Source organism: Thermobia domestica, chromosome 18, assembly GCF_964235325.1.
Source record: "Thermobia domestica chromosome 18, izTheDome1.hap1.1, whole genome shotgun sequence".
In the NCBI taxonomy this organism is placed as follows: Eukaryota; Metazoa; Arthropoda; class Insecta; order Zygentoma; family Lepismatidae; genus Thermobia; species Thermobia domestica.
Genome location: NC_137471.1, coordinates 138,457,685 through 138,509,506, shown reverse-complemented (window position 1 = coordinate 138,509,506; position 51,822 = coordinate 138,457,685). Strand labels below are relative to the sequence as shown.

At 36.2% G+C, this 51,822-nt stretch overlaps 1 protein-coding gene across 1 annotated transcript; it reads left to right on the top strand.

Annotated features, from left to right (window-relative positions):
- Nucleotides 1-7,466: 7,466 nt before the first annotated feature.
- Nucleotides 7,467-35,835, top strand: LOC145675552 (putative E3 ubiquitin-protein ligase RNF144A-A; the record flags this gene model as incomplete). The annotated part of the gene is given in 4 exon segments (XM_081746054.1): nucleotides 7,467-8,289; nucleotides 20,677-20,839; nucleotides 26,490-26,842; nucleotides 33,550-35,835. Coding segments are annotated over 4 exon segments (1,527 nt in total). The 3' UTR covers nucleotides 33,802-35,835.
- Between the last annotated feature and the right edge of the window lie 15,987 nt (nucleotides 35,836-51,822).

Here is a 51,822-nt window from a genome sequence, read left to right as displayed (position 1 = left end):
GTGGTAGAGAGCTTAGTTCTGGTGCGTAGGGTTCCTGGTTCGATTCCCGGCTGAGTTGAGCTTTCCTGCCCCCTGGTTGATTTGGAGTTTTACCGTCCTTTTGAGCCCGAGTATATGTATAAGACGTTGACCTTCGGCTTTACATGAAATTCGAAACATCTGAGCTAACACAGTGTATCGGACCCAGCTCTCCCACGTCCAGGGGCGTACGATACCCGTATATCCACAACTGAACTTGTGATTTTAAATACATCGTGTTCTGGGACTTTTTACTCATACTTTTTAATATATGGTTGAATTTTGAATCCTTATGCATGATGTATAGTGCGTTCACTTAACATGAGTGCGGTTCCACAAATTTCTTTCAAGTTCTCATGCTGAGTTCTTACAACAGCATCCCTTCCTCCCTCCATCCCTCTTTTGACTGTATTTATGGGGTTGCAACGTCGTGACACCCCCTGTATCTGTAGTTTCTCCCCAATACTATGTCTAATATGAAACAGATGCCAGGCAATGTAAGAACAAGAGAAGAGCGTTTGGAGTTGTGGCAACTAAGACTCCACGTGCAGTTGACAAGCGACTGTCAGTTTGAAATGAAGGTTCTGGTTCGCCATTTAGTTATCGGAGGTGTTTTCCTGAAGTTTCCTTTCCGTATGAATAGACAATGACTTATGTATAGCACGAGCCATCATATGTAGAAGGCGGCATTCATTATACAAACTGCACTACAGTTGAAGGTACATTTGAAATTTGCTCATTTTAGCCAAAACTTTGCATCTTTGTGACCGAGATTTTGCATGTAAACTTCCGTACTCTAGTTGTTGCGTTCAAAAGACGTGTAATATAACCAACATAAAATAATGGTTAGAAAATACCTAGGTAAAAGGAAAGGCTGAGGAGGCTAAGTTGTACGATCCGTAAGTTTTTTTTTAATGGATATTAAATATTTAGCTTAATGGCCCATTGTTATATTTGCAAACTAAGAGAATGGATGATTAACGCAAATAGATGATTATGGAAGAATTGTAAAAATAGGAATGTAAGAGAAAACTAGAAAACATTAGAATTAGTACACAGATATAAAGTTATCTATCCTAGACTCGATAATCCAGGATTGAACTAAGAGATCCGTGCCACAAGAGGTGAGGGCTCGGTACTTGAACACCGTATAATTTTGTAAGAATCTTTTGAGTTCTTGTCAATTTTCGCTTCATATATAAAGCTCTACTGTGGAGCAAATTATCTTGTAATATGTCTCTATCCTTTAGCTTGTATTTTAAAATACCTTTCATGAGGGATGTTTTAGAGAGTATGATGGCAGGAAAGAGAGAGGACGAAGGAGACTACAGTTAATGGTCGATATCAAAACAGAAATCGTACGTGAATAGGTTGGTGGAAGACTGTGGGGCAAGAGAGCTTCTCAGTTACAGCAGGTGACCTGCCAATAATGGCAGAATACCTATGATGTTGATGATTTTCGAAATCAAGTGGAAAATTTTCGCATTGTATCAGTTTACTGAAGTTTACTTATGTAATTATTTATCTATTCGTGAAATCAATGCCATCTTGGTTTAGTTTCGATAGTTGGATACCTTGTAGATTAGACTTGACTGCTGTCGTATATGTATCTTGTTTTTATTCGTTTGTTTCTGATATATTGGTTAATTTCAAGGACATTTAGCAGACAGTATGTCCAGAAGATAGTCATTTGAAGTTGTCACAGGGCAATTAAGGTTTCCATTTGTTAGGAACGAGAGAGAGAGAGACAGAGAGGTCATTACTGCATTGCGTCCATGTTCTTAAAATAGATGTAAGGGAGACAGGTTCAAACGGAAAGAACTAGCTTAACATCCAGGTATGGAAGGTCCTGCCGCCATCAGATTGTAGTACTGTATGTATTCTATTAATTTATTACTCTTTCAGATATACATATAACATAAACTAGAGATGCACAAATTAGGTTTAGCCCTATATGTTTATGACCAATTCCTTTTTACAATGAGATACCTGAAACCAGAAGCTCTAAAAACATGCTGCTGTTTTCACTGGTCTATTTCAAACTTTGTGCGGACCTGCCAGTTCTTATTCAAGTTTTTTAATAAAAGAAAAGTGTCATTATTGTTGTAATCAACATTTAATGGGTCGTTTTGAGCCATAAGATTATCATTGTCGCTAGGGCAAAGATAAGGTTCATATCCTTGTGTTAGGCAACCAGTACAGGGGCTACGCAGAGCGGGTTGACAGATATTGCAGGCACTTTGGGTAAATCTGAATGGCAAAACCTATGCTTGCAACTTCAAAGCTCTCAAAAGCTGCAATGAGGCGTACTTGGACTGATATGGATTTATAATGGGAAAAATCCATTTGACGTCATCCGTCACTTCTCCAAGTTTGCCACAAAGTCAGCCCAACTTCTATACATTAAAAGCTACAGTTATATGTTTGTTTATAGTAATTCACTCCCTTTGCAAGTCGTCCTGTCCTTCACTTGTGTGTAAACAGACATGCACAGATATAACGAGGAAACTGTAAGGAAATTCATGGTCATATCAGAATGATGGCGCTGAGTAGAGAGCGCAGGTTCAGCTAGTGGACCATTAACAAAAATTAGAAATAAACAAGAGGATACTTAAATTTCAGAGATCAAAATTTGATTTTAAATGGAAAAGTAAAGGAATATAATAACACATTTTGTCACCAGGTTCTTCTAAGCTAAAAGATATAAAGTATGTAGTGATTGTTGTATTGACTTATTAAGGTGACTGTTTTGTGTTGAGTAGTAGGTTATTCCATGCATGGATGGAGACCGCAAGAAAGAATACGAAATAGAAGTTCGAAAACTGAAGTGGCACAGCATGTAGTTTAGTTATGCCTGACCTTGTATTGTGGTCTTGTCGGTTATTTAATGGCTTAAGTAATCTAAGCGTTGCCATAGACACGAATGATAACCAGGCTTATTTTCCTGAGAGTAAAATGAATCCCACAGTAGGTTCTTCCAATATAGGAATGATCTCAACTTTAGATAAAGGTCCTGTTGGCTGCGAGCCATTATTCTGCAGTTCAGCATTGTATTTCCTTCCCCCCTCTTTTCCTTTTGAACATTTTCTGTTTCGTAAGAGATGTAGGATAGCTTTCAAAGTTTTTACTGAAAATCCAATAGGAAAACTTCTATTAGGAAGACCTAGGCGCAGATGGGAGGATAATATTAAGATGAATCTCTCAGCAGTATGAGTATAAAATAGGGGTTGGATCCAGTCGGCTAAGGACGGCGGTGGAGAGCTTTTGTGAACGCGGCATTTGAACCTCCTGGTTGCATAGACCATAGTTAGTTATGAGAGATGCTTTTGGTGTACTAAACTTAATCTGGAAAGGTTTGTTGAAATAGAAATGGACGTTGGAAAAAAAAAAAAAAAAAAAAAGAATTGTTCGTGATCAACTCTATCAATTGCTTAACTTTCTATTTGGTTCAATCAATATTCGTGAAGTGACATTTAACATGAAATACCGTGCAAACTGTACAAGTTATGGTAACATTCACTACACCAATCAATTTCTGGGAAAATTATACATGAATTTGATGTATCACTTGAACCTATTTGAAAAACCGGAAATTGAATTCAAGGTGGATAACATGTCAGAGAAGCAGTACTGGATCCAATTTGTCTGTATATGCCCACGTTCATTCTCAGTTACATCTAAAGAAACTAAAAGCAATTTTGTGTCCGAGCGTTATAGTAATGTTTGATTGAATTCCTGAGATATATATATATATATATATATATATATATATATATGAAGGCCCATAAATATGCAAATTACCGGTATGGGCCGCTAAAAATAATACAATACTCATTGGGTTGCGGCGCATTTGAATCAATTTTACACGAATACCGGGAGGACATTTCGCGAATGTACACGCATGTCCAAAATGATTGTCGCATGTCGCATATCTATAACTGTCTTCTTTTAAGAATATAATTCGATAATGATTTTGCAGGGTACTTTTAATACTGATACTATGTGTATAATCGGAAAATATATATTTGTAGTAAATTTCATGGGAAGAGTATCATAAAAACGAAAATTAGAATGAGGAAAACAAAATGTTGCTAAATGGACAAGGAAGTTTTATTTTAGTTTTATTGTTCTTATTTACTGCTCTTTTGACGTAATTTGCCCCATACATGTCTTTTCAGATTATACACATACTAACACTATAAGAAATTCCAGGCGAATTTGTTATCAAATTATATTCCTACCACAACATATTTATAGACATGCGACTATAATTTTGGACATGAGTGTAGCTTGTAAGACTTTGGTGAGCCAGTGTTGCCCACTAGACTCGAGGAATGTCTCGTTTCGTAAGCAATACTACTAGGATTGCAGTTCAAGGATGACATCAAGGGGAGTTTTTACATAAAAGGGGACAATAGAGACGCTTTTCAGTATGACAAGTGATTTGGTAATGATGACATTGTACTTACCATGCTTAATGTTACATTCCAAACAGAATAGCTTTTTATTCGATAATTCTGGTAGTGTTCTAGAGGAGAGGGAGTGAAAGGAAGTTTGCCCATCGTATATGTTGATCATAAGACTTGTGTATAGTTTCTCAGTGAAGATTTCTGTGATAGTGTTGGTACTTTGATTGTTATATATTACTGTAATGGATTGCGAATTTTGTGTGAAGAAGTGTTTTTAAACATTTCTTGGCAGTGGTTTTGTGTTTATGTTTCGTGGTGTTTTTATGCACGAATTGTTTATCAAGGGAACGTAACCTGTTTCTTTGACCTTTCGGAAGGGGAAGGTGGAAATTTAACCTTCAATTAAAATTAGCTGACCTCCTGCTAAGCTAAGTTAGTGTCGCCTTCAAATTAATGCATAAATTTACCTTACTTGTAGCAGAAGTATTTTGGACCTTTTCCATCTTTCTTTAGTTCCAATTGTTTCCGTAAATTTTTGAAACAAAATATAAGAAGTAAATGTTGTCTTAAGGGTCTCTGCTACATTCCCCATTCTTTAACCCCCCCCTCCCGAACAGTTTATTGAGTTTTGGTAAATAACTTGAGACAGTGAAGGACATAAAACACAAAATGATCCAGATAATAGGCCTATCTGCAAGATGCTTTTAAGTAAACGTAAAAGTTTTCAAACCTTTTATTATGGGGCAGAAATCCGGGTTTTGCAGCTTGACGTCAGAGTAGTCTGGCTGAAATTTCTGCCCTGTAGCAAAGGTGGTGAAGGTAACTGTTATTTCATTTAGTAGCGCTGTGCAGATTATTATGTGAAGCACTTCGTAAATTTTTTATGTTTTGATTTCAAATTATGTACTGTTTTTTTTTTTTTTTTTTTTGTAGGGGGAGGGAGAAGGTAGCGAAGACTTAACCTGTAATCGATGTTATCTGCCTTTATTGTAGTTCTCAGCCTGTTTACTGGATTTACTTGATAAGGATTGGAAAATAATGACATGAAATCTTTTAAGTTTTACGTGCCACACTTATGTCGGCTAGGCTAAAGGAGACGATGATAACTGAAGAGGGGGGCCGCGGTGGCTCAGTGGTAGAGCGTTCACCTCTGGTGCTTGAGGTCCCGGGTTCGATCCCAGCCCCCGCCAAGTGAACTTTGTGGTGGACAAATACCGTGTGTGTGGGTTTCCTCGGGGTTCTCCTGTTTCCTCCCACTTTCTTCATTCCACCATTTCATTCATTACTCATCCTCACCGTCTCCTTTAGCCTAACCGGCATAATCGTGGGACGTAAAACTCTGATTTCATTTCATTTCATTTTTTTTTTTTTTGATAACTGAAGACTTGTGAAATGAATAAAGTGAAAGAAAACGGGAGAACCCCAAGTAGACCGACGCGCACGCTGTTTGTCCAAAATAAAGCTTCCTTGGGGCGAGCTGGGATCGTATTAAGGACCCCATCCACCAGAGGTAAACGCTCTACTACTGAGCCACCGTGCCCGATTATTTTGATTGGTGTATAACAATCCCATTTCAGCACAAAGGTTGCGCCATAAGACAGGGCGTACCGTACTATTTATTTAAAGTATCCAAACCACTACTTTGTTTTATATCAAGCTTTGTTCCGTTATCGGGATCATACGCACAGAAATCACGTGCATTAGCTACTGTGCTTTAGTTTCTTGGCCGCGGAGGGGCACTTCACGAGCTGGGATAGTTAGTAAAGATGTGACAGTACATATAGTGGAAGTTAAAATGAATTATATGAAATTTCTCGTTTTACGCGCCACAATTATGCCCTTTAGGCTAAAGAAGGCTGACTAAAGTGAAATGATGGTGGAATGATAGTGAGGAAGGAAACTGACGTACTTGTCATGAGATCGAACCAGGGACCCTCTCCAAGAAAACTGCTCTACCACTGCCCCGTATTGTTACTTATATATATATTTCACAATACACATACTTAATATTATGTGAAACACAGCTCACCGTAGAAGGAAAAGTTCTGATTGACGAGGTACCGATATATCATAGAAAACATGACTTTCGTGTGTGATATTCTGTAGGTCTTAAGTAATTTTCTAGCCAGTTTTTATTTATTGTACATATATTAAACGTGCAAAGATTCTTTTTTTTATGTACTTCATATTTTTTTAAATCTTTCGTACGAAAGTGACTATATGATAAATCTTTCTCGTACTCATGATAGGTCGGACGGACACCTTTCCCGTATATTTTTACGGATCTCAATTTAATCAGGCAAGTACCCAGATAACACAGAACGTATTGATCATTTGTACTCTTACGATTCGAATAGTGAGTAATTATTCAGCTTAGACTGTTATGCAATCTCCTCTGCTTCCCCCTTCCCCGCCCTCCACAGTTCCTGTTACCACGTTCTCGAGAAGACAGTGACCTAGTAAATTAGACAGACTACCAACATTATCATCGGAGGAACAAGTTGGCATTAATATAAACAATAATGTATTTATGAGGGCACTGACTCAGTGGTAGAACGCTTACTTTATTGCAAAGGGTTCCTGGTTTGATTCCAAACCATGTGAGTTTGTAGTAGGTGTCCGTGGCTTTTCACGGAGTTCTTCAGGAGTCTTCCCACATCCTCGTTCAACCAATTAGCTTATTTCACTCAGTAATGTGTTTATATTAAGAATATATTGTGTGTGTGTCTATGTTGACGGTGAAGCTAGTGGAATGATCGTTGATTCAAGTAAAACACGATATTGACCCAAAATTATATTGACGTGTTAATTTTTAAAACAGTATTAAGAGTTTTTCATTGCATTGTGATTTTACATTTTTTTTTTTTTTTTTTTAATTTCACTCTTGTTTGTATATACTTTCCGTAGTCTCAGTGTGTTCCATATTGTAGAAATGAATAAGAAAGTGTTATTGAAAATGAGTTGAATGGAAAATAAACTTTTTATTATGTTATCTATTTAGTGCTAGGTGTAATGAACGCTTTTTTCTTTTCTTTGCAGGCAAGTGTTGGTGACCCGTGTCTAAGTTCTCCGTGGGTTGTGTGTTTTCCACCTGACCCACGTGATGACGGGTCATCTCAGCAGTGAGTTGAGCAGCTGCCGTCGACAACAGGGAAGCCGCGTGCGTTTCGAGCGCGTGCCGGAGGAGCTTCCTCTAACCCCTCAGCGCCCTTGTGACGTAGCGTCCTACGGCGCCGTCGAGCGGGCCACGCCCACGCAGCAAGTGTCCGGCTGGATCTCGCGCACAACCAGCATCGATCTGATGCCAAGTCTTCGCACACTCTTGAAGCGCTCTCGGTCCCGGGGCGACATGGGGAACCGAGGCAGTTCTGGAGCAGCTCCTAGTCCCGCTGATCCTGGACTCCTTGGGCCATCATTGCCCAGCAATATGAAGAGGGACGCTAGTTGTACTAGTTTGGCCCAACCAGATTCTGGACGTGAATTAGCCATCCGTAAGTGCGAGACAGTTTTGGCATTGTCCAGTCTAGCAGTGATCCGGTCAGCCTCTTCCTCATCGAAGCTTTCGGCTGCTCCCTCTCGATCTCTCCTTAGGGCAGCCTCGTCCAGGAACATGCTTTTAGCCGAAGGACAAGCTCTTTTGGAGCCTATGAAACCAGTGAATCGACTTCGTGTACCTGCGTCTTCTCGCATGTGCTCAAGATGCAACAGTCTCCTTAGTATGGCATCTTCTCGGTATTCTCTAAATATGGACCCATCAGCTGAGAAGAATGCAACAACTATCCTGTGCAAATTATGTCTCGTCGATGTTCCTTTCAAAGATACATTCGACATACAGGAATGTGGATGTGCTTTCTGTCGAGAGGTGAGTTTTTTTTTTTTTTTTTAATCATTTATTTATTCAATATTTTTTATTGATTATTGTATTCATTTTGAAATAATCACAAATGTTTGTCACATTGAACAGGAGGTTTTTATGCTAAGTAACTGGTATTTTAAGAAATCCATTAGTGTTTCGTAATTCTTACTGACCTTAATGTTTAATATTGGTGTTCATGGAAAAAACAGATTGGTTTGTTTCCCCCTCCGCCTTTCCTCTTAAGAATCCACATACTGGACAGTTGATGACGGCCTTGAGTTAAATTCGTGTACTGATTTTAAGTTTCCAAATCAAATTTGCATATTATTTTCGCTTGATGCCTCGTAGCTAGAAGCCTTGTACAGATTTCTGAGGGATGATGAGTGAACCCAGCTCTTCAGACATTTTTTTTCCCGACACGAGTTTTTATCTTTGTTATGATTGATTGCCACGTAGGAAATAACAACTACTTTTTGTTTACAAGTGTCCTTGACAGACATATTTTCTAAGCACGCAGGTGAATAAAATGATTAAATTCTTTACATATGTTTTTGTTTTGTTGTGATGTTTGCTTGTTTGTCTCTTCAGGAAAAAAAAAAAACTTTTTAAAAGAATCTTCCGGATTTTGGTCTTAGGTGGGCACTACACGGGTACTCAATTAACTTTGAGATGATTAGTGTATACTCTCAACCAAGGCACCACTGAAGGGATGGGTCATTCGGGAGCAGAAGACTTCCCTTGATACTAGATATTACTATTGTATAGAATAGTTTTAGTAATTTTCCAGTTCTTGTAATGTTTTTAACCCTCCCTCCTTACAAATATTAAAACTCAATGTAAGTAGCGCGAATTAATTTGTCAAAAATTATGATATATCATCATTAAAATACATTTCTGATAAATTTCTTTTAAAATAGTTTATTGATCATCTTCGAGGATTTTGACATAAAAAAAAAGTCTTTGTCAGTATGTATAAAGTGGGCGTATACCTTCCTCTTCGTCGTATAAGTTAACATTACCGGTTTTCATTATGATTATATTGATGTATAAAGCAGTCTTGAATTAATGTTTGCTTAATTCTGAGATCATAGAGGACATTATTATTATTATTATTGTTATTATTAGTGGTGGTGGTAGTGGTAGTAGTATTAAAAGCCAGTCATAAAAAGTACAATGTCTTTAATTGTGCGAAAGGGGTGGAACGCATAAAGCTCTAGTCAGAGAGAGAGCCCAGAAAAAGTTTTGAATAAACCGCAGAGTAAGAAAACAATATAAATTGTCTTAGAGAATGTGCCTAACAGAATGGCACATGGAACAGTCAGGGCATAAAACAGAATGCAGTGGCAAGCTACTTTTTCTGCAGCAATAAGCCTTCGTTTTTCTTTTTTAACGCCATAGAACAGTGGCGTACGCAGAATTTCATCATGGAGGAGTTCAGGCTTCTCCATATCATTTCAGATCTTTATATACATATCTTCGTGCTGTGAATCTTAAGCATAATATCTTGTTCAAGGGGAGATTAAAACCCGAACCTTTCCCCCTTGTGAGCGCCACTGCCGTAGAAAGAAAGTCACAGGTCTGTTCTATTTCCCTTCCAGGAGAAATTTCAGTATAGGAGTTAAATATGAATTGGGTAAAGTACATCTGTTGAGGTAGCCATTCATTTAAATGCTTTATCTGCTTTAGTTGTTTTGCTGGAGGGCTCTGTCTGGATTTCTTTTCTTTAATTTTAAACTCCATTTTAAAGTCCTAGTTATATTCGCATTGTAATGTTATTCAAGTTTCAAATCTGTGTGCAAACCACCTCCACCTCCATGCGGTAGTCTGTAAAAGAAGTTACATGTATTAACATTATTATAATTAATATAGGCCTATATATTGAAAAGTTTTAAGTTCACTATTTATCCGTTTCGTTACGTGAATGCTCAATCATTTAAACAAAACTGCTAACGAACTCCATGGCCTATGAAACTCGGAGGTTCAATGTCGCGTTCACAAAAGCTTTCCATTGACTTCTGTTTTCAGCCAACTGGATCCAGTTTCTACTTTGGATTCCTATTTCTGCGAGATCCATCTTAATATTGCTCTCCCATCTGCGCCTAGGTCTTACGAATAATCATTTTCTGATTGGATTTCCAGTTAAAACTGAAAGCGTTCCTACTTTCTTCCATTCTGGCTACATGACCTGCCCACCTGAGCCTCCTACATTTGATTACCCTAACAGTCATGTTACAGAACAGAACAGAACAACTATGTGAATAAATTAATCAGCTGTGATAGCAAATTTGGTTATTTTATGGAGTTTTTTACAATTAACAGTTTTCAGATAGTCTGTATTATATTTGAGGCTTAATTTTGCAAAGTAACCAACTTTTTTAATAGTTTTGGTTCATTCATTTACGTAGTTAGTTTTGTTTAAGCAATGTGTATATATAATAACTATAAAGTAATAGTGTAATTTTGAATCTGCTTATTGAATAAATAGTAAATTTAGATTAAAACACATTAACACGTAAAAAATGGATTGAAAAATATGTTAGCCTCGAAAATACAGTATAATTTATTCTACATTTTCCTAGAATTAAACAAGAAAATCCGTAAACTTAATTGCGAAAGAGTAGATGCATTTCAAATGGACCACAACGGATAATAAATGCAAGGAATTCATGATGATATAGTAAATTTGTAGAAATAAATTGAAAAGGAAGTAGTCAGAAGTACCATAAGAAAATGGAGTATGGTTTGCCAGAAAGAGTTATTTGGAATGGAACATATATCATTGAAGTTCTGTTTTATGGCTAAGAGCAGATTTTTATCAAACTAATTGTAAATTCAGTTCTGTATAGCTTTTGTTACCGAAGAGAATCCGATTTTCTGTAAGTCATTTAAAACTGTAATTTCTCTGAATATCAATATTTGAAGTGATGAGAGAGAAAGGGACGTTTACTTTCTAATAAACAAATTGTAAATAATTATTGCAGTGGCTTTCTAACCTGTTTCCGAACAATATCAGTTTTATGAGAGAACTAGATTTCTTATAGAATTATTAACTTACAGTCGTAGTAAATCCATTTAGTAACATTCGTAGCATCGGAAATTAAAGACCTACAGGGTCTTATCGCCTTTTTAAAACATTTAAATCCTTTTCACTCAAAAGTAAAATTCAACATTTCAAATAAAGACCAGTCTTCTACTAGCCTGACCTGTTATACAAGTCCAGAATTAAAGGACTGATGATTATACTATCTTTACACGGTCAAAATACCGGGGCGTTGAAACCCTCACTGGGCACGTTAGTACGTATATAATAACAAAAGGACATGTTTTTGATAAACAGGCGGAGGAAATATTTGCCGAATTCCTTTGTCCACTCTTACGCAATATACTAATAATACCACTATAAATAATCTCAAATAATTCAAGATAAAAGTACAATAATAAATTAAATGTAATAAAATATACAGATCAAATAACAAAATGATGGCTACCTCTAAGTCCACATATTTCATTAATACAAAATTAAATTATAAAAAAAGAGTAAAAAGCAACCTCCCCCCCCCCCTTTACTGTTACTTATGATTAACTTACAATAGACCGAAATTTATTAATAGCTAATCATAGCTGAATTCAATTCTGGTACAACCAGATGGTGGAAACTGAAGGACATTTCACCACTAAAATAAAGCAGATAAATAATGTACGACTTATAATATCATTATTATCTTAGCTCTTTCCATTTCGGGTAATAATTATATTTAGTGTTCCCTGATACAAAAGGTACATTTTATGTTTTTTTTTCCTAAAAAATTTCATATTATTTAAACATTCCCTTACGTACTAATTAACTACTACTTTAATAAATTAATTAACTATCACTTTAATGAATGAATTGTGCATACTCTTTACGATTCTACAATCGCCAAAGCGAATTTTTGAGAATATTTTACAAGAGAAGAACTCATCTGTTTTAGCTAGAAGTATTTGAAACTACACCGAATATGTGAAAACTTTTGGGAAGTTACTGTACTGTATAGGCTTGATAAGCGAGTGAGATCCCGTTTCACCGAAACAACAGAGTAAAGAGAAAGTGAAGTAACACTTGGTTGTTTCGACTTTTACTTGCTTAGAGAAAGGATCTTCAAGCGTATAAGAAATGCAACTTTCATAAATCCTTGTTCCAAGTGACACTGTAACATTTTTGTTACTAGATATTCAGAACCAGGAATGATAAGCAATCCTTTGTATGTAGAGGGAATAATATGACTTAGAAATATTCGTTAAAATCAGTGTTAGATATTGCATACGCACGATAGATGATTTTAGGATGTGCGTAAAGAAACTTTGAAAAGTATATGATCGTAATATTGTTTGAAATTGTCAGAAAATGTAATGAAATACCAAATAAACCATAGCAAGGAACCTTCTTGTGTGGAAAATTTTCCGGTTTTCGATGACCTGTACTGCTGACAAAATATAGCGATTACTAAGGGCATAAAATTAATGTGAAACTAGTGCCAATTGTTTATTGGGATCAAGTTGGTAGATATCAATTCTTGACAGAAGACTACCTTTCAGTAGTAGAAATGAGTACGTGTTGGTATCATTGTCACATGCTATAGTCATCATTAGAAAGAAAGGGAAAATAAAACCTCATGAAAACACGAATCCAAAGAATCCTGAAGTATGTATGTATATATATTTTTTTAAAAAAAGTGGATGTTAAATGTGAAAATAGTAGAAACTTTGGTTCACTGTATAGAAACAATCGTGAGTTGCTGGTTTTATACAATTGTACTGTAACGAGAAAGTCATTTATTTTGAATGTTTCACTTATTCTAAGAATAAACCTTGACCCAGATGGAATTTCGGGTAGTTTACTTTTACAATTTGTACATAAAAAGAAACATATATCTCATGTTTTACTAAATGTTGACTTGATTTTATATATATAATATAAATAATATGAAACCTTGACAGCATAAAATGTGTGTTGTGTGTTCTGTCACTATGGAAGAGAAAAGAATTCAGTTTGAGTCAAGAGCTCCTTCGTGGCTAAGCGGTTAGCATACGCGCCTTTGGCGTGGGAGGCCCAGGCTCGATTCCCGGCGAGAGCTCATGCGGTTCGGATTCCACGTTAATCAATAGGTCCACGTCTCATATAGCCTTGCTGCTGAAAGGGACGCTAAACTAAAATCAAGTCAACTCAGTTTCAGTCAAAATTCTTGGTTGTCTACAACTTTAATCTCTATGCATAAGCTAAAACTTGTAATTAATATGAAGTAGAAGCGAAGATGTATGTTCGTCCACCTAAGGTCTTCGTTGCAAGCCTAAGCATCACAAGATTCTACATACAGGATCGCCAGAAGCAATGTAGTTGTTCGGTTTTATTTATTTTGACATCTGACACCCGAGACGCATGATAGTACCCAGACAGAACACAGTAATTGTAATTAATATTCCATACATTAACTAGCAGCGTTCACCCCGCTTCGCTGCGGTCACCCCGGAACGCAATAAACTTTGTTACTTAGATAATTTTTACTTTTTCGCTTTCAAGTGATATGATAAAAACCATAGAAGATTGCAGTAAATCTTAACATTATATCGCCTGTCATTTATGTTAACCCGCCCCGCTTCGCTGCGGTCATCCCGGTGCTGGCATATTGTAAAAGTGTCTGTAAAAATAAGCAAATCAATTAAAAAATTTTAAACAGAAGATTCAAGCTATTTTCCGCTGTATATCGCCTGTCATTTATGTTAACCCGCCGAGTGACACGGTCATGCGGGTTGCATATAAATACGTTTATTTTTACCTATGATGAACTAATAACAAAGGATTTGTACGTTATGGACACTTGAATGGTCAATTATCTCAAGACACTGGTAATTAAAAATTAAAGTGATATGATAAAAACCATCTAGGGTCCAAATCCTAATAACCCCCCAAAAATGAAAGAAATTGGTTCAGCCGTATTAGCGTGATGAGCGGACAAAGAATTGTACGTTCTCTTTTATATATATAGATTAATAACAATGGAAAAGTGCAAATTATCTAATATTTAGCTGATGAAATTAAGCGATAACTCGAGAAACAGAGGATGAGAGTTTCTGAACTAAATAGCGCGAGGGAAGTCATTTAAACAAGTAAAAATACTAATAACACACACACACACACACAAAAAAAAAAAAAAAAACTGTGCACCGGACAGCAAGGCACGGATTCGATGTATTTTGTTACATAGAGTTCCAAATTTCGAAACCGAAATTTCGTAACATTTGAGCGATTTTGGATAGAGAGGATGCATTTTTTTTTTTGCCCATACAACAAAATTAACACAGGTCAATCGTCTTAGAGTTTCGAAATTTGGAATCTGTGTAATAAAATACATCGAATCCATACCCTGGAGGGGGAGAGCCAGAACCCAGACTATGATAGGTATACCATGAGTTTTCTATAAACTTTCAAAATATATAAATAATAGCTTAAATTATATTTCTGTCATTCAAAAAACTGGGGGAGGGCTAGACCCCCCAGCCCCGGGCTAAATCCGCCACTTAACCAGGTGAATGGATAAAATCATAGAGTGCAAAATTTCACTTTTCATAACAGCTGATCCAGTATCAGGTAATTGCTTAGGATGTGTAACGCCGTGTGCAGACAAATGAGACATTTATTACTATTGCAAGGAGATAAAATCAATACTACCATATGGGCGTTACCTTGACATATAACATTTTGACGGTGTATGGTAAATCGTCATTCAGAGTTTTAAAAGTCAGTACGTTGAATGGGAGGTTAAATGTCTGGTCTTGGTCTCGTGGTCGACAGGGTTGTAACCACGAAAGGGGAAGAGAAATGCAAGCATTGTTTCCTTGCAAAATACTTGGACCGTATCAATATGCATTTTGATCTTAAGTAATGGAGGGAGAGGTGTAAAAGGGTTACGCCTTTTCACAGCTGGAAACCATATTAAGAGCTGACAGGATTAATGACATTTCATTTCTATACTCTTAAGCCAGGGTTTCTCAACCCGAGGGTCGCGAAAATAAGCGGAATATCTTAACACCGTGTGATTTCACTAGTGCAGCAATGTCCGGTTCAATCTTTGTTTCACACTTTATCAAGTCATTTAAAATACTAAATAACTATTTAACAACTAATAATTTTTTTTAACCAAAATTATAAATCACTTATTTTTTTTTTTTTTTTTTTATCATATGACCCAAAATTAAGGGACAATTGAAATTTTAAGTTTCAAACGGCCTTCATTTTGAAACAGTATGACGGATCGGATTCGATATTTGTAATATGAATGAACTTACCAAGTTTGGTTTAGGCTTTTAGGGAAATTACTGTATCCATTATATACAAGAAATTAGAAGCCAGATATTATAAAGGGTCACCAGCAAGAGGATATGATAAAATGGGGGTCGCGATAGAAATTAGGTTGAGAACCATTGCTCTAGGCCTTGGTGCTGCCTGTGACAATATTGGAACACTTTGACCGTCTTTTTCGAAAGGATATACTGGAATGGGAGGGAAACATTTCGTTGGGGATGATTATCTCGCAACAATTGATGTATTTAATCCCAATCTTCCTTTACGGGGCACACGCCGGCTCAGCAGTAGGGTACCAGCCTGGTGTGAGTGACCCATGGTTCGATCTCAGGCCCTGTGAATTTGTCAATAGTACCGTGCCCATGAGTTGCGTTGGGGTTCTCCTGTTTCCATTTATATTTTCGTTCGTTTCCGTTTATATCACTTTTTTTTCCCATATTCATTCACTAATCGATCACCCGTCTCCGTTAGTCTAAAGGACAATCGTAGGACGTTAAAAGGTTAAAGAATCATTATCAGTTTCTTGGTTTTAGAGGTACTGGGTCTAAAAGAAGGGGGTGGTCTTGTCGAACTAGGCTCATGAAGATTCCTTTACTCATCTGAACTGCAGGGGATGCGGTGGCTTAGTGGTAGAGCGTTCACCTCTGGTGCATGGGGTCCTTGGTTCTATCTCAGCTCGCGCCAAGTGAGTTTTGTAGTGGACAAACACCGTGTGCGTGGGTTTTCTCGGTGTTCTCAGTTTTCTTCTACTTTCTTCATTTCATTCATTTCATTTCATCTGAACTTCAAATACATAGGAATGATTACTGCTACGGAGGAATATTGAAAGTGTGATTTGACCCATCATTTTGTAATCAGTACTGCGTTCGTTCACTTTGCGATCGCATAACATCTCATTTTGTCTGTCATAACATCTCTCTCTCTCTCTCTTTCACACATGGGGGCGCGGTGGCTCAGTGGTAGAGCGTTCACCTCTGGTGCTTGGGGTCCCGGGTTCGATCCCAGCCCCCGCCAAGTGAACTTTGTGGTGGACAAACACCGTGCTCGTGGGTTTTCTCGGGGTACTCCCGTTTCCTCCCACTTTCTTCATTCCACCATTTCACTCATCTCTCATTATCACCGTCTCCTTTAGCCTAACCGGCATAACCGTGGGACGTAAAACTCAAAGATTTCATTTCATTTTTTTCTCTTTCACACACACACACACACACACACACATATATATATATATATATATATATATATATATATATATATATATATATATATATATATATATATATATATATATGAGAGAGAGAGAGAGAGACAGACAGACAGACACCAGTTGAGAAGACTTTGGGAAGGCGTAACATTGAGAGAGATATGTAAAACTTGACCTATGGAAATAATTTCTAAAAATTCTGGTCGACTTATCTAATGGCAGTTTGCAAGTTTGTGCGACGATGAACCTTCGAGTTCTTCTGTTACACATATTTTTAGAAGTTTGTTTGATACTTCCTTAATGACGGTAAAGTCTGAAAGTTCCCATTGTATAAGTAAAGTATATCTGTATTTTGAGGAGAAAGCAGATTGGATAATGTGCGAAGGCGTAAAAGCTGAGATCTCTGTTCATTCCATTACCTTGGAGCGTGTACTGAAGCTTTTCGGCCATTACCCTAATGGAAGCTATTCACTAGTGAGAATCTGGGTTCGTCGTTTGCTGTATGTTGTTGGCCGACGCTAAAACAAGATCTCATTTCCGTGGTTGTTTCAGTAACTGCGCAAAACACTACTCACGAGGGTGAACGTTCTCTGGCCTCCACTTGTTTAACTTCCGCCGCTATCAGGTTCATCTGTTTCACAATAAATAAGCCTTATTGTCATAGTGGATTCTGAATGTTGCAAAAAATTTTCTTTAAATAAGAGATCTAAAGGAAATCCTTCCATTATTTGCTTTCGAATTTGATTTCAAGTGTATGAAAGTGGAATATAAGTTTTGTTTAGTCTACTCGGAGATAACATATCTTTAAGTACATCATGGTGTATGTAATGTGGAATTACATATTTTTACGTGTAAACGGAATACTTACGAATAGATGCTTGTACACTAGTTAAGAACACGTAGCAATTAATGGAGCTAGCTCAAAATGTAGACAAGGTGGTGATGGTAAGTGATGATGATTCCGAATGTGTCATACAGGATGTTCAAAAACAGAGTTCTAATCGTAGTAGGACGTGTAACCATTCCAAGCGGTTACACAAGTAGCTGCTATGGCAAGTGTTGAAGACGTGTGTGAATATAGTATCCAATGCTTATTGTAGATGTTCATTGTTGACGTTGACCGAAATCCAGGACATGGATATAGGTCCGGAGACCTAGGAGGCCATTGTAAAAGGCATACACTGAAGAAAGCATGCGTAGTTGTTCTGCCAGTATAGGGTCGCGCGTTATCGTGCTGGAAGATTGCGTTCAGGAAAGTGTCCATATCAGATCGGAGAACAGAATTGATTACGTCACGAATACATGACGCGACGCGTTAGTCATACTTTCCTTAATGAAAGCAGTCGAGCGGGATGTATATCTATCTCAATATCAACCGTATCAGAGTACTACCTCTGGTTTCTGTGTGGTTCGTACGCACATACACTAAATTTTCATGGTCACCTTCATGTTCATACACACGGTCACAGCTGTATTGTGTCCAAGACAAATAATTCTTATCGGCGATAAGCAGGTGTGCGAGAGAAACGCGAGAACGACGTAAACCTACCCCCAGTAATTGGATGTTTTAGTGATAATGCATTCAGAAGAAGGGCCACGGTGCTGTTATTTTTAGTTGCGCCGGAACCAGGTGCTCCTATTGCATTGCGGGCCACGTCTTGTGTTGGAATCTTCAGTTTTCAATCGTGCTGACCACTGATACATTGCGTTGAATGCGACCAACAGTTCTGCCACCCTACCCCAAGTATGCCCGAATGTACGGCCACGCTCGAAGGTACTTAACTGGATGAAAGGCGTAGGGCATGGTTTTGGCATTACAAACATGGCTGTGATTCACGCACAACTACATTCATCTTGTTTGTAGGACATTTAAACTACTAGCAGCATACTTTCTACAGATAACATTTCATGGTGCGAGTTTCGTTCCAACTGGACTATATACATATATAAGAACACAAACATAGAGATATACAAATATTACTATTTTAATTTGTGTAATGGGAGCGGAAATAGCTTCCTAAAAATATACTGTGGACAGGTTAATTTATTATAGAAGTTGGAGTTACGGCTGACGAGAATTCAAGTCAGTGATCGTATTGGCTAGCATTGACTGCTAGATATTAGTATCTAGTATCTTCATAGTAAGGATATATATTGGAAAGAGCAAACGGTAGTTTTCTGCACATGTCTACATCCTCTCTCATGCCGCTTTGTGCTGGAATGTATGCACTGGCCCAGATCCCGGGGGGAGGGGGGATGGCATGTCTCCTCCAATAAGCCGATTTGAAATGCGTTTTTTGGGGAGAAATATGACGATTTGTGTTCGATTGTCACACAGTGAGATTAAATTTATGTTCCTTGTTGTATAATATACAATAGATTCATTTCAGAAATCAGATTCATCTGTTGTAATGAGTCTCATTGTTTTTCAACTTCAGAAGTATTTTGAACATCACTTAAAACAAAATTATGGAAAAAGTCTTACCCGCTCCCCCCTCACGTTGAAGACAGATTTGCGCCGATGCCACTATGCAATAGTCTTCTTTTCCACACTTAAACTTGGCACAACTGTTTCCAATATTCCAGAATGGTAGCCATATTCCAAACTAGAACTATTCACTACCTGCATAAATTTTGCGTAAGCTATGATTAAGGTAATAGTTTGAGTTAATCTAATTTACAAGTGTAGATATTTGTTACAGTGATCTATAATACAAACTACAGTGTGATATATTTAAATTGTGGTCTCGAGTTCTAATTTTAGCTTACTTAAAAAGTCTACTTTAAGGTTCTGTAAGATTTTGTTACTCAAACGTCGCTGACGCCCACGCTCTCTTCTTATAAAGTTCTAATATCTTCCGCTTTTGTAGATTTTTAAATATATATTTCATACTTTTAATTTCTCTGTCAAGTTTTTCAAATAAGATTTTGCATCCTTCTCTTTGTTTTTTTATTTGTATTCTGAACTTCTTGGAATATTTGTACTTAACTATATGTAGTTTTAGTACTCTGCCTGTAATTGGCATGTAATTCTTTTAAGCCGTCATAAATAAATAAATCAAGTCAAACCAAATTGATTGCTTTGCTACATTCACCTTTTTGGATCAAAAGATCCAATATATTTAATGAAAAAAATTCTTGTAGGCCTTATATCTGGAGAACTAACTACATATGGTGTAGGCGAACCTAAACTTCAGTTAACCAAGTATGAGTTGCTTATTCCGTGGAAAATACAAAAACTTGATTTAGGGACCGTTTAAAAATTTTGTGGCCCCTGAACCAAAAACTAATTATTGGCCAAGATCGCAATCTTTTGATCTTTTTTTTTTCTCCTAAAATTCTTGTTTTATTATAGAACAAAGATGATGATGCCTCTTAATACGAGATTAATTCATCTCGTTTGTTCAAAACAAGAATATTTAATCCCATTGATGACAATTTGTATGTTATTGTCTTTTCTACTTTTCAGAGTACCCTATTTATGTTAATTGGTGTAGTACAAACTAAGTAATTCTCCTTTGATGTACTTTACTGTGTATTTCGGAAGAATACTCAAATTATACCACCCATTCTGAAGTAAATAAGAATTCGTTTATTAGAGAAGATAGGGGGGACTGTAGATAAGAAATAATCATGTGTTTAAAACAACAATAATTCTGATTGTCATATATTAGCATAGAATTCTTCCCATTACACATTTAATAATGTTTGTCATTTACTACATCATAAGTTTTTTTTTTTTTTTTTTTTTAAATTTATGATACAGTATCTTAGAACATGTTTGTATTCTAATAATGTTTATGTAATAGTTTTGTAATTTTAACGTATTTTTTCTTCCTTTCGTCTTCAGTGCATGAAAACGTATGTGGAATTTGAAATCCAGGAAGGAGCATACGACATCTCCTGTCCGGACGCTCAGTGTGAAAAGCAGGGTGTGATCTCATTGAAAGAAATTGAAAGTCTAGTCACTACAGAACTGGTAGAAAAGCATAAGAAATTTAGATTAAATAGAGGTAAGTATTATTAATATATGTTTGAGTAGGGGTATCTAAAAATTTAGTATTCCATTCAAATTCTTAAGTGTTTCATGATAGATGGCGGTGTCACCAGTAGGTCAGTAAGAGAACGTAAGACCTACTCTTTTTACTCAGTGTACTAAGATATAGACAGTAGGGTGCATCATCAAAAATTAAATTTTGAATTTGAAATCCGCCCTATTTAGGAAATTTGCTTTTTGGTCGCAAATGAAAAATCCCAAAATATTTTTTTTTCTTTCAATAGTAGTCTTGTAGTTAGTATACTATATATTTTAAATGTATATATGTTTGCTTATGTTCGACAAGAGTGTTATGGTAAATATAATCACCAAACGAGGGTTAATGTGATTACAAATTTTCATAATATAAATGTTTCACGCAGTTGATTTTATTCGTTGTTATTGACGAGTACGAAGATATCTATCTTTTGTCTTGAGTGAGTACGTCAGAGGTTAATTTGATATCTTTGTACAGATATAAGAAGCTACATATATACCTGGTCAGTGTGGCATTGATAGTGCATCACTATAAACTCAAACATAAACAAATAAAATATGTAAAAAATTATCAATCAGTTAATTCTTTTTGTTTAGTATTTCGTACTTGTCGAAACTTCTATCTGCATGATGGCACACGCACACAGACACACCAAAGAACATAAACGGAAAGCCAAATAAAGTAATACTGTTGTATTAAATCTTTAAAAATTCCTTAAACAATACGAAATATTATGTTGATAGTTCGTAGGTCAAGAATTTTCTACCATGTATAGAAATACAGACATATGAAAGTTTTACATGTGTATAAGTGTTGTGTAATGCTATAATTAAAATAAGTTTACAGTAGAAAGAAATCGAAATTAAATTCTTATATGGGTGTGTGCTGAATAGAAAGGGTAATAACATTATCGACAGTTCTACGAAGGAACTACTACTTTGTAGAAGCTATTATATACAACCTCAAGAAATCCGTTCATGTGGAGTAGTGCTTTGTAATTCTAAACACATATTTTATCCTATCCACATAGTTCTTATATTTTGTTTTGATAATACCAACAGTAATTAGGCTAAAATCCAATTCTTTCTTAATACTGAAGATCGTTTCTGGATTCATCCATAATATAGATCTTAAAGCAACTTACATTAATAATTTGAGTAGTTTTTTCAAGCGAAGAACATAAGTCATTGTAAGTTACTGAAAGATGTACTCAAGTTGAGTCGTCCGTTCCATACTATTAAAAGAATTTTATTTGGAATAGTTACCCTCTAATGCTTTCAAAGTTATTTGTGAATTATATTTTTTCTGGACATTTAAATTCCTATATTGATTCCGTGTTGATAATGAATTTAGAAAGAAATTATAATCAGAGAAAATTAAAAATCGTAAGACATCTTTTTTTTTCCAATCAACGTTTTTTTTTTTTTTTTTTTTTTTTTTTTTTTTTTTTTTTTTTTTTTTAAATCAGCACTGGACTATACAAGAGGCAGTTGTCATTCGAAGATAAAGTGATGTAATATTCTAATTATATACCATATGACTGAAGTATTTAAAATTAGTAGTAGTATTTAAGCTTATCTCTTTTACCGGAACATTCACAAAGCTATCGGAAGAACACACTCACTTTTCCGCAAGCTTTACATTGCTAAAATTAACTCTTTATTAAGGAACCCATACACTATCAGTTTACCTGAAGGAAAGCCTGATCGCAATGTCAGAACTGAAGGTAAAATGTGCGAACTAAGGAATTCCTTCAGTTCAGTCAGTTCTTCATGCGATTATTTGGTTTATTTAGACTGAAGAACGGTTATTTTGGACTGAGCTGTTTTTTTCCTACTATGACTGCAATTAAAATACTTTGCTGAAAGAAACATACTGTTATCAGTTCAGGTCCTGTCATCATGGCAGCTAGTAAACTGAGGCATTGTTGGCTTTCATTGAAGCCTACCATGCTCATCCCAAACTTTGGGGCATGCAACATGTGTATTATGCAGATAGATATAAAAAAGGGGAGGCACATAATCTGTTACTTACAAAATTAAGAGTTGGAACCTCAGGCGACACGCGATACTGTTATTAAAAAAAATAAAAATAAACAACCTACGGTCGACATTTAGGGAGGAACTGTGAAAAGTGAACGAATCCAAGAAATCTGGGACTGGAGGTGAGGAAGTGTACGTTCCAAAACTTTGGTACTTCAGGAATCTTAGAAGTGCACTCCATAGAACCTTCGATGAAACTGAAGCAACTGAACTGAAGGATTGAACTCGATTAACTGACGGTACTCCACACACTGTCAGTTAAGTTCATCGTACGATCGGTTAAGTCAATTTCTAGCTCAGTCGGACTGATCAGTTAAAACTAATATAGGCCCCTTACGTCAACGAAAATACAGATGTGTTCAAATTATTAGACTCGGCATTCAGTTTCTAAATATTTTACTGTTCTTACAATATTACGTGAGAAAATACGTTCGAACTTAGTCCAAATTACTACTTTGTAACTCTGTTCTAATTTCTAGTGGGTGTGGCACATGCTTTTCAATACCAATAAAAGAAGTGTGTACGTAACATTCAAATATAATTACTAGAAAGTGTGTATATCCAAATTGGAAACAAAAAATGAAATGGAATACTTACAAGAAAATTATCTCTCACACAAAGATTAATATTTATGAAATCCATTACTCTTTATTAAGTCTTTTATACTTCATGACATCCTATATACGTGTTCAGTACATTTTGCCTTCAATTCTGCATCGTGATACCACAAATTTTTGATCTCCTTGATCAATCGAAGTTTGGTTCTAATGTGCTTCTTCTCTAGCTTTTCTTTCGTGATGCTCCAAAAGTTTTCAGTCGGGTTCATATCAGGACTAGTGCCTGGCCACGGAAGAACACTAATTTCGTTATCCTCGAAGAATTTTGTCACAGCTTTGGCACGGTGGCATGGGGCTCCATCATGCATAAAGATGAATTGTACGTCATCAAACCAGAGTGCAGTCTGGGAAAGCAGTTCTTCTTGAAGAACTTGTAGGTATTAGTCGTGCTTCATTGTCCTCTCTACCATATACAGTCTTCCAGGCCCGAAGACAGAGATCACATCCCAGACCATGACTGAAGTAGGATGCTTCATGGTTTATTAAAGACGTTCCAACTTGAATTCCTCCCAGGTTAACGTCGCATATATTGTGAATATTCATCAAACACAAAGATATATATATGATTCATCACTGAAACACACCATTCTTCAATCGTCAGCAGTCCAATATTCTAGGCCTTGCCCATTCGAGGTGCTTCTTTGCCATTATTAGAGTAGAATTCTTGTTTTTCTTGACCATGTCCTTTTATTCCCTCGGCACAAAGAATACTTCGAACACTTTCAGGCCAAATGTCTGCGCCATACTCGGCCATTTTCATGCTTAAGTCGATTAGAAGTTGCACTTCTGTTCCCACAGCCAATCTTTTTAGTTTTCTGATACCTCTTAGCGATAGCTTTGGTTTTCGCCCACATTTTCCAACCTATTTTGGCACTTGTTCATTTCAACAGAGATTCTACTCAGATTTTTGTTTTATCCCAACTCTACTAGCAATGTATTGCCGTGTATATCTTATTTCCACCAGAAGTATTTTATTAACTTCCATTTTACGCGGAGAAAAGTCTCTTGCTTTTCCCATTATGCTGCAGTTACACGACTACACAGAATAAAAGATTGATACACGAAATACCTCTCAGTCATTTTAAACTGGCCCATTCGAACTGTTCAACGCTTTGAATGTTATTTCTTACGACAGCAACCACAACACTTTAGACTGTAACTTGTTGATAGGATGGTATATCCTTTATATCCAATAGCTATCCACAACTGAAACAGCACTTTCAGGATTTCACTTCCTCACCAATACCATCTGCTGTTCAACGGCGATATCACCACTTCAACTGTACAGTAAACAAATGAAGAATCCTATATTGGTGGTTTAACCATTAAATTAAATTTTGTAGAACTCTGAAATTAGGACTCCTACATCAATTTTGCATTTTTCGAGCGTGAATCTAATAATGTGAACATGTCTGTGAGGGAAAAAAAAAAAAAAAAAAAAAAAAAAGAAAGAAAATGAAAAACTAAAATCAGCTAAGAAAAGGATTGGAAAGATAATAGAATTGCCAGTTCAAAACTTACATTAGGCAGTATGTTAATATGTTCCAAAATCATCATCATCATCACTTCAAAGTGACTCCTGAATAATCCTTGCACTTTCATGCTTTTCAAATTCTCTGAAGCCTTATTTACAAAGGATAAAATTAAGAGTAACAGAGAAACATCAGGAACACCCTCCCTTCCCCAGTGAGTTCACTCTTTGCTTTTTCCTTTGTGAATAAGGCTCCACGAGAGAGCCAAAAGCTTTGAATGTACAAGGATTATTCAGGAATCAGAAGTGAGTCAGATAATATCATTGAAACGTACACTTTATTTGAAATTATGTACATTCAGCTCATGCTTATGGCATAAAAGTAAAAGTTGTGGGAAGAAAGATTGAACATTAGGTTTTGTATTAGAAAATAGAAGTACCAATAGGCTCTAAAAGGCATAATTTAAAAAAAAAAAAAAAAAAAAAAATGTGATAAGAGCAAGTACCATGAAAAGTATATCGTATGACCTTTATATCCAGCTGGGGCTTTCGGCAGCCTGTAACTCCGAAAGGCAGCATTTGTGCAGCCAGGTTGGTCTATACTTTTCGCCTTATCTTGATGTCAGGAATCACCTCCCAAATGTTGGCGGTGTTGTTTTGAGACACCCTGTATAATATCTCTAATCATACATAACCTTTTATTTCCAGTTAGAGTGCCGGAATCCACTGAGGATTGACCACTATCTATTTCAACTGTACCCCTTCTGGCGCTGCTGTCATGTTTTCCTGTACCTCCCTCGAAAGAGGAAAGAGAAGTTGCTGCAGCGGAGCTCTTTCAATTGTTGGTTGCGGAAGCGTTGCCACAATGTATTGTTTCACAGACTTCGCTGTGTTGTCTTGTTAGCCATTCTAAGTGGCCTACGATCTTCACTCGTCAAGACCAAACAATTGAATGACAAATTGGCAACACAGCGGAGGTCATTCACTTCTTTTCCCTAAGCAAAGGGAGGGCTTCCTCCGTCAGAGGAAGGCGGGGGTGGGGCCGAAGTATGTTTCGGATATTTTCCGAGGCCACAGATGAAATAGATAGGCTCTAGTTTATATGAACGTCTGTTTTAGTGAGAATAATCGGCTATACTGTCAAATTATTTACCGCTTTTCCTGAAGGACTTCAAATCTGGGAAAGAGAAATTAGCTTTTGTACGATTTGAGCATCCAAAACTAAACAGAACTTAAGTAAAAGATTTGTCAGTGTGGACTCGCTTGATTCTGCTTACATATTGAATATCTTATTTGTGATTTAGAATTATCCGGGCTTATTTTAGACTATAAGTAGTAGAAATTTATTGCATTCGAGTGAAACAGTATGTACGGTATCGTAACTTCTTTATCAGTTTTGTTGTTATAAATTAAGCGTTTCACGTATTAAAATACTTAAGAGTTTTGTTTCTGAAGATGTTACTTTTTCTAATGAATTATTTTGTTTTTTTCCCGAGCAGAAGTGGATTTGGACGTGAATCGAACGTGGTGCCCTCGTGCTGGATGTGAAACAGTGTGTGATGTCTGTCCAACAGAAAAGTGTGTTCCTCAAAGTGTGCATTGTCCCACGTGTGATACCGATTTCTGTTCAAACTGCAAGAATCCATGGCATTCTGGTCTTTCATGTGATGAGAACAACAAACTCTTGGCTAGAGAAGGCCGAACTGATTTTGATGGAATTCCTTTTGATAATGATATTATTAAATGCTGTCCAATGTGCAATGTTCCTATAGAGAAAGATGCAGGGTGTGCCCAGATGATGTGTAAGAGATGCAAACATGTGTTCTGTTGGTACTGCCTAGCCTCATTAGATGTAAGTATAACTTAGTATATATATAGATGGAACGAGTTCGTATTTGTCAGATATCTAGTATTTAATGATTAGTTTAACTTGCTGTGACTAGGAATAAGTGTCTAACTTTTCAAGTGACCAAGTTCTTATTTGTTTAACTTTAAATTTTATATTACTTTTAACATTTAACTGGAAGTCGGATTAGGAGCGTCTCTTTAATACCATGTTTTTTTGTGACTGAATTTCTTGTAGAATTTCCCTTAACAGAGTATCTACTGATACTGGAAATACTTGAATTTAATTTTGATACTGGAAATACTGATACTGGATATACTGAAATTTTGATCCACATACTGGAAAAATCATGAAACTGGTAATTTGGCAACAATACTTTTTTGTAGATGTTTCCAAAGCAAGAGTTGTATACATTTTGTAATTAGACATTTAAAGCAATGTATGGAATGGAGGGCTGTGAGGGAAGTTGGGAGGCTCTAAAAAATATTAAAAAATCATTGTATTTAAAAAAAATCAAGGATAACAAAATTAATTAAAAATAAAATATTTTTTTTGATGGTAAAACAGTTACAAGCCTGAAATCATCATGAGTATGATTTTTCCTAAAGAACTTTTAAAAAAATCATTGTATTAGGTACAGGAATTTTGCTGATAGTTATACTGAATATACTGGAATTTTGAAAGTGAAACTCAGTAGACACCCTGCTTAAACTAGAAAACCATACAACAAATTGCTAGAGCACTACGTGACTACGAGCCACACAAATGAGACGCTCTATTTAGAAAAAACAGGACATTTTGCATCTAATTTGTATTTTTCTGGGAACACCGAATAACTGTATGGAAAAAGGGACAGTCTTGTTAAAAACTGGACATCTGGTCACAATAGTTTAACTTACTGTCTTGCTAGTTTCCCTGAGCTGTTTTGACAGATTCGTTACCTTTATCGATAGATTACAGGCCTTTACTGGAAAATAATCTCTCATCACTGAAGTAAAAGTGGTTAGAGCGTTGAATTCAGGTCCGCGTGGTACCGGGGTCTATTCCCGGCCGGTGATTCCAAATTTTCGGCGTCCACCCAATGTCGTGAGACAAACTAGGGAGTCACATGAATAAAAGACGTGACGGCTACGAGGTCTAGAAAGCCTGTTAGAGACAAGGCGACGTGTTCGTCGTTAGGCTGGATGTATTTCAGCCGGTCGTTAACAGATGGCGTTGGAGCAGCTCAAGCCCACAAAAAGGGCTGTAATGCCAAGTGGTTTTTATTTCAACTTAGGGCTCATAAGGAAAGTGTTCCGCTTAGATTTATTGTCTCGGGAACGAGTTTCCGTGCGTACAGGATATCTAAGTGGTTGACTAATCATACAAAAAAATACCGGATAATTCAACTGTACCATAAATCTTCGCTTGTTCGTCAGTGCTAACCAATTAAAATTAGTCCCCATGGCCTTTGTGGACATACATAATTCTTTCCCGCTAATGTCACAGCTGATTGATACTAAAAGTAGCTAATAGTAAATAAATTTAATGATTTCAAAATATGCGAAATCACAAAAAATATTAGAACTATGTCTCACAATGAATTACTTCGTATTTGTGGATACATTTGAAAAGAATGGCTGGAATGGCCAAGGAGTTCATTTTTCCTCTTTGTTAGCCACTATAGTAATGAATCAGTTAGAACAAAATTTGACAAAATATATATATATATATATATATATATATATATATATATATATATATATAGACAGGTCGTAATTTATTCTAATCAGTTCTTTGTTTTCAAATATTAAACATATCCTTCCCGTGCGAAGCCAGACGCCTTTGCTAGTAAATAACGTATTTGCGCAAATATAGGCCGCACTCCCCCCCCCCCTTCCTAAATTTTGGCTTGAAAAATCATGGTGCGGATTATAATAGAGATTTTTTTCCCTCAGATAATAAATCATCAGTTTCAAAATGACATGAACACATCTTCTGGATTGAAATTAATACCATTATAAGTTACTGGAGTTATTTTAGTAAACCATCAAAGACTTAAGAAAATAGCACAACAACTTAACTTGTTCGCAAAAATTGCTACCTTCATTGGCTACCGACAACACCTTACAGTGGCACATAATCACTACTCTTGTACACTTAATACTTTTATTAACAGGAATACATACCTTTGTTGTACAGTTTATATAATATGTACAGTACATTTATATACAGTAGCTGTTTTTGTAAAAAAGGAAAGTCAACTTTGTCAAGAAAGCAAAACAGCGTCAGCTTGTTTATATCCACCCAAATGAAGCACAGACACTTTTCACCATCTCAGCATCACTAGCTTGTGATTTTTTATCCTCGCTAGACGATTCAGAACGCTGCTCAGTCACCATTACAAAGAAGGTAATTTTCCATCCCAGATTATTGGAAATTCCAGTTGTTTTGAAACTTTTCATGACAAATTCTTCCGATATTGACTGCCAAGCAGCCAAAATCCAACGGCACACTTCTGACACAAATGCACGTTGCAAACGGCCTCCTGGCGTCGAAGTTGTTTTGTTCATGATGTAAATTCTATAGAATTATCTTACACTAGCTTTGAATGGATGGCTGATACACACATCCAGAGTTCCGTACACACACACACACACAACTTCCTTGTCAATTTAGTAGTGCGGCTTATATTCACGCAAATACAGAATCGTTTTATCGATGATATTAATTGTGTATAAAAACGATGAAGATGTAAGTATTAACGGATTTAAATAATATTCATCCAAGTATGAAATACGCATCAAAGCTAGAAACTTAATAAAACATTAATTTTCAGAACCTCCTTGGCAGATAAACCACCATTCCTTGGCAGATAAACAAATTTTCCACTTCATTGCTTCTGAATTGAAAGTGCCTATGATTTTAATTTGTACACCGAAAATCTCATTTTAGAAAAACAAAATCAAATACATGGATTTTTCTGCACAGTGATGACCCTTCAAGAGGACCTTGAAATTCAGTTCCAAATTAACTTTGACTTTGGATTAAAAAATAACTGTAGTTCTAACACCTTAGAAAAATGTAAGGAACAACCCTTCAGCATTTACAATAAAATGTTAAAAATAACGTTATCATAATTTGTCATAGCTAATACGTAATGCTGAAATAGCTTCAAGACCGAGCTTTGCTTAGTGAGGGAAACAAGATTTTATTCAGTTTTGTGGAGTCTACGCTTAACTGAATTACTTTCTTGCATTCAGAAACATCTGTCCCTTTTCGTGAAAAATCCTAAAGCCCATTTACAACAAATCAGCCAGTAAACAACTAAGACTCGTAGTTTTGATTATTTTATAATTTATCCAAGTGTTTGTAATAGCAAACATTGCAAGTGCTTTCCCTAATTGCCTCATCAGATAAAAAGGAAACGAAGTAGGAAAGAAAGAAAATAGAAAGACAAAAGTATCTATGAACCAAGTGAATTAATACCAACTTCGTAAAGGAAACAATTGCACAAAGATTCAACATACGTCTTTTCCCGTGGGATGTCCCTTAAACGAAACAAATGAATCATCGGGAACGTACTACACTAATTAATATTTTTAATTCATCCGGTAAAGTATTAAAAAGTAAAACTTTTTTTTTTTTTTTAATATATATATATATATATATATATATATATATATATATATATATATATATATATATATATATATATATATATATATATATATATATATATACAGGATTCTGCCTCAGTGACACTGATACAACGTAATTATTAGCAAGATAATCTAACTATAAAGTGGAGATGCAAATATAACTGCATCAACATCAGTTAATATAGTCAAAACCGGTTATAACGATTCCTAAGGGACCGCAAATTTACGATTGTTATAGCCAATAGTGGCACAAACCGGATTCTCCTTTTCTTGTTCAAAATTTCGTATCTAAGTTTTAGGCTGTACACTTCCGTGGTTAATGAACAAAATAAAGCTGAAACTTAAAAAAACCTGAAATACAATACAATATTTGTAAAGTGGGACTGAAGAGGAATTTTTGTTCTAATGTTTGCACAGTACGTACAATAATAATACTGTATGGCAATAAAATATAAAAGATTATAATAAGTGAGGAAGAAGTAACAACAGTGTAAAAGGTGTGATACCCAATTCTTTCGCGATGCTAACGTTTGTTTCTCCGTTTTCTAATCGCCATATTATGTCTTTTCTTCAATACTAAGCACCTTCCTTTTCTGATGCGACTTCTTTAGAGCGATGCTTGCCTTGATTATTAACAGACATACTGATTTGATATCTATGATATACTGAAAACAAGAGTTTGCAAAATAAACTTTACATTGTTGTCAGCAATCTCCAAACAAGAATCAACCATTGAACATTATTCTCTGATACATTTCTCCGATAATGTGATAAAAAAATAAATAGTTTTATACCATATGTCGTAATGTCGCACTAAGCAATTTTTTAAAGGTAGTTTTTGTATAGGGTTTAGACGGACCGTTAGATTTTGCCGTTATACTCAATATGTCGGTAGAGGGCGCGGTGGCTCAGTGGTAGAGCGTTCACCTCTGGTGCAGGGGGTCCCGGATTTAAACCCTGCTCCTGCCAAGTGAACTTTGTGGTAGACACACCGTGTGCGTGGGTTTCCTCGGGGTTCTCCCGTTTCCTCCCACTTTCTTCATTCCACCATTTCATTCATTTTTCATCACCGTCTCCTTTAGCCTAGCCGGCATAACTGTGGGACGTAAAACTAAAAGATTTCATTTTCATTTTTTTTCCAATACGTCGTTAAAAGCGATGTTGTTATAACTGGTTTCGACTATATTTTATTTACTTCTTTAAAACTGTAGGTGCAAACCAGTGGTTATTTAGTATACTCTTGGTGCTAGAAGGGAGCACATCTCCAAAAAGCAAATGAAACCTAATCTTGAGAAATCTTTCTCCCTTTCCACTCTGAAAAACCTTCCAAAAAGTTAAATTGTGAAATTTTTGAAAATTTTATAAATTTAGTTTTGAAGCATTTTGAGATATGAAAAAACAAGTTTGTAAAATTCAATAATGTAACTTTTCAATACTTGCAAAATATGTTACTCACCAATGATGGCCTGCAATTTATTATATTATGATAATTTCGGCGATACTGTAGCAGGCTGGCTTACGAATTTTAAGACTATTTAGGTTTGGAGTGCAAGTGTACAGGAAGTTCGCTAAATACCGTAGTATCTGTCATACATTAAGAGATAATTAAGTTCTTGCAGACTTCTGTATCTTAAGTGTGCTGCAACAATGAAACAGAATTGGATGGCAAAATTGGTGAGTAATACGAGTCACTAGAATAGTTTTGAGACGTGCAACTCTAGATACACATACCTTTATTTCAATTATTATAACTTTTCGAAGGAGTCTCTCCGACAATCCACACAACATTTCACCCTCCTAAACGAATCCTGGAGCATTGATCGCTCCTGGAGATTCTGTCGAACACTTCAGGTAGACAAAGGCTTGTGTACTACTTTGCAGTAACTGTGCGTTATCTAGAATAACCATTTGTCCACTTTCCGAAAAGAATGTGGCCATCATTTTCTTCCCTACACTCCGTGGCTTCTTGACTTTTATTGTTGGTACTTCACCAGAAAACACCTAAACAGATGACTGGCGCTTTGTCTCCATGTCAAACTGGTAAATCCATGTTTCGTCACCCCTCACAAGGTCTAAAACCGTTCTAGTCTCTCCACTTCGAAATATGTGAAGCATGTCTTAACACCAATTTTGTCATATTGTGATTCTCAATCAAGTTGTGTGGCATCCACCGAGATGAAACCTTTTTCACACGTATGTGTTCATGCAAGATGGTTGAAGCACTCAAGGCACTAATCCCAAGGGCACACTGGATGTCACTGTGTCACTTAAAATCATACCCAATCATCTGCTTCACGGCATCAAGCTTTTCCTCTGTCACTGCTGTTGATGGCCTGCCACTATGCCCCTCGTCTTCTAATGAGGTTCGGCCCCGTTTAAATTCTGAAAACCAATGAAACTGCTGCACTCGATAGTGCACTCGCCCCCCAGAGGCTCGTGTCAGCCTTTCTTGCGACTCCGATTCATTTAAACCACATTTGAAATCGTACAGAAATATGACTCGCAAATTCCTTCTCTCCAATTCTATGGCTGTGGTGAAAATGGTGGCATCTCCGGTCACTTGGCAACACCGTTGATCACGTCATATGACATGAACGTCGCGAGACTTAGCAGAGTTCATTTAGAAAGGAAGGTGCTTGTCATGCAAGCAAAATTTTATTCCTGCAATGTTCCGTTTGGCCTCGCGGTTTTTAGTTTTCTTCAAGATGTCCCTCGTTATTGAGTGTTACTTCAGTTAATTGTGACATATGCTTTCCTGACAATCTAGCTGATCCGCTTTATTTAATCAAAAAGCTGTAGGTTTCCGCCATTTCAAGGATATTATTGAGCAGTCAGAAGAATGAAATGAAAATGTTATATTCACTTCTTCATTTACATTGCTCCTCCATATTTTACGGTATTTGTCAGGTACTTAAAATTAAGTGTGATTAAATATAAACTATAACCATACGAGATCCCAGTCAGTTTGTATGAAGTCGATACTGTAGTTTGGATTAAATATAAACTTACATCATTATAAGTATAAATAAGTTATTGCTTTAAGCTCACATATTTCTTCTTCAATATTTACAGGATGACTTCCTTTTACGCCATTACGACAAAGGACCATGTAAAAATAAACTGGGCCATTCCAGAGCTTCAGTAATTTGGCATCGAACACAAGTGATCGGAATATTTGCTGGATTTGGCATTCTGTTGCTTGTAGCGTCTCCGCTGCTGCTGTTGGCCGCGCCGTGTATTGTTTGTTGTAAGTGTCGAGTTTGTAGCAACAGGTTGGATGAAGAATTAGAAGAATCAGTGGCGTCTGGAACCGCAGGGTCATGAAGCAACTAGAGTGCCTATGTGGGATAAAATGGGAGGATTCGAGTGACACTCGTTGTGTCCTGTGACATTGTGATAATGAAACTCTCTGCATTCAGAGAAGGAAATTTCATCCTGTAATTTTAGTTATATCTTTCAGTCCTAATGGATCGCCGGTGCGAAGTACTTCTGTTTTATGTATAAAATAATGCAACATTGCATTAGTAATTGTGAAATAATGTGAATATAAACATAACAGATCTATTATAATATACAATGTGTAAATCTACTGTATATAGTAGTACTAAAACGTTGAGTATGTAAAGTGCGTTTTACAAAGAAAGAAAAAAAATGTATATTGTGATTTTGACAAGATTTTCCAGATGAATGAGAATCAAAAAGAGTCAAAATTACGGAAGAATATTTTTCCAACTATTCAGGTTGAATTTTTATCGGGAAGTTATTTCTTTCAGCTATCCATTTGAATCGTCTTGACAAAAGGGCATTATTTGCAGATACTTATTTTGGTTCCTTTCTGCCATTTTTTAAAATATGCCATGAAACCGTTAATGTATTTCTTTTTACGTGGGTCTGCAGTGAACCTGCTGAAAATTTTGAATCTCTTTTATTATATAAGCAGCTCTTATGTTGTCATTGTGTCATGTAATGTTGGCATTGTGTTAAATTTATCAAATTTGACTTGAAATATTTTTCATAGCTAAAATTGCCAAGTTTTGGCCTAAATATCTTTGCAATAAATATCAGTTGAAGAAGATTGTTCCATTCATTAAGATGAACGTACGTGATTTCGAAGGTGAATCACAAAAGTGATACAGAACAGTCAAACATAGGTGCCTGCTAACTTCATAATATATGTACGTAATTTAGGATCGAAAATCTAGAACCTTTTTGATGCTATAAATAGAAGTTTCAAGAATTCCGTGAACTAACTTTCCCCAGGTACAAAAGATAAAAATTATTTGAATTAAAACAACACATCCAGCTTGTACATGCATAATTTTGCTTCGTAATAAGCATGAAATATGCGTAATAAATTAATTGTCTATATATTTAAGTTGTAGCTTTGTGATTGTTTTCGAAAAAGGTATTTGTTTATTAAAAAATCTTAATTAGGAATAAAATACCTAATTTCTAATAGTTTAATTTGAGTTCTGTAAGCTTCTGGTGCTTTCTTTCTGCAGTATTTTTCACTGCTTCCGCGGTGGAAAACCGTAATATAGAAACTTAACAAAGACTGCTAGCTGTAGGCAAGTGTGTTGTAAAATTACAAAGTTGTTTGGTTATTTTGCATGATCTGTAGTTCCTTTTTGTATTGTAATGTATGGCTGAGATACGGAATGATGTGTTTAGAGCGAAGTGTAACGAGTATCTTAAAGACTTAAAATTCCAATGTAGTACATATATAAAGGTATATTGGTGTACTGTTCTTATACACCAGAAAATCTGTTTTTATTATAGTCTACGGGGAAGCTTATAACCACCATAATTTCTGGCTGTGTTATTTTTTTGTATTATGTACTTTCGACGTATGTTTTAATGTAAACTCAAAATATGTTTTGGCAAGCAACAGTGTATAGTATTTGCTTTTCGTTATGCAGTAGTATATTTTCTTTTTTGTACAATGAAAGTTTTAACAGTTAATTTGAACCCACGATATACTTCGTTCAGTTGTGCCAAACATACTTGTTTTATTCGTAAACTCGATAACAAATCATTTTTGAGTTCAATTTGTGGAACTTTACTTTCTCTTTTCTGACTGACTCATTGTAACTTTGTACTATTAAAGTACTTTTTTTTTTCTTTCTCCACTGTTGTATCTGAACAAACTTGTCATTTCCTTTCAACAATCTTTTGACAATGTACTTCAAATTTTTGACTGTTCTAGTAAATTACTCATGTCGTTGTTGTGTTCTTGTTGTTTTAAAATTTGGTACGAGAATAAAATATAAAAAAAATAAATTGTAAATAATTTTCTAATGTTCAAATACTATAATTTTTTGGCCACTGAAATAAATAATGTGTTGCAAGCTAAGTAAATAGTAATTTTATTAATAAACTGTGAGTGATTTTACTTCAAATTAAAAAAAAAAAAAAAAAAAAAAAGACTTGCCGTTTTATGTCTGCGTTCATATTTTCAAGAAATTTTCACATGTAAATCTGGATAGATAGATAGATAGATGTCAAATATTTATTAGAAGTTTACTTGGGGTAAGATAATGCGAAACTACTCTTAGGAATCCTATCATTCTGCTTACTGATCTCTGTAATTCTTGAATTTCCCTTAAGCTTCCAAGCTTTGGACTCTCCCCTGGAGTCTTGGTCACGGAGGTTAAAAGCAGGAAGAAAAAGAGCAGAAACATCAAAGAATAAAAGGGAACGGACTTAACTAAGGGAATAGCTTTGTTGTACGGAAACACGTTGTCAAGTACGTCAGCGATCAATGGATGAAAATACAAAACCATAAGATATTTTAATTTGCATGATCTTCATCCGTTGATCACTGACATACTTGATAACGTGTTTCCGTACAACAAAGGCCGTACTAAGGGAACTAGGAAGGATTCAGAATACCACCTTAAAATTAAATTTAACCGTAGAAAAGAAAATTAAGCAATCAAAAATGTCTCAAATAAGTTCTTACTTTCTTGAAGATAAATATCTGTATTTTTAATGGTAGGCTGTGTTTTGAATCATCATACATAAAGACGTACAATTTCATTGTGTTTTGGTATACACGAAATACAAATCTGGATTTCACTTAACACGGATTCCGAAGTTTCACAACGGAGACAAAAAACAGGCAACATGATGGAGTTTTTTAACCCTTGGACACAGTGATGTTATTCTAATTTTTAACAACCGGTTTCTGTATATATCTAGAGAGAGAGAGAGAGTAGATGGATGGGTAGATAGGTAAATATAACACACTTAGAAAATAAACCATACGAAGCAAATTTTTTACTAGATACCAGAAGTGACAAGTAGAGACTTAAACAGCATCCTAATACAAGGTAGTGTGAGATATTAGGTAGCACTGCGAATATCGTAGATAATTGTCAAAAAATATTTAGAAGACAATCCAGCAATGGATCGACAATTGTTGATAGTATTGTGTTTTTCAAATATACATAACCCTTACAATTACATCGATGTGATCCCAGTTCTAATTCTTGATATCTGAGCGTGTGAGATTAAGAAATAAACCCTTATACCTTGTTCTGAGAGATTCTGGGCCTTATGCAGGGTCGTTCTGACGCGTGATTAGTGCCATACTAAAGAGTTTGACTAACATGTTTCCTGCAGTAGTCAGGCCTTTAGTATGACTTTAATCATACATCAAAATGACTGCATAAGGCCCCATATGTTTAACCCTGTAGGTATAAGAATTCCTAAAAATCAAAGATAGTTAAACTAAAATTTATTGTTCCAGGGTACAACTGGGTAAAATTTCATGTGTGTGGGTGGGTTCTGCGAACTCTTTAACAACCGGTTCTAGCGAACTGTCTGTATAGTATCACTGCATAGACTGCAGACAAAATTCGGTATATAGTGGCTTTTTGTAACATACGAATATCTCATTCACTTTTTCGAATTACGGAAATTCTATTCGTAAATGACGAAGGAAGCGGGGAAATTCATTATTACAGGTTGCTTTTCAGCTATTGGACATAAAGGCACAAAACTAGGTATGAAGAGCCTAATTGGTGGGGAAATTAATACTTCTATAAATTCAGCATGATAGTACAAAATTTTGTCGGCTGTATCGTGGTAAAACATTTGTCAGTAAATTATGGAAATAAATCTTTAATTTTTATGTGCATTCATTCTATCGAAGCAAATGAAATGTCGGATAACCAGTTGGACGAGAACTCGAATCTCCTTATCTCTTGTTTGCAAGGTGGATCCTCTACTGACTCAAAAGTTTTTAATCCTCGAGCCGTGTTCATGAGTATCTGATCTGCCAAGAATTTTCATAGTTTTTAACACTGTGTTACGGAGGAAGGAGGATTCCTTCATAATTTTTCCGTTACATATCTTTTTCTTCATTTATTTTGTGGAGATGCTGCTGTTGTGTGTACGAGTTGCTATTGGTTGAAGGGGCGTTAGGATGGAGAGACATTGTTTTCTGAATTACTTTACAAGATTGCCAGAATACAAGAGCAGTAAAACTCTGTCGGCATAGTCAACTCCTGGTTTTGTTCTGTTATTTTAAAAGGATTGTTAAAGTGGTCGTTGTGATTTGTTGAGGATAATGAAAACTCCAGAAAAATTATTACGCAAAGTCATTTGGTTCGATACTTAAAAGAAAAAAATAAATACTATAAGCATTTTTTGAGCAGGGATATCAAAAAAAGAAAAAAAATAATTTAGTATTATAAAGATGTATTAATATCTATTTTACATGAAATCAGTTATATTATGAAGTCAGTTTCAAGGTATTACGAGACTACCTTCTAATACATCTTAATCCCTTGCCTACCAATGACATCCATTAGGGATGTCAGGGAAACGTATCCTTTATTAAGGGAGGTATTAATGTTGGAGATGCTGAAATTTATTAGTGGGTGCAAGGCAAGACAGTTTACTATTTCTGCTTAGGTGACCGTGCCTTACTGACAGAACAAAATGTTTTATCTCTGTAGATGTCAGGCCTAAGGGAGCATTCAATTACTACATACATGTGTTTGACAATAAACAATGAGCAAATTCGAGATCGGAAAAAAGAAAAACTGATCTCCGGTCAGTGTTGCCAACCTAAAGCAGCATAAAATCCTTTCAGAACATCAAAATTTCCCTTTTTCAGTTTAAATATTCCACAATGCATGTTCGCGCGCGTGCACAATAACTGTCCTATATAACGGTCTAGATAGTCTTCTAACAGTAAATGAAAACCTGGTATTACAGCACGCACATAGGGAAATAACACTTGAATACAAGAGGTTAACATCCCTCAACAAATGGAAAAATGCAGAACACAACTGATATATAACCATTGTAATTACAGTCTTCAGGCTGTAGACCATTTAAGTGTCAATTTTTTTTTACACTTACATAAGTGATAAAGTGAAGAATAAAGTACAAACATATAATATTAAAACTTTTTAAAATGTTCTTTATTGTCAAAGTTCTTTTTCCATGCAGGAAAATTAAGTTAGCAGTCATCTTGATTAACATTTGCCAATCGTTCTGATGTCGCGGACCCGATGTAGCGACTGTTAATTCTTTGTGGCTCCCCATGAAACTGAAAATGATTTTTAAAACTAAATTTTACGTATCAGGAAGAAGAAATCATAATAAACAATTTTACAATATACTAAATATATCATTTATGACAATCCAATACTGCTATAATGAAGATACTCGAGAAAATAGATCATACTGGAGTCTTTCTATTTCAACTGTACCCTTGCTGGCGCTGCTGTCGATATGTGATTTCCCGTACTTCCTTCGAAAGAGGAAGGACAAGTTGCTGCAGTTCAATTGTTGGATACGGAAGCGTTGCCATAATGAATTATTTCACTGACTTCACTGTGCTCTGTCGTGTTAGCCATTTTAAGTAGCCTACAATCTTCACTCGTCAAGACTAAACGACTGAATGACAAATTGGCAACACAGCTGAGGTCATTCACTTCTCGCTAAGCAAAGGGAAGGTTTCCTCCGTTAGAAGGCTGCGGGAGTGGGGCCAAAGTATGTTTCGCATATTTTCCGAGGGCACATCTGAAATAGACAGGCTTTAACTCCTAATAGTAAATCGTAACGCTAATAGATGTCATGTGCAGGCAATTTGCCGATTTAGAACTATTATGACTATTTAATTACAACTTTACAAACTGCGTTGTTTCGATTTAATTATTTCGAAATAGGATGACGGTAGTAACCAGGGGTTTAATGGGGTCTATCTCACCTAATATTTTTATAGTCTGGCTATTTTAAATTTACAATAGAACGAGCGCATACATGGGTGGTCTACACTTTTTTTTTTTTTTTTTTTTTTTTAAAGTTTAGTGAATATCCACCAAAACATGATGAATACACGTAAATTTTATACACGGTAGTAAACTAAGGTTAAAACCAGTTGATAAATTAATTGATAAGAATATTTGCTTGCAAACAGGATATTGGGGTTCGATCTCAGTAGAGCGACCAGATTTTGTATTATCGGTAATAATTGGAAGTGTCGCCAGTAACGGATCCAGGGAAAGGGTGGTGGGGACGATTACACTCTCTTCAAATGATTACTTTTTTTTTTTTTTTTTTTTTTTTTTTGTAAGCTTAGTTTGTTTAACGATAAATAGGCGTGTTCCCCTTCCACGTCTTTCTAAAATTATAATTTGCAAACTATTTATTATTTTCAATTGCCCATAATTATACTATTTTTTCCGTACAGTTTTACTATATGGATCCATAGTATAAGTAGTAGTAGTAGGAATGGGTTAGAAGCCCGGCAGGGGTTGGTTGGGTTCTGTTCTCGACATCAAATGGGCTAACTAAAGACTACCCCAAATTTTTCTGTTCATTCTGTAATCTGTGGCTCCGTATAGTAAAATTACACTTTTTTTCAATTGTTTATTGTGGTATAATCAGAAATTAAAGAAACAAGTAACAACTGTTCCCATACTTTTGTTGACCCACTTCGAATATTGCGTCCTATATTAAATTGTAAAAGTTACCAATAAATTATGTACATTATTTGTTATATATATATATATATATATATATATATATATATATATATATATATATATATATATATATATATATATATAATTGAAAATCACTATGTTTGTCACTAAATCTCCTGAAACGCCCGACTAATCTCGATCAAATTTGTAACATGGATGAGGTTCAGGCCTGGGATCGTTTTTATAATTTAAATTTGATGACGGAACGTAGGGGAGAAGAAGGAGGGATATATATAAATCAATTTATATAAGACTGAAAGTGACTATTTTTGTAACTTAATAACCCTTGAACTATCTGACCGATCTCAATCAAATTTTCAAGATACATGAGGTTCGGATCTGGAAACATTTTTGAAATTTTCTTACAAAAATCAGACTGCTTACCTGCTCTCCAGGATTATGAGATGGTATGCAGCACGATGATGATATTGGTGATAGTCACTGACGATCCCTATAAAACAATGTTCACGATGGTGTAACAGTTCTGGAGTACAGGAACTGCTAACACTCATAAAGCAAATACGTCTTCAACAAACCAAAAGATTAGCTCACACTGAAAATTTGAGATCCTCTCTCTTGAGGTCTAGACACACAACACGTCAAATTGTACTTTCCACTGAACTTACATTTTATACTTATTTTGACACAACTATAACTTCACTCTTCAAACCAGCTTTAATCTTGAATCACTTGTAAAAATTCGTAATAAGAAGTGCCATATATTGAATAAGATACAGTGTGCGTTTGTGCGTTTGTTTTGCTTTTAATGTTCCTATGAGCGCCAAAACTGTATGATACCCAGATACATGGTATATTGTCCAATGTCAGACCCTGCCCACATATGTTCCCGAACACTGAACTAATGCTAATCACTGCTTTCTGATTGAACTGCATGCGCTCTTGTGCCTTGGAGTTGAAGGAAATATTGTAAGCTTACAAGTGGATGATGAAATGTTGCATAACAGTTCGCAACAGGAACTGAAATACATGTATACATAGGAACCTCAGAAAAGTAAGAATATGCGATCTGAAAGATCACATGTTAAACTGTCTCGTTCCAAAATTATTAGATGATGGCTCACTGGTACGGTTTACCTCTGGTGCGAGGGTTCCCTGATTCGATTCTGTCGCGTATACTGGTTTGATGGCTTGAAATACCATTAACCGTTATAACACTTGTACATTAATAATAATAATAATAATAATAATAATAATAATAATAATAATAGCTCTTTCATTGGAGTAATGAATAAATGCTGGGGGTGCCAGTATCTATTTAATGACGCCTGCCCTTCCTGCTGGTCTAATCATTAGAGCGCGCACCTTTGATGGACGTGGTTCCGGGACAATTCTCGGTGGGAGAGTGTTGAACGCATTATGATAGTTTAGATTCTACCTTAGCCTGTCGGTCTGTCTCATATAGCCTCGGTGCTGCAAAGGAACACCTCTATCAAACAAACAAACAAATAATAATAATAATACTGCATAAAAATGTGTAGTTTGCAAATAATACTGCTGTAAATCAATTACCTCCTTTATGGCTAAGCGGTGAGCGTACGCGCTTTTGGCGTGGGTGACCCGGGTTCAATGCCCGGCGGAGTTCATGTGGTTCGGATTCCATGTTAATCAGCAGGTCTCGTCTCATATACCCTCGCTACTGAAAGGGACGTTAAACTCAAAATCAGCTCAACCCAATTACAGTAGAGCGTCGATTATCCGAAGTAATTGGGGGACATGGGTGTTCGGATAATCGAACTGTACATGTTTATCTGCCAAAAAGAAGTACTGTACAGTAAATTTATTAATAAAAACAGGCATCTCTTTAAGTATTACAAAGTAACGTACAAAGGCAACTTTAGTGGGAATATATAGTATGTGGTACAGTTTGGGGGCGCGCAATCCTTCAAACTGCGCGGAGCGGCACGCCTCAACTCTAAGCTGGCGCAGCTGTTGCTGTGAACAACTTTGATACTGCCGCTACTTCTACAGCCAGTGCCAAACCGACAGAAGTGTGCTGATTGTTGAAACACAGCGATTGGCGGCTTGGCCGGTCAGCAGCGGCTTATGAATGCCCCATTAGAAGCAATGTTCCGCCAGCGGTGGCTCAGTGCAGCGACTACTGTAGGAAACTTGGTTTGGGAGTGAGGGGATGATGGACGGTAGGGTGGGAGAGTAACAGGTGCGAGCGAGTACACAGTTCGGTTAAGCGGTCGTTCGGTTGACCGACGTTCGGATAATCGACGCTCTACTGTACTTACATATTTATATGTGAATTCTAGAGGTCTTGTTTGGGACGAAAATGTCTTGATGACTTCATCGTTGAAGTATAGTTGGACTGCTACCGAAGTTTCTGGATAAATGATTTTTCAATCAACATTAGCACTAAACCAAATAAACGTTCCCGTGTCTGAGTTGATCTTAAGATTTTATCCTCTTCAGCGCAGAAAACGTGCTTTCTACGGATGCTGACGTAACTGGTATTGTCATATGTATATGAATTGCCCACTTGAATCTAATTGTTTGGGTTTGAAATTTTATGCCGTGATGTAATCTCTTCTTTTGTCAAACCAAAGGCCTTGAAGGTTGGGGGAACTCTCATAATTTGTACGTGAGAGATACTGGCAATAATCATTTCTGGACTGGCGAGTGCGTCTGACTGAAATTTTGCGTCTGGCATAGCTAGAGTGTTATGAGGAGCCGCGCAATTTCCTAGAAGAGGAAAGAAAGAGCAACATTCTTCGGGTATGCAAGTGATTGTTGTAAATGAGAAGATATAAAAAGTGGAAAGGGACCTATTTTAAGCTACTGAAAACAGGCTTTGACATGCGCACATACACTACGCATTTAGCGATATAGCCTAAAAACAATACCCACTTTTTGCTAAGTCAATGATAACAGCATCCACATAGTGCAGGCATAATGTCCTAAAAATAAACACTTACTATTTTTTTTTCTATAGAAATAAGAAACATAATCTTAAATGGAAGCATCTATCATTATTGGGGCAACCCAAAAGCATTAAAAGCAGAATAGCAATTCACACATATGGTTAGTACCTTGAACATGGTTGTGGTTGTCTAAGGGTCCAGAAGAAACAAATTTTAAAAGCATAATAAAGCATAGCAAAATTCTTGGAAAATTCTATTAGAATAATTCTGAGAAAATTCTGTTTAACATACTGTATTAATAATTTTAAAACCAATATTTACAATGCAAAATCATTGAGAACGTAACAATGCAACAGTGAAAAATTTATTTTTATTTCGGCGTAATCTTTTAATGCAGTGAAAACAAGAAGAAAACTTTCCGCCAACAACGAATAGTACACAAGAATTCCATACTATATTGGTGTACCTCTTGAACTTGAGCACTTCCTATACATTTTGGTGCTATCTTTTAGTTTCCCTTTCTGTATATATGCACCTCTAAGGAGCCACACGCGCCGACTACGTAGGTGCTCCGGGGCTCCAGCACCCACACAAATAATGTGGGTGCGGCGCACCCATAAGGTTTTTAGTTTGGATCCGAGTTTGAACCCGTTTTTCTTACGTGTTACCGACTGAGCTAGAGTAGCCCCAACTTATCGTTATACTACCGGTATATTTTACTGTATCACACCACAACCTTTATAAGGTGTTCCTAAAACGTTTTAACTACAAGGAAATCAATCAAAAAATATGGAGACCCCTGAAAACAACACGTCACGTCATTGATGTGCATCCACATAAATTTTGAAAAGTCGGCGCCGTTGTAAGGAGCACACAAGTGACAAAAAAAGTTACTCGAGTAAAGCATATCTCTTTACAGTGTATTAAGTAGAAAGTTTATTAAATATGAAAGAAACTGGTTGCATAAAATATTAATAAACACATCAAGATATTTAGAATATTTAATACATATATAGTAAATATTATACATTATACACGATTAATGTAAAACAATGATTGAAATTAATAATAAAGCATAATCTGGAAAACAATAAAGCATAATTAAACCAAAAATAAAGCATAACATGGGTTGCTCCAATCATTATAAAACAATACAATAAAAAAATATTGCAAAATTTTACTTCAGTCCTTAAGTACAAGCTTTCAAATTCAGTCACTGAGTGAAAAAAATTAATAGTATGGCATTTCTAGTCTTACGATTATGTCCTTTTCATTCAAAGAGACGGACAATGTTTCTTTCAGAGAAAACTGTTCCGGGGGCACTTAGTATTCGGAGGGACACATTTATTTTTGTATGGTATTATTCTATTTATTATTGTATTATAGACGTATTATCTTTGTCTCCTCCGGTGGGCACTCTCAGAGCTTCGGAAAGGAGGGGGGGGGTGCCCAACAAAAAACTGTGAAGTAGCTGTGTATTAGATGTGAAGTGACCATGTGATAATTGTATAAACTCTTAACTTAATTCACTAAATTCAATTACTTTATTAAATTACATTTATCAGCGACAGAACTATGAACATTTAAAATCTAACGGAACCAAACTTTTTATTAATGTTGTACATTGCCAGACAGTTTGAATAAGCATGTATTTCTTGTTACTTTTTAAATTGTGAATAAACGCGACAAGTTTCCTTCTTGCCTTTCCGCGATCTTTTCCGCCTAGCTTGACATTTCCTTGTTTGCTGAATATCAGACTCATCGTTTTTTGATTAGACAAAACCACGAAGGACACATCGATAGGAGGTATTCGCCACAAGGTTTAGGAGAATGCAGGGTCGTCGAGAGAGGCACGTCGCTCCATTGAAGAACAACTAACTCCATGTCTTGGGAGTAGCATTCTGTTGGTTCATCGCCGCAGATTCAATACAGTCCAATATCTGACTAGTGCAATGAAGGTGTAGGAAAACATCATTGGAAACGCATCAAGACGAGAGAACTCGACGCCCCTGGCAGACCACCAGGATTAAGATCCATTTGTTGGCTGACTCCAGTACATCCAGGTTCTTCCAGGGAAAACCTTTCATCAACCAGATGACCAGGACGACACCAGTCTCATCCACAGGCGTCTCTGGCGGGGGGGACAAGGGGGACGCGTCTCCCCAATATTTTGAAGTACAAAATATTCAATATTTTATGCTAATTTAATTTATTTATTTGGTCTAGGAATTAATTCGTGCGGGTGGACAAGAGATGGCGCAACGAACGGAGCGTCCCACAGTTCCGTGTATCCACATATGTGTTGCAAACCCCTGTCATCGCATATCGTTCGTAGTATAGGGCAGTGGATTAAAGCGTCAACAACACCAGTTTGTAGTTAAGTGAACATGGCGCAATTTGTGCCTGATAAAGTGTTTTTGCGGGGTGTCCTGCTGCATTACTTTAACATGCAGAAAAGTGCGACTGAAAGTCATCGTATTTTGGTGGAAGTGTATGGTGACCATGCTCTAGCTGAGCGAACGTGTCAGAAGTGGTTTGCACGGTTTAGAAGTGGTGATTTCGGCTTGGCAGACCAAGAGCGAGCTGGACAGCCAAAAAATTTCAAGACGAAGAATTGACAGCATTGCTCGAGTAGGATTCGTGTCAAACGCAGGAACAACTTGCAGCAGCATTAGGCGTTGATCAAACAACAGTCTCCAAACGCTTGAAAGCCATGGGAATGATTCAAAAGATGTCACATTGGGTTCCACATGAATTGAAAGACAGAGACGTTGAAAGACGAAAAACCATTTGCGAATTGCTGCTTCAACGACAGAGCAGAAAGGGGTTTCTGCATCGAATTATTACGGGTGATGAGAAGTGGATCCATTACGAGAACCCTAAACGAAAAAAGGCCTGGGTGAAACCAGGTGAACCAGGTCCATCACAACCAAAACGAGATATTCACTGTGCAAAGGTTATGCTGTGCATATGGTGGGATATGAAAGGTGTGGTGTACTATGAGCTGCTGCAACCGGGTGAAACTATGAATGGAGAACGTTATCGACGACAATTAATGCGTTTGAAGCAAGCTCTGGCCAGAACACGACCAGAATGGGAGAACAGACATGATAAACTTATTGTTCAACATGATAACACTCGCCCACATGTCGCAAAACCGGTCAAAACCTATTTAGAAAATGTCGGATGGGAAGTTTTACCCCACCCGCCGTATTCACCAGACGTTGCTCCTTCGGACTACTACTTGTTCGATTGCATGAACAACGATTTGATTGGACAGCGGTTTACTTCTTCAGAAGATATCGAAACATCGGTCTCTGACTGGATCGCTTCCAAGGATGAGGACTTCTTTCGCCACGGAATCCGTACATTGCCTGACAGATGGGCGAAAGTGGTGGCTAGCGATGGACAATATTTTTCTTAAGGTATTTATGTATTTTGTGTTTGTACTACAGCTTCAATGTGTGCGTACCAACCGCACGAATTAATTCCTAGACCAAATACTAACGACAGAATATCATATAAATAATAATAATTATATTTATTCGGAATATAATATTCAGGCTGTAAAACGATTGTAATCCAGTTCTTGATATACCTTAGGGTGTCCGTTAAGGTAAGCAGAAAGGTAACAAATAGAATCGAAGTTAATAAACAGGTTGGGCTAGGTAGTACCATTTAAATGATTTTCTTTGATATCCCCCCTCAAATTTTACATGCCAGAGACGCCAGTGGTCTCATCGGAATGTCAGGCTAGTGCTCATCCTTTATTTCTTAATCATAACCTATCTCTCTTTCTCTCACCTTTTCCCAACTAGTCATTTTCAAAAATTAGAACATTTGAATTTTATTTAAATTCAACCATGATTTAGCAGTTAAGTACCGCGTTGTGCATCAGTTTCATCCCCAATTGTTACATTTATTCAATGAGTATTTTAGAGATTACTCCGAGCTACAACTGATGACACAACACCGGCACAAAACATGTCTGGAAGAAACACCGGAGACGGATCATTAAGGTTAGTGTAAAGGGACAAGTTTTGTCGATAGATGTCACTACAGTCTTCGTATCTCTCTCATGTATTTTTTACCTTTCACGAAAATTTACGATTTCTCCTACAAATTTCAACGTAGAGACTTCAAACTTTTAGAGAAAGAACTTCATAACCTATTAAAGGGAACCATCCGTGCCGATTTTTTATTTAGAATTTTCTTCATTGTTGGAACAGTTCCATTGTTAAAGGTTTGGATATCTATTTCAACAATCAAGCTATTTCAACAATGAAGAAAATTCTAAATAAAAAATCGGCACGGATTATTACCTTCGATAGATTATGAAGTTCCTTCTCTAAAACTTTGAAGTCTGTAGGTTGAAATTTGTAAGAGAAATTGCGAATTTTCATGAATGGTAAAAAAAAATACATGGGAGAGATACGAAGACTGTAGTGCCATCTATCGGCAAAACTTGTCCCTTTAAACCAACCTTAATGAAAGTGAATGATTATTTAAAAAATGGAAATTATAATGAGGGAGAAAACAAAAGCTTCGAGGAAACTCATGGGTATGATGTTATGCACCAAAATTTATGTAGTCTATGATTGAATCAACGAACCCTTGCACAGAGGCGACTGGTCTATCACTACTTTTTTTTTTTTTTTTTTTTTAATTCGATTGAACTGGGACATGTATCTCAATATCTACTTAATATCTTGCTTAACCTCTACTTAATCCAATGGTTCACAGCAAAATCGGATTTAAGATAGATTGAAGGCCCTAAGCTATTGAAGGTAATGGGACCCTTTATATGTCAAGATGTGCAACCAGTCCACGGACCATACATACAAAAATGAGCAAACAAGTCATATTTTAAGGAGCACGATAGCAGAAGGGGGCTCCATTACTTACATCATAGGAGCACATATAACACATATTAGTGTTGATATATCTAGGTTTTATTTTATATGTTTTGTTTTATTTACAATATATTTTGGAATTGCATACCCAGTTCTCTTTTTCTTTAATGTTTTGTGGCCCCCAAGAGAGTGGGGCCCTAAACTATATCTTGTTAAGCTTATACCTAAATCCGGCACTGGTTCACAGCTATGAACACAGAAACTTTGAGGATAGTTAAAAATCCAAGCTCACTCCACAAAGTGACTCGATCCTCCCTCCCCCCGTTAATGAATTCTACTACATGATTTTCAGCCTAATGGGGCGTTTACACTTGGTCGATTTAGTCGCACGACTAAATCGACTCGCTGCATTTGCCACTAAATCGAAGCAACTAGGCCGAAACAGATCGATGGATGTGTTCAATTATTTCAACCACAGAAAATAGAACGTTTTTCAATTCAGTTGCCAGTCGATTAGTCGCCTTCGATCAACAAGCGATTAAGTTGAATTTCTGTTTACACGGTCGATTAAGTTGAAAGTGACGTCAATTCAATTGAATCGAACGCAAATCGACTAAGTATAAACGCCCCATAAGACCTCAGACTGTTTGACGAACGCTCTACGTAATATTTCGTGAAAATGGAGTATTTGAAGAAAAGTTATCGTTAATACACTTTCAAAATTAATAGTCTATGAATTCTTTCTCTCTTTCTTAGATCTAACTAACTTCAACTCCAAACAATAGATTTAAGTGCGTGATTTTAAACAAAACACACACGCTGTTTCGTAAGTTTTTGTGAGTTTTTATTAACATAAAAAAAAAAAAGTAAGGACAAACTTTACTTCCTCATAATTTACCCTCTACTACTCCAAGAAGTGAAGATGATTGCGAAGCCTCAGGTATATGCTATATTGCACCAAAATGAACCATTTTTTGAAACGTACATTACTATATAATAAAACATATTTGAATTGGGGAATGGGGAGCAAAATTTACCTCCTCATTTCTGTTTACTTTCAAATTCAACCAGTGTGGATAATAGTGAGGCCCCAGAAATAATATGTATACGCCATATTGCACCAGAATCGAATGACTTCACCAAAGTTATCGAAAAATATTTTTTTTCAATAGCCACACACACACACACACACATATGTATACAGACTGTCCTATAATTCGTGTAATTTTCTACAGCACTGGGAGAAGATGAAGTTTTCACACTATTAAAATAATATTTGGCACTCTTATTGAGAAATATCTGAATTTTTCGAATATCTAAAGGAAATAGGAGAAAATTGCTGTTTAGTCCCCCTTTTGGGGGTGTAAGCACAAAAGGTCATTTTCCTTATGCGAAAAATGAAATGAAATCTTTAAGTTTTACGTCCCACGGCTATGCCGGTTAGGCTAAAGGAAACAGTGATTATGAGAGATGAGTGAAATGGTGGAATGAAGAAAGTGGGAGGAAACGGGAGGACCCCGAGAAAACCCACGAGCACGGTGTTTGTCCACCACAAAGTTCACTTGGCGGGGGCTGGGATCGAACCCGGGACCCCAAGCACCAGAGGTGAACGCTCTACCACTGAGCCACCGCGCCCCCTTTCCTTATGGGAGATTCAATGTTAAATTTTGGAAGCACTTTCTCCAATAATTATTCGTAAAGATTTTAGGGTAAATGAGTTGTGTTTGTTACAAAATGCAAAAACACTAATTCACAAAGCTAGTACAGCCGTCTCAAACATTATTTTGGGAAAGCCCGCTTTTGGGGGGCAAGGGGCGTTAAATGGTGGTTGGTGATGTGTCACCAAAATCCCAAAATTTATTTTCGGAGTGCCAGTAACCGTCAGATTAATCACGAATGTCACAGAATTAATGCTCCAATGCTCCTTACATGGAAGAGTGACTGATAATAGGGCTACAGCCTCCTTCGAAAAATAAGAAAATCACCGTAAATATCCTTAGTAAGGACATACGAAAAGAAGGTATTTTTTGTTAATTAAAGTGAAATTTGGCGTCATTGTAGCAAAAGAGTATGCGTTTTTGAAATCTGGAATGCTAATTTGGTAACGCACCGCGTTAGTGGGGCACAGGGGGCGAAGCATTAGATGATAGATCTTTATAAAAAATCAAAATTTTGTTCCGAAAATGTCAGTGAGAGTCAGATTTTTCACAGATGTCACAGAATTAACATTGTAATGCTCCTTGCATGGTCAGTGACTTACGTGGAGCTATAGCCCCTCTTCAAAAATAAAAAAAAATCCATAAATATCCTTAGTAGGGACTTAACGAGAAAAAGGTATTTTTTGTTAATTAATGTGAAATTTGGCTTCGTTGTAGCAAAAGAGTATATGTTTTTCAAATCTGGAATGTTTAACCGCCGCCTTACGGGAGCACAGGGGGCGAAACATTAGATGATGGATTTTTATAAAAAATCAAAATTTTGTTCCAGAAATGCCAGTGAGCGACAGATTATTACAGATGTCACAGAATTAATATTCCAATGCTCCTTGCATGGTCAGTGACTTATATGGGGCTATAGCCCCCTTTCAAAAATTCAAAAATCATCGTAAATATCCTTAGTATTGATATACGGGAAGAATGATTTTTTCTCAATTAATGTGAAACTCGGCGTTGGGTTAGCAAAAAGTTATGCGTTTACCAAATCTGGAATATTATTTTAGTAATGTACCGCGTTAGGGGCACAGGGGGTGAAGCATAAATTATTGGATCTTTATAAAAATTTCAAATTTTATTTTGGAAAATCCAATGTGTGTCAGATTGATCACAAATAATACAAAATTAATATTCCGATGCTCCTTGCATGTGCCAGTGATGATATTGGGCTACAGCCACTTTTCCAAAAATCACATAATTTACGGTAAATATCCTTAGCAGGGACGTACGGGAAGGAGGTAAATATGCTTTACAATTAATGTGCAATTTGTCATTGTTGTAGAAGAAGTTTTGATTTTTTTAAAATTTCGAATCTAGTGTAAATGAATATCGTCTGTCAGTGTAACAGATTGAGGATATAGCTTCGTTTTATTTTACATATATATATATATATATATATATATATATATATATATATATATATATATATATATATATATATATATATATATATATATATATATATATATATATATATATATATATATATATATATATTGGCATCACTGTAATATACTCAAAGAATTTTGCGTTTTTAAAAACCAAATTGGACTCTTCTTATAGCATAAAATCACATATAAAGTCACCAGCATATTTTCTGCACACTTAAGCAAAGCAGCTCGAAATAGAACACAAAATGACAATGGAAAATGCCGCAGGTACCACGAACGAAAAAATCTTAATGAGAAGTAATATTTTAAAAATTAAAATATTGTTTTCTTTATTCATAGAAAAAGCATATCTTTTCCCTACTTCTTCCACAATAACTGTATGACCCCACTTTCCACGCAGTAGCCTACTCGTACACTGCACATATAAGCACGTCAGGAAATCGTACACTATGGATACATGGTTGTAGTAAAAACAAATGTCTCGCGAGGAATAAGGA